The following is a 72,089-nucleotide window of genomic DNA, read 5'->3' as shown; positions in this document are numbered from 1 at the left end:
AAATTAAAATACCGTTCACTTTTCGCACGAAATATTACACATAGCTGATAATTAGTTACAGTATTAAATACGAAATAAAATTCATATTTCACACGAAATAATGAACTGACACTGACGAAGAAAAAAGTATAAAAAATAATGCGTGCCTTACTTACTAATAATGAAGTAACGAAGATTTGATTAAGGTTCAACAAGAGACTGAGAAGCTTACTTGATTTGCCGTATGACTGCGCCACCTCTCGGGTTGTTTGTGATTCGTTCTCCTTGCAGAGATAAAGCCACTTATTTAAGTAGTGTATATATTTTTATAAACGCTAATTCACATACTACATTATTTAATAATTATTCATTATTATTGTTCTTATCTCCTCATTTTTTTGTTAATAATAATTTAATACGTTCGATTTAACGGTTATTGAAAATCAAATTTTTCTTAAATTTTATTCCCATCAAATTCATTATCCAAGCAGTTTGTTATTTTATATATATACATATATATATATATATATATATATATATATATATATATACCAATGCCAGTTCTTTAATTAGTAGTAATTAGATTATTTTAGAATTTGATTCATTTATAGGATAAAATTATTTTAAATAGCACAGTAAAGTAAAATATAATCACAGAATGTTAAATTAGGATTTTTTTTTAACAATATAAACTGATTTCTTAATTTTATTATGAGGTTAAAGAATAAGATTAAAATAATAAAAGTTGTTTTTACATGTGTCTGTCAAATTAAGTAATTTAATTAATTATTAGTAAAAAATTGAATACCGCGCAAACGGATTAACAAATAAATGATTATATAATAATTGGTTTTAACTTTATTATATTTTTCCTAATACTCGTACTTTTAAGAAATTTTATTTATTATCCTTTTTAATAAGTGATAATATGAAAATATATAAAAAACGGTCCTTTTTTAAAGAAATACTTATATTTAATATCTTATATATTATCTTATTATTTATTATCTTATATATTTAATATACTTATTTTTTAATATCTTTGATTCGGTTTAAAAACCTCTAAGCTATGATTTTTATTTATTTACTGTATTTTTTTTTGTTTAATATAGTGACCGTTTTTTTAAAATGGTCCCCATTTAAAATTAAGAAATAGCTACAATAAAATAGATGGAGATTTAATGAGTAAGAATGTTTTTTAGATGTTTTTAATCCTTTAAAAGTGTTATATTGAATATTGAAACGAAAAAATATTGACAGAAAACATGAGCAATGTTCTAAAATGTTCTTTAGTTACACCAATTAGAAAAATAAAACGGGGTGATAAATGCAAAGAAATAAGACCGATCAGTAGTGTTAATGTAATCGAAAAAATTATTGAAATTTATGTGAAAAAACAATTTGATCCATACGTGAAAAATTACAGCATACTTATGGATAAAGGATCAGGTTATAGGGAAAATCATTCATGTGAGACGAATTGACTTTGGTTTCGAATCAATGGAAGCGGTCTTTAGATAAAAACAAAGTCATCATATCTGTATTTTTGAGTTTTAAAATAGATTTTGAGAGAATTGATAGACAATTATTGTTAAAGAGATTAAAGTTTTACGGAGTAGAAGGTTACACATATGTTGGTTTGAATCGTATTTAAATAAGAGAAGACAAAGAACCGAGGTGGATAATGTAATCCTAGTGATAAGGTTGTTTATTTAGGAGTACCACAAGGAACTGTGTTAGGAGCTTTATTGTTTATTAAATATATATATACATTACATTAAGATAAACATTTCGCATGATAATGTTTAAAACAACTGTTTGCTGACGATACTTTTCCTGTATATAGAAGGTGATTTCATAGAAAGAGGTGTAGAGAAACTTCAAATAGATATAAATTAAATTACCAAACGGGTGAATCTAAATAAACTAAAGTCAAGTGCAAACAAAACAAAATTTACGGTATTAAAGAACAAAAATCAAAAACAGATTTCAGAAAGATAGATAGTAAAGATATTGAACGAGTAGAGTACATTAAGTATTTGGGAGTTTTTATTGACAATTAGTTGAAATTCGACAAACTTGTCGATCAAATATGTAAAAAAGAATATCAAAAATAATGTTTGTGCTGGGTAAAATTACAAATAAATTAATTATATTCAAGCTATTAATTTATATAAAAGAATGGTGGGACCTTTTGTAAATTTTTGTATCTCAGTATTGCTTGAATATAATGAGGGTCAAATCGGCAGAATACAGAAGTTAGAAAATAGAGCTATCATGTTGAGGATAATATATCGGATGAATATTAAGCAAAGGATATCGTTCTTAAGCTTATATTAATTTTTAGAGTAAGAAATGCAGAGGTTACAATGTATAAGTTACTGAATATCTACTTTAGTAGATATTGATAAGATATCTTATTAAAAAATGTTGAAAATGTTAGCAGTTTTTCTTAAGGAACGAAACAAATTTGAGGTTTAAAAGAACGAAAAAATAGAAACATAAAGATCATTATGTTACAACGGGTTTAGATTATTTAACGGAAGTAAAGGATGAAGTTCTAGTACAATTTAGAAATGCATGTGAGAATGAACATTGAATGTTCGTGTAATATGAAGACTGGGAATTGAATTAATTTTTGTTAATGTGATAAATTATTAGCGTTAGAGTTTATCAGATAGTGATGATTTACGGTGTAGAATTATTTAGTGTTTATGGTCTGTCCGTGATATTATACAAACACGGTATTATGTAAAATAGCCGAAGTGGTTTAATAAAGCTCTAGATCAATCGATCGATCAAAAATAGAAAATTGTTGGAATAAAGTCGTTTTATTTCATTATCATTTTTTAATACCAGTTAAATTTAAAAACATTTTTAAAATTAAGTTCTATACTTTATCGGTTTATTTTTTTAAATGATCAATAGTGTAGCAATAAATGTAAATGGAGAGTTTACTTATTGGCGCACGTATGAAAATAAATACAATGCACAATATTATTAGAGATTAATAATGAAGAAAAGAACAACGCTTTATATAAATACATATATTAGTAAATTAAGTACCTCATCGACCTCAAAGAACATATCAAAGCGAGAAAATTGACTTAATTAACGATAAAATACCTACTATTATTTTTGTAGGTTTACCTCTGTTGAAAGATATTCATCTTTCACTGACGGACGAACTATTAATAACGGAAATGTGTTTATGTTTCATCAGAATTACGTTGATTAAATTTTTAATTAAACAGCATCTGGGATTTTTACTTCGGCAGACACGGATAATCTAAACTTTCCGTTTTTTTAATGACAAGTTCTACTTTTTCTTAAGAGTGTTATCTATAGATTTAATATAATTTTCATATTTTACAGTATTAGAAGATATTAATTTCCATTAAAATATATATGCCGACTCGATATAAGATTATTAAATAAATATTGAAGTTTTATTAATTCTGATATAAGATTTCAGTTTTATTAAAGAATGTTTTAATTGTTATTGCGAAGTAATGAGCTGTTTCTCGTACTTTGTCGCATACTATTCTCAAACCTTAATCAGTACATTATGTAAATACGTTAGATTGTACGTTTCTGGAAAAGTCTCATCTTAATAAATAATTAAAAAGTAAAACTTCTAAAATAGTGAGTAGGTAATAAAATATCTTTTGAACTTCAGATCTATACTAAAGGAAGAAATTTTAAAAATATTTATTGTGGATATGAGAAAATATTATTCATAGCAGAACAGTTCCAAATATTATGTGTAAGAATTTTCTTTTTTTTAATTCGTAAATCGGGGTTATTCTCTTATTAGTTTTAATTGAAATTCCCTCTTTTTAATTTTATTCGCTTTTTCCCGTAAAGGCTAAGGTATCGCTAAAGAAACCTTTACGCACATATTGCTTTCTTTCTCAGAAAAAAATGTTTAAATCGTTGGTTTTACAAAAATTCATCGGTTTTTGTCATAAAATATTGCCTAATCAATTTTTTTGTAGGAAGGTATCAAGTATTTTATATTCGAAGAATATATATAGAATAAATATATTTTTCCCTCGTTTTTATATTTCCGCCCGCCAAAACACATGCATTAACCAACATTACTTTCTCGGTTATATTCTTACAATTTGTGTACAGCCACTTAAAACGACAGGATTTTGCTTGTAACGGTCGTTGAATTTCTTACAATTTTTTAAATCGTTAATCGTTAAGAATCTGTACAAAAATCGTTTAATTCATATCGTTTATCGTAGATCATTAATTAATAAAATGTGATCTCTTTATCAAGATTACATATTATTAAATATTATTTATTTTCAAATAATTTTTAAATATTACACTATTGCCTTACATGGTTTATGTTTCGAAGAACAATTAATCGAAACGATTACTAGATTTAATTACTAGAGAAGATTTTTAAAAAAATATAATTTCTTAATAAATCTGTAATTAATTTAGCGAAAAGATTTCAATGAAATAATCTACCGTACTTTAACTTATAATATTTCGAGTCAAAAATCAACTCCACCCGTTTCAAATTTTCAAAATAATGGGAATAATCCCGTTAAATAAATCATTTTGGTATTCGTAAATTATTGCTACATTAAATTCAAGATTATATTATTATAATAAATACGATAAAATTAAACATACAACGGTAGTTTAACGTATAACTTTTGAATCGTTAATAAAATATGATTATTTTATGTTTTTGAAATGATTATCCGATTATTTTTAAATATTTTATTTAATTTTCCAGAACCAAATACGCACACGAAAATTTACGTGTCACTTTAATGTCTTATAAACTTTATTCATCAACGTTGAGCGTGTATTTTCAAGGCGCTTAACTGTAAAATACTTTTTATTAAAAGAATCATAGTTTTTATGTTTTCTGTTACTGTGCTTAATACTTAACGGTAAGATTCAACATCTTATCTTTACCGATATCTTCTGTAGACTATTTTAAATAAATTCAAGTTACCTTGCAAAAAAATAATTGTAATTTCAGTATTATTTGGTTTTCATCTGTAATATATCATCAAATAACGGGGTACAAGATATCGACCAAAAAACTAAAATTATCAACGGATTAAGGCGCTAATTATTAAAGCTGACCCAGACTGTAGAGAAATTTTATTCTCTTTAAATTAATCTTTTTAAGGTTAAAAAAAAAACATTTATTTTATTCGAATAAAGAAATTTAAAAATATGAAAGCATACCCGGGTTTACAACAAAACGAATTTAATCGAGTCGGTTTAACTACATTTAATAACGCACAAAAAGAAATAAACCACTAAAAAAGTCAATGTTGAAATACTTTACTATATTTTCATCTCTCGGCCTGTTAAGGAAAAGTCATATTTTAAAATACAATATTACGATACTTTCCATTAATGTGTCATCAAATATTACAGCTTTCAAAACTTTTCCTTTGACTACCGCCACACGATACACTATTTCTGGGGAGAATACATGATTCAAGGTTATGCCGATTACGCTGTTGATATAATTGAATTTTGCATTTTAACGTTTAAGATAAGTAAGTTGTTTTATTCTCCTTCTTATAGCTAGTCGGATAAAAGTGAAAGTAATTTGTTGAAGTTGGAAATATTAGTTTGTATTTTTCGGTGGCCATCGTACTATTTTTATTAAATACATTCGAATCTATGAATAAGATAACAGGAAGCATTTCGCTCTTCCTTTTACCTAGTATTATGCTCGGCGTAGACGTTTGTTATAGTATAGAGGTAATGCTCGCTTTCGGGAACTGTATTCTATTCGACCGACTCGAAAAGGTCTGGTTGTAACAAACATATGAGTTAAATTCATCGGTTTTGAAAATATTAGGGAAAGAAAAATAGGTTAATTCCTAAAATAAATCGGTGTACATTATGAAAATAAGTAGAACGAATTACATTAAAACGTATTTTTATCATTTCCTTCGATTTTTTAATGATTTTTTTTAAAGCTACCTTTCAATACCCGTTTCATTAAAAAAATCGAATCGTTCTGATTCATAATGAAAAACAAATCTTTATCCGTCTATTTTTTTTTTGTTTTTAATTACATAATAAATATAAAATGAGAAAGCAGATGTTACGGGTTAGCTAAATATATGCACTTATGTGCTATTAATAATATATCTAACTATTAATAATATATCTAAGTCCTAATAATTTTCTTACATAAGCGCATAAATTTAGCTAAGCCGTAACATCTGCTTTCTCATTTTATATTTATTATGTAATTAAAAACAAAAAATATATATATATTATTAATAGTTTACATTTTACGTCTGATTAACTTAAAAATTTCTGGATTACTTAAAAAATAAAACTACTTCTACGAAGAAAAAATAAATTAAACTCTTTGTTACCACCTTAGGTTACCGATGCGTTACCTTAGGTTACCTTTTCTACAGTAATTTATATGAAAATCATACATTTAGCTTTAACCAATTTAGACCGAGATATTTTCTCTATTAATATTCATTTAATTAATTGAAATTTTTTATTCAAAAATATTCTTACTATTAAAATAATTATCGTAAATCTCGTATGGACTTTATATATATATATATATATATATATATATATATATATAACTAACTGGATAATTAGCTTAATATATAAGCATTTTTTATGTTATATTCATCGTATATCGCTTTTGAAACGTAGAATTTTACTAGATATTTAGAGAATTTTTAAACTATAAATAGACTTAAATTTGTATAATAAATATATGCATATGTGTATATTGTAATGAAAAACTTAGTAATTTTATCGATTTATTAATTTATCACTTTTCCGTTTAAAATTATTTCGAATAAATATTTTTTAATTAAAAATATTCGGTTTTTAATTACGGAAAAATATGTAAATATACATACATAAACACGATCTAGAAGAAAATTGCGCGGTTATATTTTTCGCTTAAAGTGCAAAGGATTTAATTCTTTTGCAATATCATCACGGTCGTATTTAGAAACATATATGACAACCGGAATGAATTTACTGACCGCGAAGCGGGTTGTAATTTGTGCTTCTTCAATAAGTACTACGTATTTTACATGTAGTAACGAACAAGCACTCCATCTATTTTCATTTGGTATAGTACTTATAAATAATCACAGCTAATATTACGATCAATTATATACGTACTGCAGAAGTCGCTTTAAAAATAAAAAAGTTACATCTTCAACAAAAATTATTTCTGAGATGCTTCCCGCCTACATTGTGTGATACAGGTGATCTGCAAATCTTTCAAGTATACCGAGTTGCCGGTGTGAAGTCGACCGGCAAATGGAATATCGCCTACATTATTTTATATATGCAGCAAGTAAATTCCTACAGCTAACTAAATAGGCGTCAGTTTTTGAGCAGGCGCAAATATTATTAACTCCCCTTCCAAAATTTTTCGTAAGCTATATGTAAAATCAACCTCATAGAAAATTGCAGTCAGAAAATGTGACAGAGTCTTTTTTTTTCTACGATTATTTACCTATGCGACTTGTATAACCGAGAAGGATAAGAGGTTCCGATCAGTAATTGAGCAGGTGCGAATATTTGACACCTACAATACTACTATCGTTTTAATTTATAATGAGTCAAATCAGCTTCGATATTTCTAATGACCCCTGTTTCCCAGAAAAATCATCGTTATCGACGTAACATTATTTATTCCAAACAACCACTAACTATTGGTATTTTTCAAATTTTCACTCTAAGTTTATGCATCTGGTTCTCTTGCTAGCAGTTTTATCTGTCCGGTTGGTTTTGAGGCGTACTTATGCATTGTTTTAAACTATTTTAGTAAATTTTTTATTATACCGTCAAGTGAACGTCCTGTTCGTGATTTTAAAAATAAATTTTCTTACTGACGTTATACTTATCAGTAAAGTGACAATTTTTTCAAAATGTATTAGTCGATAAATATTTACTACGTTAATATATTGCTTTATCGTAATACAACAACGGTCGGTGATTAGTATAGACAATTATCCTTCAAAAATCTAATTGGTTGTATTTATACAAGTGTTTTTTAATCAATTCCCGTCTTTTTAATATTATGCATGCAATTTTAAGTGGTATTAAGAATACATAATTAAATTAGATTGATTAAAATCTATATGTAATATTTAAAAACATATTTTACTATAGCAAAACGATTCTGTATCAGCTACACGATACAGAATCGTTTTGCTAGTTTTTATCCGAGTAACTGAACAACAGATCAGTCTCCTAGCCGATATTTCTCGTTAAGTTGTTTGAATTAAGTAAGTTCGACATAGTTACACGCTTTTCAAGTTACTCGTTCTTCTTTCAAGCTATCTTTTTAAAAACACTTTTGTTTTAAATATTATCAAAATTTATACAGAAGAGATTCTGAATTCCTTTTCAGAAGTCACCGAATATATATTTTATTTGGATCTTCCCATACACCGGTTACAAAATTTAGATATTTCGGGATAGTTTAATCTTTGTTCTTTCGTGCAGAAGGTCGTTAAAACAAAGCCTAGTCGTAACTTAGATTTTTTTATTCTATCGGTTACTTGATTTTCTCCCGGCCTCTGTTTGTTATAGGACTCTAATTAACAACACAAACTGGTCTCGTTTACTTCGGATGTTACGTTTAAATTTATTCTTCCCGAATAAGAAACTTATCACCTATTTAGCTGCTTACGCCTTCTGATTAAATAACGTAACACCACATCCTAATATCTTGGAGGTGTATAAATCAGCTCAGTTATTCATTCCTTTTGCATCCAAAATAAATGACAAGCTGTAAATGTAATCCAAGACGTAAAAATCTATTTTTAGGAAGATATATTGGTTTATAAGCGTCTTTCGTCGGGTGCTTTTGCATCCAATTTAAGATATTTTTTCATAATCGCTTACATGTTTTTTAATAACCGATTTGAGTAATATAACGTTCTGAAAACGTTTTTTTAATTGGATTTCTGAAAAAATAACTCGTACATAATTAATTTTCGTTATGTTTTTTTTTTTTTAATTATATCTTTTAAAACTTTCTTAAATAATCATCTCTTCAGATTATAGTAAACATTTTAATATGATTACTACAATTTTTTTCTTTTTTGGAGTACTATAATTGTAGCATCCACAGTTTTTTCACAAAGTTATTGAAAAAAAAAACGCTTTTGGTTCTATTTAAACTAAATTTTCAGCAAACATTTCAGATAGATTGATCAGTGGGAACATGCATCGGTGTATCTATTTCATTAACTGTCCGTTAGAAAAGAATTATAAAACTTTATATGTTACGAATTTTTTAAATAAATTATAAAAAATCTTTTTGCGGTTACATAATCATAAATATTCGTAATATTAGTTGTGCACGCGCTCACACACACATACACATAAAATGTCTGGACCTTCTGTAGGTAGTCAAAAAAAATTGTGGATTAACTTAATTAAATTTTTCTTCCTTATTATCGTTATAATTGTTTCTTTTTATAATTGGCTGTTTTAAAGAAACTTCCATTTTCGTTTTTCCCTATAATATAAGGTGTTCGTCGTTAACTAAAAATATTTATTTCATTAATATAGGTTGATTAATTATTCTTTAGTAGTGTTTTTATTGGAAGTTTATCTGTATTTTTTTTTATTTTTTAAGTGTATATAATGGATATTAAATATGAATTTATATGAGGGTTAACGAATAAATAAATTTTAGTTTAAAGCAGAAGGGATTATGCTTTTGTTTTATACCTAGTATTGAATACGATCGCAACATTTAGATACTCAAGGAAAACAGTGAACCCAGGCGAATATACATATTCATAAAGGGCAAAGAGAATAATAAAAATAATGAAAACAATAATACAAGTGGCAGCCGTAGAGAGCAGGCGAGCATAAGCAGCAGAACACCCCCGTCCCCTTTTTCTCGTGTCTTTTTCATCTCACACTCTCAGTGGCAATAACAATTCATAATCCTTAATGAACTGCAAAGACAGACATGTATAAATTTTTATTCGTTTCGGTCGGACGGTCGGATGGTTGTGCGGTGCGGTGTAGAAGTTCTCCCGCCGACCTTCCGAGATCGTTAGAGCCTGGTCTACGATTATCTAATGACATTGATATTTTTTTTTACTCAACTCATAGCTGTAACGGGAGACATAATTTATTCATAAGGGCGTTGCCGTCAATGACGCACATTTAGATTTTTCTCTCGGATGAACTACATTCCCGTAGGATGTTTTTCTCTATTCTACATCGTATTTATAAATATTGCTCATATAGAATAGAAAAGAAGGACATAGAATGTAATACGGATAAAGAACGGTGTAAAATAAAGAAAAAAAAGAATCATTTCGTCGTTGAGCGTAAGGGCTCGACGCAACACAACGACTGAGATAGAAATTGTAGCATCCATCGCCTTTACTTCATTAATGAATTTTATTTTAAGAGGGTAGACGTCGAATAAAACATGACAGAATGTCTCAGATCTTTAGCTTTAGTTAAAGAACCGGAGTAGGAATATCAGCCTCTTCTTTTTCCATGATTATTCATATTTTTATATTACTAGTTTTAAATGTACCATGGAAAATTGATTGCTCCTCATTGTGAGTAATATGCAAATATTTTCTCCTTAAAAATGTCTTTTGCCTCCTTAGTCACGATCGCAAAAAGCGTTCAGCTTTTATTTGTGAGAAATCTTTGTAATTTATTATCGGAAAGTAAATAATAAAGCAGAGAAAAAAGGAACGCTTCCACAAAGACTTAACTACATCCCGTAACATTATTATTAATATTATTATTATTGTTATTATTATTACTTTTTATGAATATATATATATATATATACATATATATATATATATATATATATATATACATATATATATATATATATATACATATATATTATATAGCCATACCATACATATATATATATATATGTATGCATACATATATATATATATATATATATATATATATATATATATATATATATGGTATGGCATCGATTTCTAAGGCCATTATTCTCGTCAGATTGTTTAAATGAAATAAAATTCACAAATGGGATCGTCAGATGACAAAGTGTGTAGGGTCCTTACATTTAAATAAAATAAAAATAAACTTAAAACAAAAAAATTTCAAAAAGTACATAATTGCTAGACAATATAAAATAAATAAAAAGGGACCCTATACTTAGATGTAAAGGTCCTTCACACAAGGAGTCCGTAGTCAAACTTAATACAAATCTTTATTCATTTTCTGACTTATTTACTTATTTATTTTTTTATAATTCACCATATAAGCTTAAAGCTTATATGTAGCCTATTACTTCGTAGAAGGCTTATTACAAACGGGTTAGTAAACTACTAGAATTAAGGTAAGCGGCTGTTGTTTCTACTTTACCGTTTTCCAAATCAGCAGTAAACTAATTCTTAATCCACACTTCTTTCTGAGGTTTTCATACATTCCATACTCCTCAGTGATACTTAATAATGAGTAGTTTGTCACAAAGTACGCTAAACATCGGTCTATCTTCAGCTGTAAGAACTTATGAATTTGGTATTCGTGTGTGACCAAATCTCAGTCCTGTCAACACCATTTGTTACCGACGAGTCAGTTTCACATCGCTCTTCCATTTATACGGGGTAATTTTTACTGCATACTATTTAGTCTTTAATATTCTCCATTCATTGCTAAAAGTGTTTCTGATAATTTCTGTTAGACAATTTTTGACGTCTGCCACTCGAATAGGGATTATATCCGTACTTTCACAATTTGTTGCCGTTCTGGCGGCTTCATCTACGCTTACATTTCCTGACATACCAGCATGCCTTGGAGTTCATATAAATATACATCGCTGTCTCATTTGGTATAATACATGCAAAATGGACCGGATGTTTGCTACAAGGGCATCCTCAATGTTTTTCTTTCGAACAGCAATTAACGCGCTTAAAGAGTCGGAATATATAAGAAATTCTCTGTGAACCGAAGTATCTGCTGTATAGAAATGAGCTCTCTTTTTCGACGGAGGAGGAGAAAGCTCTGTCAGCCGCCGCCTGCCTACACAGAAGGCAGTATTGGGCTCTCATCCACTAAAACCCCTCCCCCTTATACAGCATGCTCCGATACCCTCCTTTCGGCATTACTCAGGGGCATGCTGCACTCTCGTGGGACTCCTACGGGTTGTTTGGAGTCCTGAGCAACATCAGTAACGACCCCTAGGGGCCCCCAAAAACCTCCTCGTCCAGGCTATCCCCTCCCCATGCAACTCGATAGCAGTTAACGATACTGCCGCTCATCGCGAATTTTCTTTTACAGGATTGTTCTGTTTATATCTGCAACCGTCTTCCAGGAGTACTCGTTCACCGACAGTACCTCTAACAAGTTGGCAACGGTCAGCCTCCTAGTGTCAGCTACGCACCGATGTCGCTCCTCAGCCACCCGGCGCATTCGAAGGTGTGCCCGACTGTGTCCTCAAAGCCGCAGTAGGAACATATGACATCATCTCGTCTTCTCCTGCTCTCCAGGTAGGCGTTGAAGGCGCCATGTGCGTCCAAAAGCTAGGTAACACAAAAATTGACCTCCGCATCCCCGACCGATCCACCTTCTTATGTTAGGGATGACTTCCTGAGTCTATCGTACGAAGAAGGCCCCATCCCATCTCTCCAGCATTCTCGACTAGAGTGTCTCAGGCATCCTTCTTTGGAATGCCCCTCCATCTTTCGACTGTCTCGAGTATCTTGAGATCCCCTCATTCCATACATTTTGTGTTAAAGTCACCTGTCATTAAACATGGTCCACTGCGGTGGAGCATGTTTAATGGTAACCAAAGCGTTCCCCTTCGTCTGGAAGTCTTCACTTGTTGCAATGGGAGAAATATAATAGCTTATCAGTATTATGCCTGCTACACTCAGCTACAAAAATCCAGGGCAACAGCCGAAACTCCTAACCGAAAATCAATTTGAATACATGTTTATGGTGATATTGTCGTCGATATTGGTCACCGACATCTGCTCGTCAACAACACGGCGGTTGGGTTCACTGATTAGTATATCAGCCTCCTCCCTACTTGCGATTATCCACTATAAATCATGAGCACCCCTGCTGCTGTTGAAATTAATATGTATAATCTTCATTTAGCCTTGCGACACATTCTGTTATTAAATTTGTGCCCTACTTTGCCGCAATCGGCACATTTCGTCATCCCGGCACACTGCTCTTTATGGTGGCCTTCCTCACCACAGTCGAAAGATAATTTCTACTTATCGGGGCCCTTACAATTCAATGCACAATGCCCCGCCACCCAGCATCTGAAGCAGCGCTCTTCTTTCAAACTCGTAGCCACCTGGCAGGTCACCCTTCCTATTCGCACTCGTTCTTTTTTAAGTAGAGTACTTTTTTAAGTGCGGGCTGCATTCCTCGCAGTTACCGCCACTGTGGCTACTCTAATGCTGCCAAACGTCGGCCTCACTGAGATCAGTTTAGCGGTTTTATATCCGGTATCTTCCGTCAAGGCTTCCTCGTTATCGTTTTGAGTGGATAGCTGATACAGATCATTTATCACTTGATGTACAAGCTTCTCAAGTCTTCTTCCCACCATTACATTTACGCCTTGTAACTTCTGTTCAATGGTGCATGTTAGGGTCTTCCCCTGTATTATCACCGGCCTTAATTTATCTGGAGGTCCTCGCCCTGGCCTTTCGAAGTTGAGAGAACCTCAGTAACTCCTCCCATTTCTGTCTTGACCAGCCAGAAGAAGTCGGAATACGACCTTCTTTCTGCGGGAACAACTACTGTGGATGAGGGCTCGCCTGGCAGATTCTTCTTGGTTGAGTTAGCCTTCTTCATAGTCTTCTGTCCGTCCGCTTTAAGATATACCTTGAAATCCCTTGAGGTCCTCCTCCGTGATATTCAACTAGCCTTCCAAGACTAAGCTCAAGTTTTCTAGGCGCCTGCGCCGAATTTCACATTTACTTCTTTCTCGACCACCTTGCCACAGCCTTAATCAGGGCAGCCATGGCCTTCACTGGAGTTGACCAACAAGAAGTAAAATGTGTCTCCGCCACATCCAATGTCAGTCCCTGTCTAAGACTCAAGTGTTCGGACTCTGCAAGGTATAGTGTCAGACAGAACTGAAATTTTGAGAACATTATTGGATGATTCATTACCCGATGACATAGAGGTAGATGAGTTAGCTGATAATTTACGAATTCGTGTTGAGGTTGCCTCTTTTTGCTCAGATATTTCGTCTTCGGAAGTAACCGAGGCCGAGGTGCACCGGGCGCACTTGCATTGTTGTATGAGTGAAAATATTTTCACGGGTAAACATTTAGGGTCAGTGAATTTTTACCCGTGAAACCCGGAAAACGAATCGAACATTTAAAGGAAAATCGGTCTAGTTTCTAAAATTGATATCTATTGCCCGAAAATTAGTTTAGTTCATTACTTTTTAATAATTAAGTCTCTTATTAAAGGAATATAACGCTGATAGAATTTGTATTATAAATTTAATTTTTATTTGATTTTAATATAAAAACTGTGCTATTAAATATAAGATTAATCATATCGTTCGTACAATAATAGTAGTTAAGTTATAGTCCTTATAATAAATACGGGTAAAGTTTAGATTATACATTTATAAAAAGAAATATGTCAGGAGCTCGAGTATTTAGGAAGATGACTTGTAATATTCTGTATGATAACATATTCTCTCCCTTACAAACCTCTGTCGTGTAATTAGGGTGTTACACTCTGACATATGCATTATATCATATAAATTAAATAAATACGTACATTAGACTCCAAACTACAGTCGATTTCGATTAATGAAATAGTAATTTCAACAAAGGGAATTATTCCATTACGCTTAATAACATTAACTTTGGAAGAGAAGTTTGTAATTTTAACGTTTTATATATTTTTTTAAATTATGTGGAATAAGTACACGCAGCGGAAAAGTAGCCGGTGTGGAAAAAAATTACCGATAGCTGTCGAATAGTTGATTAAAACATGCATATCAATAAATACTTTTCACCAATATCAATAAATTATTATCAATAAATTGTTTTTCACCATTTCCGACCGCTAGTTAAAATATTTCCGAGAAACTTTCTACGCTCGGATTTCGGAGAAAAGTGATATAGGTTGCTGCAGGAATTAAATCCTGAAACGCTGGCGTGGTTTCTGGATTTTCAAAAATATATTTAAAAGCGCTAATTTATCTCTTTATGTAATTTATTTTTTAATGAATAGTTTGTACTTCAGTTTAGACAGATTATTTTAAACAGATCTAATTGCATTGTTATAATAGGGAAAAGAACTGACATATATTTTATTCAAGGAAATTCTTTTTAATTAAATCCGTTCCGTTTAAAACCAGTCTTTTCGTTATATTATCCAGTTATATTGTATATTTTCTAAAAGACGGATTAACATTTTAAAAATTTATTCATTAGAATAAATATGTTTGTTCTGATGAAAGGATTTTTTATAAAAGTACAACTAACGGATTATATTTGTAATTTCAAAGTGTGAATTAGTATAATGTAATAAGAATTTTACTTGCTTTAAAAATTACAACTGCACGTAATTCTAGCGACAACAAACGTATCATTATTTTAAAGAGAAAAGGAATACGGTATAATTGAAACCTGCATAAGAATCGGGTTTAATAATATTTAGTAAACTGTTTAAAAATCTATTTTTTATTCTTTTTTTCTATTTAATTAATATTTTTATTTATGTTTAAGTTCTTCCTATGAAACTTTCCTTTCCTGATAATCCAAATTATCTACACAATTGTCCTATATTGTGCTATCCGTGATCTGATGCCTGGCCTAACCTTCGGTCCGTGCGGTGTATGTATAATTGTATACATAAGTAATGACATATGTCATTGTATACAACCGATTAATATGTATGTAATACTGATCAGTTATTGTAATTTGTTAAATAATAGATATTATTTATTATTAATCAGTATTTCTTAAATTTTACGGATAGTTGGCATTCCAAAAGTTCAAAAGTTAAAGTTATGCGTTTGAAAGAACACATGTAAATACAGCGATTCAAGGTACCCGTATCTATAGATTGCACCACTGTTTGGTCTATTATACACATGAATGTGTGTATCCACCATGAATACAATTCTTTTGCATCATTTTTTTGGGGCAACTCGACACTGCATCAATATAAAATGTTTCTAACGAACAGAATTTTAAAATAGGAGCGGAAAAATGGATAAAACTTTTTTTTTCAATAAATTTGTAAAAATTATTTTCGGACACTAAAAATATGTGTAAATAGTAGTAAGAAATCTACACAAGAATAATAACATCAAATTTTATTAATTCTTACAAAAATTTTTAAAAAATCCCTTTTTGTTTTTTTTATTATTCTTTTTATTTATTTAGGAGATAATCACCTCTTTGAAAATATAGTTTTGAAGAGTTCATTATTTAACGGCAGAAGGCGCACATCTTGCAAATTTGGGATAAAAAAGTTTCTAAAAATGTTAAATCTAATGAAAAAAAATATTTTAGTCTAAAAACATTTTTATACCTTTAGTTTTTGTTACCTTTGCTAAACGTAGAATTAAATTCTTGAGTAAAATGTTTGATTTAAATGTATGTATCGAAAATATTGGTAAATTCTTTTGATTCATAATATCGAAAATATTGGTCATGTCTTTTTTACAAAAATTGTATATACTTATGGCATATATATGTAGAGTTATCTTACGCCGGTTTCCTTAGCATGTTTTCTGATTATATTTTTATTAAACATTTGCAAATGTTAATAATTTGACTGATTTCCACATAATCTATATCTATAGAAACCCTACACAACATTATTTTCAAGTTTTTAATCGTTTCTTTGTGTCTCAAAAATAAATAAACAATTTTTGTACAACTAATACCAAATTATCGGCTTATAATTCCAATTTTTTTTTTTAACGTTTAACTTACTCGTATAATCATCATTTTGGATTAAAAAAGCAAAACACAAGATTATTCGTAGTTCTTTTATGACCTTATAACTAAATATCAATGAAAATACAATAGTCGAATGTAGAAATTAATAATGGCGTTTTTAAGATAATTTTCTATACGAAATGGCCTTTAAATCTAATAAAATGTTAGCTTTCGGACTCACAAACTCGTAGTTTCATTGTCTCAGTACTAAAAATTTAAAAAGAGAATTTTCATTAATTCAAACGATGTAATACAAAAATTACTTAATGATTTCCGGATTTAAAAATTACGGTTTTAAATTCTATTAATAATTTTCCCATTTTGTATATCGATAATAAAATTAAAATTAGGTTTTCGATTCCAGTTACCGGTGTTTAGATAATTAAGTTTATTGTAGTAGAATAATTGCTCGCATAATACTCAATTATTTAAGCCCACCGTATACAAAAACATTCTTAAATGGAAATCGTTCAATACGGAGCATTTAAAATACAAGATTAAATTGAATTTCATTTATTAAAATTCATTTATTGATAAATTTAAAATTTCGTCGAACCGAATATCGTTACTAAAATAGATTTAATATCGACTGAGCATTTGATTCGCCGAGAACGGATAAGAGAGGGTGTGATTTTGACGAAAATGTCAACGTTGAATGTTGAAACTGGTGAATCGGCGGTCAGAATAACGGGCAGCAAGTACTAGCTCTGTATTTCCAATTGCGGGTTTTTCCAACCGCATTCGCTATCAGACTGCTCCGCGTATAGACCATTAATCTGTATACCTTACTCCACGGGATCGTACATTCACCCTGTCCTTTTTAATTACCGGCCCTTATCGAAAAATAATCTACGTTTCAATTATTTATAGTGGTTTTTAAAGCGTACATTATTACAGAAACGAAAGCGAATAGATGTGGATGTTATAAGTCACTAATATTAACCTGAAATTTTACCATAGGAAGGTATAGTGAATGTTTTATGAAATGAAATGCGTATATCTTCGCTTAGATAAAAAAAAATTCCCTTGACTAAAAACGATCGGTCGGTCGGCCTACCGTAATCTGAATTATTTTTAAACTTTTTCAACTCTCCTTACCTTTTGTTATTAAAATCATTCAGTCCATTGTAATACGTTTATATCTCCGACGAATAGTCCATTTAGGTAAAAGAAAGCTGAATATTTATTATAAGCTATTCGAAATAAAAGATACAACGTACATGTTTAAAGTTTTAAGATTATACACTAAACGTTTATTTTTAACACTAAACCGTCTTAATCCTATTAAAGAGGCACTTTCATATTATTCTGTGATTCGGCTAGATTTTTTAAACTAGATTTTTACATAAAATTATGAACAAAAACAACCGCTTTTGAATGCCCTTGAAAAATAAAATTAACATTTTAATAGAAAAATTATCATATAGATCGACATGACGAAATGATGTTTGCACCTGTTAATAACTATACTAAGAACTGGAACTTTCTAGATATTTGGAAATGACCTACCATATGTAAGAGTTTTTCAGAACCGGTAATGCAGTTTTTCATCTACGGTATTATAGATGTCACTGTCGTTAATGACACTCTTCCTAAGATGATAAGGAAATTCATTCGCTATACGGTAAAATGGTATATTTTTCTCCGTTGTATCTATTCGTTTAGTAAGTTGTTTTACAAAATTTAGTAGGATTTTAAACGGAAGTTGTTCGATAACCCGTAACGTATACGTGACAATATAAAATTTACATGTTGAAAATATTTTTGCGTACATTTCCTCTTTTTATGTAGTGATTTTTAACGGTCGATTCTGATGTTTTATTCTGTCTTATATGCGTTCTTTATTTAAATGAAAATATTTTCCAGTCTGCCGATGAAGTATTCACTTTGTAATTTGTATAATTTAATTTTATACTTCTGCGTTGTTGTCTGTCTTGCAAGCGTTGTTCCAGACATTTAGACCGTAACTTGTTTCATATATATATATATATATATATATATACGAGGGTGAGCTGAAAAGTTTCGGATAAAGAAAATAACACTTTTTTTGGATTGTTTTGCTTTTATTTTTCAATATAATCTCCAAAACACCAATACACTTTTCATAATGGTGCTCTAATGCAGTTATACCAACTTTATAATGCGATTCGTCAAGCTTCACAAAATACCCATTTGTAACATCAATGACCTCCTTGTTGCTCTCAAATCGTTGTCCACCAAGCCATTCTTTTAGGTTAGGAAATGAAAGTCGCCGGGTGCTAAATCTGATTAATAAGGCGGTTGGGAAAGCAACCGGAACTTCAGTTCGTTGATTTCAGCCATAGCGACAATTGACGTATATTTTTCCAATTTCTCCATTTCCATTAAAATACCAAAGGCGTCTTTTTCAAAAGGCTGTCAAACCTAGACTAACAGAACCTTTAACCTGAAATTTGTTATACAAGCTAGTGAAGCATAGCACTATAGAATGCCAGTAAGAACGTAGACCTGCTTGCGCTATTTATGTGTCGGGCCGGAAACTTATCAGTCGACCCTCTTGCATATATATATATATAACACACGTAATAAGATACATGCAATAAAATAAGGAAACATATCCGAAAAAAAAGTTGAGAAAAAGATGTTAAGAAAAAATTTCTATTGCTGTTAATATTTTACTGCAATTTTTATTGATTAAAGTATTGTTATTAATTTGTTTTAACAAAGTATTAAATCGCTGAACAAATAATATATAGTGAAACCTGTTCAAAACGGAAACCAACTGGATCGAATTTTTTCCCATTTTGGACAGGTTTCCGTTTTGTCCAGTTACTTCAGTAATGATGAACATACTACATACTGTTTGTGCTTAGTAATAACATGTCCTGCTAAGAATGTACGGCATTTTATCTAGAATTCTGTAATCCACTGGAATAATACAGCATATAATTTATTAAAATAATCCAGTTTGTAGGCTTACCGGGCATTTTTATTACACATTAACGTTGCACTAATTAACTGCAAAAACCATAAAAACACAATTTTTCAAAAATACAGTACGTATGATTAAGTTACAGTTTTATCAAAATTATTTATGTGATTTTCACATGTCAACTGATGTTACTTGCTTTGTCTTTTCATTAACAGCACACTGTTCTAAAGAAATACGCGCCTTGCACAAATACTCCAAAAATTCAGTACAGTTTTTTCTTACAGCGAACTTCTGTAAGTCACTTAAGCATTGGAACGCATCGAAGAACGAGTTTATTTTGACGGGATTTTCAGTGTTGCTTGTTGAATCACCAAGTTTGATACGGTCTTCTTCAGTAGGCGATTCAATGTCATCATTACCTTCTCGTAGAACTGAGAAAACTACCTCGGTCGCATTGTTAGCCGTAATACTGGTAGCCAAATTACCGTTCGAGTTTACATATTATCAGTATTTATTTCAAATTCATCAGTATTGTACAGATCTTTTAAAATTCTCATATTTTCCTCTGCTTTATCTTAAACTACAGTTGTTGCATCGGGAAGCGATAAGAATTTAGCTTTTTAAAAAAATGTTGTTACGGTTTCCTCTTTATTTTCTTTACCGTATGAATCCAGTAGATAATATCAAGTACTGAAATTGATTTCGCGAGCTCATTAGCATTCTTCACACCTGATTTTCATAATAATCATATCCAGTTTATTTCTTCATATCCAGTAGTTTTCTGCTGTTTTTTCATATTCCCATTTGCTTTTAACCACTCGTTCGTAATTTTTTCCTTATTTTTTAAAGTATTATAGATCTGAGTTTTTCCGTACTTAACCTTGTCGATTAACTGACGTACAGTCAATTTATTTTTCGTTATTAGTTCAATAACTTTAACTTTTTCGTTTAGTGTTAAAGCCATATTATTAAGAGACATTTTGGTGAAATTTAAAACAAAAACAAATTTATAAAATTACGATAAAGCGATACGTGTATACAGTAAGGTACAGTACAATACAGTAATAAGATACAGACACGATACACAGTAATACAATAAAGCACTAAAACATTAATTGTTACACGGTAAAAAACTAACACGAATGTTGGGTAACTCGACGTACACGACTAGTGTACAAGCAAGTAAACCTGACGGCATCACTGACAGAAAAAAAGCATAGACAAATTGTCATCCAGTAAACAATGACATCATTTTTGGGGAATGTGTATGGCGCCACTATACCTGTTCCCTGCTTGCGTGTTCAACCGCCAATTCACGTACATCTGTCATAGCTTCCTTATAAGCTACTGTCATTTTTAATCACCTTCTAAACATTCTGACAAAATAATCCATCTTCCTTTCTTAATATCCATAGTTCATACAGTATATTTTCCGTATTATTCAAGGTGCCTAACTTTCCAGTTCCGCGTTTTGGAGTTTGCGTATTATATAGGCTGATTTACATTGATATTTCCACTTTTTTAACAAGAAAAATATTATTTTTCCAAAATGGGAAGGTTTTCGTCTTGTTCAGGGCCCGTTTTGAACAATTTTCACTATATTATCATCTTTAACACCTTAAATTATTCTCTCTGTATTATTTTACTCGGCTGTTAGTTTTTGTTTGACGACAACCATTGATTTATCACATATTAAGATCACTAAAACGCAAAAGTACAAATTAAAAAGTGTAGTTCTGCGTAGTCCGACACCTCTTTCGGGTTCTATGTATAGATCCCATATGTCTACCGTTGTATTTGAGTGATTATTTTCAGTTGATATAGTTGATATTTTTTGGGGGGAAAGGGGTTGTAATAGATTTACTTGGCATTCATATGAACTCTGTCAGACTGGGATTAAAACTAATAAACAGAAAATATTGATTTAATTAAACAATGTAAAGGTTGTAATTAAAAAAAATAAATATTATACTGAAATTCTATCAACGTTAAACTACTTTTAAGTTTGCATCTCATATTTGTTATAACTGTGAATGAGAAATAATTATTTCTCAATAATTTTACGATAATTACAAGTAGATGCAGGTGATAAAATTAAACACGTGTAATAAAAGTACTACGTGTGACAATAAACATAATAGATTTTATGTAATAACTTAATACGAGTATTGGAAAAAATTCAACGTAGAAATATTATTTAGGTTTGGCTTAGATTTATTTTTATTGGTTGGAAATGATTTCCTTTGACTCCTTTATCGCTCCTTTTAAATGAGTTGAACTAATTAAAAAGCTAATTTTACTGTAAAATGTACGTAACGATATATTTTCATAAAAAGGTTGAAAATTCAGAAAAATTTTAATTATATTTAATAAACCGATCGAATTCAAATTTATGGTAAGGCCTTTATACTAAGGGCTGTAAGGGCTTATTTATACTAAGGACTTTCGGAACTAATTCTCAGACAACACTTCTTCAGAGTGAGTTTCCGGTAGTGCTGTTTTAGCGGCGATTAAAAACGTTAGAAAACCTCTTAGATATGTAGTCGAATAGTAAATTCTATTCGTGTTTTTCTAACGAATAATCTGTGTTATCAGTTAAATGCGTTTATAAACTTCATACCGTTAAGTATTTTGAGATTGTAGATTTTGTATGCTCCGATACGATTAAAATATATGAACAAATTAAACGAACAAACAAAACATACGTTGAATATAACATTATATTACATATTTAAAAAGTTTGTTAACCATTCTAGCACGGGCAGCATTAAAATAATTATCGGAAAATACAAACTGTGGAAGATGATAAATTTGAAAATCCTTCGGAAGGAGTAAAAAATTACTCATAAGGACATATTTAAGAAAAAGTATCAATATTTTAAAAAAAAATCTTGAAAGTTAATGCGGATCATGATATAGAATATTAGGGAATCGTTATTTTTTTTTGTCTTCAGATATTTGACTAGTTTGTTGCAGCTCTACAAGATTCCCTATCTAGTGCCAGTGTTTCATTTCGGTATACACCTTACATGCTACATTCCTAACAATGTTTTACATATGTTTACACTCCTAACAATGTTTTACATTCCAAACGTTGCCTGCCTGCACAATATTTTCCTTCTACCTGTCCCTCCAATGTTAAAGCGACTATTCCAGGGTGCCTTAATATGTGGCCTATAAGACTATCTCTTCTTTTAACTATATTTTTCCAAATGCTTCTTTCTTCATCGATTTGCCACAACACCTCTTCATTTGTCACTTTATCCACCCATCTGGTTTTTAACATTCTCCTATAGCACCACATTTCAAAAGTTTCTAATCTTTTCCTCTCAGGAACTCCGATCGCACAAGTTTCACTTTCATATAAAGCTACATTCCAAACATATACTTTCAAAAATGTTTTCCTGACGTTTAAATTAATTTTTGATGTAAACAAATTATATTTCTGACTGAAGGCTCGTTTCCCTTGTGCTATTCGGCATTTTATATCGCTCCTGCTACGTCCATCTTTACTAATACTACTTCCCAAATAACAAAATTCTTCTACCTCCTTAATCTATTCTCTTCCTATTTTTATATTCAGTGGTTCATTTACATTTCATTACTTTCGCTTTGTTCTTGTTTATTTTCATGTCATACTTCTTGCATAGGGCTTCATCCATGCCGTTCATTGTTTCTTCTAAATCTTTTTTACTCTCAGCTAGAATTACTATATCATCAGCAAATCGTAGCATCTTCATCTTTTCGCCTTGTACTGTTACTCCGGATTTAAATTATTCTTTAACATCATTAACTGCTAGTTCTATAAAGATTAATAAGTAACGGAGATAGGGAACATCCTTGTCGGACTCCCTTTCTTACTACGGGTTCTTTCTTATGTTCTTCAGTTATTACTGTTGCTGTTTGGTTCCTGTAAATGTTAGCAATTGTTCCTCTATCTCTTTACTTGAACCCTAATTTTTTTTTGCTGTACATTTTATTCCAGTCTATTTTGTTGAATGCCTTTTCTAGCTCTATAAATGCCAAGTATGTTGATTTGTTTTTTCTTTAATCTTTCTTCTACTATTAATCTGAGTGATAAAATTGCTTCCCTTGTCACTATACTTTCCCTGAAACCAAATTGGTCTTCTACTAAAACTTCTTTCACTCTCCTCTCAATTCTTTTGCACAGAATTTCAGTTAAGATTTTTGATGCATGACTAGTTAAGCTAACTGTTTTGTATTCCTCACTTTTATCTGCTCCTGTTTTCTTGGATATAATGATTATAACACTCTTTTTGAAGTCTGACGGAACTTCCCACTTTTCGTAAATATTTCATACCAATACTCTACTCTCTTCCCTACCTTCTTATTCATTACGAAACCTACTCCTGCCTGCCCTTTATTTGATGCTGTGTTAATTATTCTAAAATCACCTGACCAAAAGTCGTTTTCCTCTTTCCATCGAACCACGCTGATTCCTACTACATCTACATTTAATCTATCCATTTCCCTCTTTAAATTTTCTAACCTACCAACCATTTTTAGACTTTTAACATTCCAACCCCCGACTTGTAGAACGTTATTTTTAAATTTTCTGGTGACCCCTTCCTTAGTAGTCCCCACCCGGAGATCCGAACGAGGGACAACTTTACCTCCGGAATATTTTACCAAGGAAGGCGCCTCCATCTTTGTTGCTACAGAAAGTTACATTTTCTTGTAAAAAAGTAGCTGTAGTTTTCCATTGCTTTCAGCTACGCAGTACTCAGAAGATTGAGTGATGTTGATATGGTCATTTAACTCCTCCTGACCCTACGTCGTTACTACTGAAAGAGCTGCTGGCCTCTTTCAGGAATCATTCTTTAGTCTGTCTCTCAACAGATACCTCTCTCTGTATGGTTGCACCTTCGGTCCAGCTACTCTGTTTCACTGAACATTCAAGCCCCCTCACCATCGGCAATATCTCATGATTCATAGAGGGAGGGAATCACTGTTAGTGGTCATAATATTTAATATGACGTATACGATTTGTAATAATTAATAATCTTTAGGCCGAGAAAAAAACCTCTGTAAAAGTATTTGAAATTTACTTCGTAAAAATTTAATTTATGAATTGATTTGATTTTTTAATGAATATTTTTCAACGAATAAGTTTTTATCGATGTACTTCGAAGAATTTCTCGATTGCAAAGCAATTGCTATAATTTACAAAGTCGAGATAAAGTATTGTATGTCGGGGAGTAGTAGCGGGGGGCCACAGGGGGCGTTCCCGTTAAACGGTAAGAGAGAGGTAGTTTCTATCAACCTCTGGGTTTGTAAAATGAAAAATAAACTTCTCATAGATAGGGGAGCCGACCCGACCTCCTCTTCCGACTAACAACGAACGGTCTGACGTTACAATATTAATTTTGTGTGTAATTTTATTATATGCCGCTCGTTGTAAGGATGGTGAGAGAGCTGTCAAGGATGGCGGGAGGCCGGTTTTTAAATACAGTTTTTTTAAGCGAAAATATAAAGGGGTGGTTGATCTTCAAGGAAAAATGGTAGGGGGATGAAGGAAAATGAGAAAATATTTCCTTATAGTTGATTACTAAAAAAATTGGTGGCCAGAACGAGATCATGGGACAGACAAGCGAAGGGGGTGTATAGAAATTAAAAACAAGAAGAAACTCGTGGTAGTTCTTGCATTTAAGATGAAATTTATCGCCTACAGCGTACATCAAGCCGAGATGATTTTATTTTCTTTCTCTCGATCTTTCTGTCCTTTTTCTTCACTCATTTACCTCCTCTCGCTTTAAATATCTTTCTCTCTCTCTTTTATTTTCTCTTTTCACCCCTCTCCGTCCACCCGTTACGATATTCCCTTAGCTGCGTAGACGATATAAAAATGCATAAACTCCATTTCGGTTCAGTAGACCCAAACCCGACAGAATAAAGAAGAATGGAATTTAGTCCCGTTCAAAGTTACTGTTAAACTAAATTGTTAACAATCGCTAAAGCAGAACAAAACTCTCTTTTGGAGAAAGTATGAGCAGCTGTCCGACCCGTATTACTTTTTTTATTTTTTTTTATTATATAGTTCGTTTTTTCTTATATTATTGCATGATACTTAATGACGTTTACTCTTAAATGAGTAACAATTTACATAATGTATTCTTTTTGACGTATTCAATATATTATTATATATATATCCATACTCTCTTATAATAAAACCGGCTTGTTTTATGTTTGTCACGTAACTGTTTTGCATATAGACACCCATAAAATACATATATTTTTTTATTGTTATTTCACGTTGTTTATTATTTGATTATTTCCTAGACCTTTATCATGCTACAATATTCTAAACAGTTTCTATATTAGTGTAGTTCTGTATAACCATGTATAAATTTATTTAGTAAATTTAACCATTATAATGTGTGTGTGTGTGTGTGTGTGTGTGTATGTGTGTGTGTATTAATGTTTATATATATATATATATATATATATATACACACACACACACATACACACATAACAGGAGGTTATGTATATATATAAAATGTACTTATGTAAAAATATACGTCCCCGCTCTATAACAAGCAAATCAAATCTTTCCTCTACATTATTACTATTATTTATTATTATTACCCTAAAATGGTCTATTAGTGTGGTAGAGATTAATTTATTTATTTCAAATAATTTATATATTCTATTGAATACCATTTTTTCCTAATTTTGTTTTTATGTGTAAAATATAGGTTTATGCAAATATGTATGTTACACCTTAATCTTACAATAGTTGACGATCTGTCATAAGACACAAGTCGTTCCAAAAAGATTACCTAGTCGTTTGCATAAGTAACATGCATTATTAGGAAGTTGAGGAGTCGAGTGGTTAGCCATATCTTGACGAACCGAATATACTTTCACCCGTCATTATGCCGATCCTCTGAAATGCAACTGATGTTTCGCCCTAAAACTGACAAGTTTTTCGGTATTTCATCACAGGGATTGATTGTATGGTAAACACAATTACTCTACGAGAAAGCAGATTTCTTTAGTGCCTCGTTAACCTTGAGCGCTATTTTCGGAGCTTGTACCTTGTACTTGTATCAGAGCGATAAGAAAGACTTTTAAAATATACAACGTTAAGCGACAAATTGATGTAGCTTTTTCTGACAAGAAACAACGAAATGTATGTGCTGCTTCTTCATAGTAGGAGCATAAATACGGGTCTTTGTTTAAAGACGTACTTAGTTACATGATAAAAGTGACTTTTAAGAGATTATAATGTGAAATATACGTGAATAAATAACAATGAAATGTACCGGTATTTAAAAACCAGAAATCTTTAATATAAGGTTAAATTGCATCAGTATGACACGCCAATGATCAGTATCATTATCCACCAGTTTCCCTTTTTACCATTCATCTTCCGATGTCGGTTCGTAGAATATCTGAAATAGATTGGTGTCAAATTTCAAGTTGTTTAACAGACTTTCTATACGAAGTAGGAAATTTTCTAAGAGATATTCCTTTTTTTATCTCGTTTTTGGATCATAAAACTTCCCGAAGAGTAAAAATCCATCTTTACTATGTGTTTCCGATTACTAAACAATATATCTCTTATCCTTAACGCACTAGCAAAACTCCGATCGAAATAAAGTTATTCTTTACTGTAATTCACTAAGACAGCTGTCGTTTACTGAAAAACTTTGTTACCTAAGAACTACATTCAGATTCTTGATTGTGCAATATAACGTAGTTTATTCAGTATCGCTTGTCAATCCCTAAAAGATTATATAGCTCCTAGCAAGTGATTTACACAAACACACACACACACACACACATATATATATATATATATATATATATATATATATATATTAATAATAAAGAAATAATAGTCCGATATAATGTATTATGTAAGATACAATCAAATTTATTTTTATGACAATCGTGTCAGTATAACGTAACGATTGATAAATACTATATCTTTAGATACTCATTTTACTATTATTACTTATTTTACTATTCCGATACTTCAGTACCATGCTCCTTATCTTAGTTAAAGAAAATAAGTTTATAAGTCCAAAAACGGTTAGTTTAACACCCATCTGTATAACAGTTTTTTTTTTATTTGTATTTCAAGAACTGATTGAGGAATTTTTACAAATTCAGTACTCGTTAAAGCTAAGTATTCTGCTGGAATTTTAAATACCCGCAATAATCTATACGAATCTGATGTTGGAATAAATAACATAAGCACCTTCAGTTCAACGATTCATGTTAGTCTTTTTATACGAATTGGATTTTTACCTTGTTGAGGAAGATAAAACGACGTATTCGAAGGGCACTATTAATTACTGACATTTCAATATAATAGAAAAATATCCGACCGAGCGTGCGTGATGGAAGGTTTAACTCGTTTATATCGCGTAGAATGTAATTTGATATACATATTATTTTATTTCTTTATTTACCGTATGAATAATGAAAGCATAAAAAGAACTGTGGAAAATTCATGCTGTTATCAAAACATAATTCATTCCTTCTTCGCCAGTATTCCGTATTGTGTTGAAACCGAATACATTAATTTATGTTCAACATAAATTAAATTCAATGTCGGGAAGTTAAAGAAAGTGATAGCCAAAACATATTATCCGACCCCCATAAATATTTATTATTTAAATACCAGGGGGGTAATTAATTATTATCGTGCAAACCGAGTTTAATTACTTAAGTATATTTCTTCGTTTTAACTGTTTTTGCTTTGGTAATATATTTAATTATTATGATTCTAAATTGTTGAAAATAATTGTAATATTTATGAAACCTTTTTTTCAATTAAAAAAGAAATATTGTGTTAATCTTGTTCTAGTTTTACTTCTTTATAAGTGAAGTAAACTCTTTTATTCTCCCATATAAACGTAGTTTACAAAAATAATGTATTTTTAAAACTTATATCTATTTTAATAATTTAAAAATCATTATAGTTTAGAAAAAAAACACTGAAAAAGGGAAAAGTAAAAGGTATATTTAATTTCCGATTTTGTTGACAGTTTTAAGATCAATTTAAATCCAATTTCTTTTGTTGTAGGATTTTTTATTTCTTCAATGAATTTAAAGTTTATTAAAAAAAATATTACAAAGAGTTTTCAATTTTTTTTTAATCTTTTTTTATACTTTTTTGCCGTACTTTATCCAAATTATTATAATACATTGCATGAGTTTAATTAGTAGGTTAATTTGGGTATCAAAAGATAACATCATATATTGAAATTTATAATATATTTATAAAATAATCAACAAATTTTCAATCAAATATTTACTATACAAAGTTTTAAATTCACTATTAACTTAATAGTGAAGTTTTTATTTCATTTACTTAATTAAATTATTAATTAAGGAGCTGTGTCTCAACATACTGCCCGCTAAAAATCATCTGTATATATATTTGAGCGATGACGAAATTTTATCAAATTCGAAACCACAAAAAAATTCCGTACCAAGTTTTTGTCATGTTTTTATGTCAAACGGCTAAGAGATTTGTCACCTGCAGCCCCAAAAATCCCGGCATAGCCGTTTTGTAGATTTTGCAATTTTTTACACCCGCACCCTTAATTTCCACTCCTAATTTATCCCTTACGGGGGAATGTTTTCAAAAGTAACGGTTGAATATTGTATTGTCGCCCGATCTTAGTAACCGTGCAAAATTTCATCAATCGTCAATGAGAGGAAATACGTTAAATTAAGGATGCAAGATTTGAGAACAAAGATGAAAATAAAACATTTTGAGTTAAAGAAAAGCAAATAAAATAAAAATTTTTAAAACATTTGAATTTTTTTACGACTACTTTTTTTTTACACATGTTAGTACTTATGTAATAATGAAACGTTAAATAAATATTTATTTTAAAATGACCGAATATTTTTAGTTGTTTTAAATGAATTTTCTTTTTATCATTCAGACCAGGAGTTTAAAAGTAGAGTTTCTAGAGAAACACTTTATTTCGTTTCATATTGAATAAAATGCTTTTAAATTATGAATTTTGGTTTAAAAAGATGTTTTATAAAATGACATTAAAAATCAAATAAAAAGTACCTTCCCAAATTATTATTTATATTTTTATCTTATGCGGCTCCAATTGCTACCATTTTATCTTTGTAATAATATCTTAAAATTACCTTTAATATCGTTAAAATTATAGCCGAATAGTAAAAAAAGTTCATAATATTTAAGATGTTTGTGTATGTGTTTTGTATTAACTACGAATCCTCTAAAATAACAGAGGTTAATTTATTTTTTTTAAAAATCATCTAGAGCTTACTTAGAAGTGAATTTGAAAGCGGGACTGTGTTTATACAAAAATTAATTTAAATAATAGAACGTGCCCACATTTTGAAACAGAATTGTATTATCGATTAAGTGCCTTTTACAACGGTGTTTATGATAGGTCTTATCCAAATTTTTGGGAATTGGAACAGGATTATCTTCTGATAAATTTAATTAATCCGTGAATTTGAATTGTTTTTACCTAAATACCCTACTTTAAAGAGAATTATGTAATAACATATTTAAGGACGTTTTATTTTTTTTTTTATAAATTATTCGACTACATCATAATTCAGAATATTTTATTCGTTAAATTATTATTACTCTATATATATATATATATATATACATACACATGTCGTATAATGATTTAAAAACTGATATAATATACCATTTCTGCGTTATCAATGCGATTAATTTTAATTTTATACATACTTCATATGTATACGTAAAACTAATACTTTAACGAACATGCATTACAGTCGCCTAATATATTTAAAATCTAGAAGTTACCAGCGGTTTTGCACGTGTACTATGGTTGTTGTAGCGATTGTCGAGATTTTAAACTGTTAATAGTACGTGGAAAATATTTCTTATTGTGATGTATGAATATCCAAACTCTGATTAATAGATTCATCATTCATGTATCCTCGATACCTAATACCAATATTTGTTAATTTTGAGATATAAACATTCAGTAACACGATTCATATAAATAGAGAGATAGAGGACATTTTTATTTCTCTAGAATAATGCAAATAGTGTTTTTATATAAATTTTTCATCAGCGTCTCGTTATAGACTGCATTTTTAGTTCTACCGTTATCACAGCAAATAAAGAACTCGCTGCTCTTGCTTGCTCGAAAACATGCCCCGCACAATTGCCCACGAGAAAAGCTCGTAAATCTACACCGTTGTATGTAAAGTTTGACCTCGTGACTTATATGGTCACTGCAAAAACATATTAACTGGAAACTGGAGTTTTTTTAATTGAAACGAAAAGTTATTAAGTACGATTGGAATTCTAGTGATAAATACAGTTTCTCCTTTGCCGCAGCCTATTAAAATAGCGGCTTCGATGATATTTTTTTAGGGACTTAACTTTCAATCGAGTTTAATTACATAACTGTGGTAGCTTCAGATTTCTCAAGAATATAATTGGAATACCTGCTTTTAATTTTAACGTGTGAGATGATAACGCGTAATCTTGATACTGATAAGGAATTCAAAAAATCAGTCGGGTAACGAACTGCAACCTCTTCGCTCAAAACTGTATTTATGGAGGAGATGTTTTTTCGTCTCCTGGAAATTCTTGCAGTATGAAACTATTTGTAGAACCTGCTTGTAAATTTCTTGGTGCTAGTAACACACGCTCACATAACCACGCATCATCGTGCAAATTTATAGAATCAATGAGTCCACAAACCTTTTCGATCAACTCCCCCGTTGAAGAAACTGTACGACATAATGATAATGACAGAGGGGCGGAGCGAGTAATGCGGCGCACTGTCGGACTAACTTGCGGGCGTGTCAAGAAGGTAAATAAAATTTGATATAACTCCGGTATTTTTTTAACATATCGATATCAAACAAAAAGGAGAACCTTCTACTCAGCGCCTGCCATGAGCATGTAAAGTTTCATTGAAATCAATGAATATTCTGAGATAAGCGTGGACAGAACACTCAAAAGATTAATTTTTTAGTATAGATAAATTCTCTTTAAAAGCTACTTTTTGCAGTAATTACCAATATTTTTCACACGAATATAGCAATAAATTCGTCTTTCTTAGTATCCTGTAAGATCTACGTGCAAATCCACTTGATTGCTTATAAGCCGAGTTTGAAGGTTTGGCATGGCTGGTTACACTGGTCAACATGATTGTCTCACGAGTACCAATATGTGTAATTAATTGTGTAGTTTTTTACCCTGTTTTCAAATAAGTATTCGGAATTTCTCCTTCACCCACGGTTTTTTTATTTTTATTTTTTAAATATTTTAAAACGTTTTTTCGTCCAATTGTCCATTGTCATGTATAAGCTCCTAGAGCATTGTAAATACGATGGAACCAAATGAACTAACTCAAAGGGTAGCGTTGCTACTGTTGTGGAGGTTCAGATGTGTACAGACATGTACAAACGTGATCTAGTGTAGCACACACTCATCAGAACGATGCCAGTTGTGAGATAGTAGTGAACAAGTAAACACCTCATTGTGAGTGCTTTGTGTGTCTGAATTATTGTGTATTATATACTTACAAGTTATTTCTTTTAATTAGCCGTTAGTTAAAAAATGGCTAGAGTTTGTTTAAATCATTCTATGTAATGAAGTGACGCTCAAGTCCCAAAGAAAACTTACTCCTTTAGTAAAAACGTGTTATGAACTTTATTTTGGTTGTAATGTCGGGGACCAAACAAGGGCCTGGGCTCCACATATCTGTTGTTTATCGTGTTTCTAGGCTTCTCACTACATGGAAAAATATCACATGCCACACGCCATTTGCTATCCCTATGATTTGGAGGGAACCCAATGATCATTCTTCTGACTGTTATTTCTGCTTAATAAACGTTAAAAGGATTACGTCAAAATCAAAACATACAGTAGTGTACCTTAACTTACAATCTGCAATGAGACCAATTCCACACTGCGAAGAATTGCCCATACCAAAGCTTCCAGAACATGTGACATTAGATGAAGAAAGCTCAGAATCTGATAGAAGTAAGGAAGAAAAAGAAACCGATTTTGGTGATACACCTTTTGAACAAAACAGTTTATGCCTCACTTACTGACTCAAGAGAATCTTAACGATCTCACACGAGATTCAAAGTTATAAAAAAAAACAGTCTAAAATGCTTGCTTCCCGGCTAAAAGGATGAATCTTCTTCAAAAGAATACAAAGATATGTACTTATCGTAATCGTCATTCTGAATTTAAAGACTATTTTTCTGAAGAAAATGGCTAAGTGTTTTTTAATGAAATTTCTTCTCTTATGGAGACACTTTGTAATGAACATAATCCAACAGAACGGCGCTTGTTCATCGATTCCTGTAACGTAGTTTAAAAGCTGTGCTTCTGCATAATGGCAATAAATTCCCATCAGTACCTGTTACTCTGCTAGTATGAAAGAAACATATGAAAACGTTATATTTATATTGGAAAAGTTCCAATATGCAGTGTATGAATGGGATATTTGTGGTGATTTGTAGGTAATTACACTTATTCTTGGTCTGCAGCTTGGTTACACAAGTACTGTTATTTTTCTGTGTGAATGGGAAAGCAGGGACAGAAAAAACCATTTCATTAGAAAAGAATGGCCTAAATGAAAATCATTCATTCTTGAACAGAAAAAAATGAGAAACTTGACTTATTGTGTATTCCTAAAAATGTGTATCTACCTCCGTTACATGTCAAACTAGGATAAATGAAAAATTTCATCAAGGCCACGAACAATATTCCTGGTTTCATAAAATAAAAAAAGTTTCCTAAAATTAGCGATGCAAAAATTAAAGAAATATTTGTTGGCCCACAAATACGATCGCTAATGCATGAAGAAAAGTTTGAGGAACTATTGAATCCATTGGAGAAAGCAGCTTGGTAAGCATTCAAAAATGTTACTCAGAGTTTTTTGGAACATCGAAAGGCGAAAAATTACCAACGAAATTGTCAACGATTTTATAACATTTTATAAAAATGTAGGTTGTAATATGGCCTTAAAAGTGCACTTCCTACTTTCGCACCTAGGTTTGTTCCGGGAAAATTTTGGTTCAATGAGCGATGAGCACAGGGAACACTTTCATCAGAAGATTTCAGCTATGCAAAAGAGATATCAAGGCAAATAGAATCCTAATAAGCTGGCTGATTATTGTTGGACCATCAAGAGGGATGCTCCACAGGCGAAATATAGCAGATACTTATCATTTCTTACTTTTTACGCGAGTCAAATATTTGAATATTGTGTAGTTAAGAATGTAGAAAATATTAAAATGCCTATCTCTCGGATATTTCAATTTAGGAGAAAAAATATTATCAGAATCACAAATTTTTCTTCCTGAGACAAAAAACTTTTACTGTTCCCAGTGTTATGACCAATTCGCTTTGCAACGTGTTTGTTTTTTGAAAGAAGTTGCAACTTTTTTCACCCAACTTCTTTCACACTAGTAACCGATACCCTTTTAATTAAACACCATATTATAAATTTATGCAGTTAAATGGAATTTTTATCGTTGTTCTGAAAAAAAATATATTTATATATATTTGATTGACACAAGTATATTAATGAATTTTGTGTTGTTTGTAGTGGCGAACAAAAAAAAAACTGGGTTATTCGAAGTGATAGAAGGAAATCTTCGAGAAAATTGTGTCAGAAGTTTGAATATCAGTGGAAAGTTGCAGCAGGATTCTCCACAATAACACAAAAATTCTTGTCAATAAATTGTTATAATTACGCCTGATCCAAATAAAACGTTTAACAATATAATCACGTGAAAGGAGACGCGGTGGTTTTTACGATCTAAAGACAAAACGTTAGTCGTCGGAACAGAATCTATATCGTTTGGATACAGAAATTTCCACCGACAAGTTAAAATAAAAAATAGAATCGGAAGTTATTTTCGATTCGTAATTTACTTCCAACCATGAAATCGTTTCGAAAGACCGAACAGTGATCAGTCAAGTTTGCAGTGTCCGTCGTTGCCCATGAATACTAGTAAAACTTACAGAAAATGTAAAACATATAATTGGTTTGTTTTTCATGTCAGTGCGATGTGCTATCGGAGTTCATTGTCATGCGATCCACGCTCATCTAGAAACACGTTTCACGGTACAATAAAATTCTGGAGAATTTATTCTGGTTAGAACTAGCTGATTTTCACTAATTAACTCGCTTGAAATTGACTTCGAAAAGATAACAATAAAAGTTGTTTTGATGATGATATCAATTGCACAACAAAGAAGCAGAATAAAACTTCTATGTAAGGACTCCGGGAATGATCCCAAGAATTGTATGGTCGTAGGCAAAAATGTACAACTGCTGAAGATAGTTACTTTAAAGGTCAACGTAGAACTTTTAAATACATATAAAATACGATTAAAAAAAATATATATATACATATACAGTTAATATTATATTCATATACATACAATTTTGAAAATAAATAAATTATACTGAAAAAACATTTTTAAGCTATCTCGTATTAGTTTATATATGTTCTAATGTGTCCATACGTATTTAACATATGTTTCTAGTCGTCTAGCAATTCTTTAAAACCGGTTTAAATAATTTTTTATGAAATGTAGGTATTTTAATATGAAGTCATTCCATAAACATTTCTGAAATGCTAAATACAATGCGAAACGCATTAAACTGAAAACATTGTTTTTCTTTCAACAATTTTTGAACAAGAAATATCAGTAAAGTACTATTATTTCCGATAGTACTTAAACAAGCGTTGAATAATCTTTGAGAAAATCTGTTATTTAATTTAAACCTTTTAAAAAATTGATAAATAATTGTTTTTCGATACGTATAAGTGTTACAGATGTGAAAAATAAACTATTTTACTTAACAATAAACATGTTGATGTTTTATCAAAATTACAACAATCGTTTTTGAGAATTTCAGTTTTCAAATTCTACAGTTCCTACCCAACAGTGGATAAAATTTCAACGACTTCATATTTTTCGAGATTAAAACTTTACTACATAGAACAGCTTACAATCTTAAGCTAGCAGAGAACTTTGATGAAAACAGACGATCCAATTTTCATAATTTATATTGATCTAATTAACCTCGACATTCGATAACAATTTCAAGTATATGAAAACCTATAAACCAATATTTTTTTTTATTAGTTTTGTAATATCAATTTTTTTAAGGTCTCCTGCTGATGATAAAAATATAAAAAAAAGTTTGTATTTTACTTAAAAATAATAGTTTAAAATTTATCGAGATCGCTTGAAACATTTCTGAAAAAATTAGTTCTAAGTTTCACAAAATAGATGATATGAGGCTAATGTAATAATTTAAATTCTTCGTTTTAGGTTAATTTAAAATTGTATTATAATTCTCATTTCGTTCCTTTATCAGAATTAAACCTTGACTCAGTTATTTATGCTTTACCAAAAATTTTCTTTTATCAGAAATTAGTATGACAGTTAAATTATTTTTATTTTAAATTAAATTAATTTTTTTTTTCATAAAAAGATAACAATAATGTGTATTATTTCCTCGTATTTTATGGGACGCGTAATGATTTTTAAATGCATGTTTAATTGCAGTTAAAAAAATGTTATTTGTACACGAGGTTAGAATTTAAAAGTCAAACCAAAGTTTGTTTTTGGAGCAACGGCGCAGCCAACCATGTGTGCAAGCGGCGATAAAACAGTTGAACTCGATTCGACTACCTCCGCAGATTTATACCGTCCTTTGGCCCGTGCTAGAGATATCTTAGAAGAAAAATCGGCCAAAATAATATTAGCTATCTGCGTTCACATTAATTAAAGAAAACTCGGGTGACATTTTTCCATCCCCTTCCAGCTCCGGCTTGTAACTCAATTTTTGTCCCCTCCCGACTTCTAACCACCGACCGCCACCCTCGGTCCTTCTAGACTTCCTATTCAGAGAAAAACATGCTTGCGTGTAATTTTTAATTAGTGTTATCGGTGCGGGCCTCTGCTGAATTATGTCTTCCGTGAGTCCTCCTTTCCATCTTTATCTTTACGGAGGGACGAAAAACTGTGGCGGATATCGCCATTAAGCAGAAACGGATTTTTCCCCCCCCGGTCCAAAAACTTGTTTAATGACGAAACTCATTTTGAGGCGGCTGATACCCCACACCGGGCCCGCACTCGTAAGTTCGGTTCCTCTCTCGACATCTTTATTTTCCTTTTAATTGCGTCCATATCGTTTATACATATCGAACGCAAGTAACCTTACCGTTTAAAAACTAAAGATAGACTACTCTTATAAAAATAAAAGTATTAAAAATGCTTAAAAAAAATAAATAAATAAAAATTCAATCCAAAATTATTATGTCCACTTCAAAATAAAATTTTAAAAATACATTACTTATTATATATATATATATATATTTAAGAAAAAATTTTCTTAATTAGTTTTCAATTTTTAATATTTTATGAAAATAACCCTCTTTATTTATAAATTAACAAAATACACAAAATGCACTACGTAAAATATCAAATGTACACATTTGATTATGGTTGAGAATGACTAAACGTATCCTTTTTATAAATTCAAGAATAATTTTTTTTTCAGAATTCATTAAAAATACAATTATGTACTTAAATGCACAATATTATAATCTCTTAATAAATTAAGGGAACATTTATACTCATTTCTGTCAATTTATTTAAAAGCTTAAATGCGTGCGGACAGTTTTTTGAAAAAACATTTAAGAAACAAAAGCAGTAGGCCTTGAATTTGTACAACTAATAGTATTATTGAAAAGTAAAAGTAACTCGACAGAAAGACAGTATCATTTCAAATTGGTTCTGACTAGAAAATAACTTACACCTTCAGCTCTTCTAGGTTATCGTATACTTTCGCATAGATTTTGCACAGTTGATTGATTGTAGAACCGGTCAGAGAACGTATGATTACATACATGTACGTAGCTTATCGTTAAATTTTATAATTCTGTTATTAGGTAATATTATCGAATATATAATCGGAATTATATTATTATTGTTGTAAATCTCAGCTTACGGGGTAGCTGACGAATATAACATATGCGACATTATCGTGCTCGCCGTTGTCACTTGTAAACTGCAGTACCCAACTCTGTTACAATCAGTATATTTCCGGTTAAGAAGTGAACGTGAAAGGTTGTGTTAAATAGTGCTCCTGCGTTAGTGTGTGTTACTAGTGCTTGTGGGTTGGTGTTCTGCTTTGCTTCCGGCCTGAGGAAAGAAAGCACTGGACTCAGGTCCATGACCATGTGACCTCGGCAACATCCCGTTGGGACGCCTACCCAGGCCCTCAATCGCATACCAAAGGTATTGTCAACGACCGGATAAGTTTTAAACCTTTGTTTAAAAACTTTCTAATTTTATTCTATAAGTTAATATATTATCTTATCTATAATATAACTTATCTATAAGTTAATATATTAGTGAATACAATTGAACTTTTAGAAGAAATTTTATTCCTAATTCTTAAATTAATTTAATTTAACTTCGTATAAGTTAATTTTAATTTAATTAAGCCATTAAATTGGACATTACATAAATTAAACATAATATAATAAATAATTTTATTATATTATATTAAATTACTTATAGTTTAACCTTTTCACTTTTTATTTTAAATTTTCTACGACAGACTTTTTATCGAAGTCAAAAATAGTCAAATAACTTAATATTAATTTAAATTTTAGCAGTACTCTTCGGACGATTCTTTCTTAATGGAAAGCTATCTAATCCGAACCAGTCCTCCTCCCCCTCATTCTCCCTCACCGGAGTTTTCTGATGGAGGAGAGGATAATGGTGTGGGAGCATGAAAACGCCTAAAGCGTACGTGGGTAACCACGGGTGATCAACCCTCCGAGGAGCCGAACACTACGAGAGGCAGCTCTGAAACGGCAGCTGCCACCATGGAGGTTAGCGATGGAACTTCCTCGCAACCTCCGGTCACTAGGCGGGAGTAAATCCCACCTATCATGTTGGACTGCCCCAAGGAGTGACCAACACTGGCGAGAGCAATCTCCGCCATTATAAGAGGGCGCCTGGTAGCCAAAAGTACCGGGCTATATGTAAGGCTGCAGCTAAGCAGCGAAGGCGACTTCAGGGAAGTACAGAGTTTTCTACATTCCAAGGGAGTTGCCTTTCACTCTATATATAGATTTCTAATGTTATTGTAGCCTAGAATATTTATGTTAAATTAAAATCATTAATCTTCATTGCCCTGCTTCCATCCCTGGTAAAAATAACCCAATCTCGGGTGGAGTTGTAAGCGTAATCGGTGCCCGCTTCCGGTTACAGCCTTCAGGTTGGGTTGTTTGTCACTTTTCACGTATTTTTGCCAGAGTATCATTCTTTTCTCGGATCACTTCGTATCCTTATTCTAATCTCCGGTTTAGATTCTGTAAATCAAAATCGCACCCCGGCCTAGGATGTGTAGATCGATAGATCCGGTAAGGTTTTGATGGGATCTAAAGGGCGGCCCGTAGACTTATTTGAGGAATATAAATTAAGTCCTTATCGGGCAAAAGACGGGTAGGAGCTTCCAAATTTTTCCTCTAATACAAATACAGCGGCATAGACCGGTACGAGAGAGTTCCCGCGAACTCAATACTAATAAAAGCAGCACTTGTCTCGTTTAATAAAGCTTGAGCGGCCATAAATACGTTTTATAAATTCCAGTCTTTGTTTTCTTAAACAATATACCTTTTTCACATCGATATATAATCGCATTAACCAAACCGCGATTCTTTAACATCCGGAATTCCATGCATCCTACTTCGTATTTTTTCAAGACTGAAATTTCTGTCCCCTCCTATTGAATATAAGATATCTTTATTTATTACTTCATCGATTTATCAATTTCCATCACTCTTCCTTCTGTAACACCACATTTCAATGGCCTTTACACTTTACGTAATATCCTTTTATCACTACCATAAAGTGCTACAACCCTCAAATTTAAAAAAAAAAAATCTTTTCTAATACTTAAATGTATATTTGATACTAGCAGACTTCCTTTTAACAAGAAAGCTGTCCTTGCTTGTGCCGGTCTGTTTCTTATCTTTATCTTACTTCGTCCATCCTTACTAATTATTCGACCTAGATAATTTTTTTTTCATTTTACGTACCTCTATCTTAATATTTAATTTTTCATTATCTTCCTTTTGGCTCGTTTCATTGACTTTGTTTTACTCTTATTTATTTTCAAATTAAATTTCTCTCCTAGGAGTAAATTTATCGCAAAAAGTATTATTTTACGGCAATATTTTGGATTATTTAAAAAAAATTTAGATTATAACTAATTAATTTTTTTCTTAAAATTTTTAAAAATTCACCTATGCGATAAAGCTAGAAAACTGTTTTCATTCTAATAACGCATTCAGAAAAAAATAATATAAATTCGATAATGGGAAAACAGTAAAGAGTTAGACAAATTTACAGAATTCCTGTTTTTAGGAGTGAGTCATTTATTACCGATTAATTCTGATAAGGTTTGAATAGGCCGTCTTGTGACGCCTATTTTTGAGAAAATTAATAAAAATAGTTCACTTCAATAGTTTGAAATAGTAAAGAATACATCTTTTAACGTTAAGATTCAGGTGTTTTGTGATTATTATTAATTCAAAAAACGTTTAATGGTATTTCTGAAATTATTTTTCTGATGAGCTAAAAAACACGCACAAATAAAAATCTCATGAAGTTCAACAACATTTGATATATACCTACTTTTCAATAACACTGCCCTCACAATTATAAAAAAAAATTGTATTTTGTATTTTTTATATTTTCATTTTATAGAATCTAACCCGCAATATAAAAGCTATTACATCGAATATCATAAGTGTAATAACAGTCAATATTTTTGAACTCTCGTATGTCAAAATCTCAGGGTATAAAAAGTCGGGAACCCACATTTTTACCAAGAGCAATACTTTTCGTTCGTTATAAACTACAACAGACAGGAATGTAAAACTCGTTAGTGATTGTAGTAGGGTTGTGATAATGGTATTAGTGATAGTTGTGGCAGTAGCAGTAGTAAATAAAACGTTATAGTATTAAATTCTGTCTCATACGTTGTAAGTTACATCGGTTGTGCTCTAACATATAACACTTCGTATTACTTACCTGTCTGATATCTGTCATATCAATATCATCAGAATAATCCACTATATTCTATATCTGTATCTACTATTAACGTAATCCATTACACTGTTGGATTAAATTTATTATAAAGGCAGTGATATTTATATTATTAATATTATTGTTGTGTTAGTATTAAATTAAATTTGTGATATTGAATGATTTAACAATATTATCAACAAGTATTTACAATTCCATTATCGGTTTAAACCGCATTTGACATGCTGATTTCTGCTCTATGTACACAAACAATAAATTTCGATATTGTATTGTAAAAAAAAAATTATATATATATATAAATTTATACCAGCTTCATTCAAATGACAGATGGTGTCTTTAACCGGCTGCTAAAATCTATTCGATAAGCGTTTTAGGCACATTTTGAACTTTGAAATCACCTAATATGATTTTGTTTTTTTGGAAAGGTCTGTGTAAAAATAATTTTGAAAGTTGGAACCTCCATTGGTACAGTTTACAGTATCTTTGTGTGTGCGTTGGAATAAATTATTGTAATAATTAATTTATACCGAATGTGCTATTTTATCTACTTCTTTTTAATTGAACATATCATTTAACAGGTATTAAGAACGTCTGATATTTATACTGTGGTTGTTTATTGCGTTTAGCGCTTCAAACTGGATATAAACTGTTGACGTTTTACCATAATTTTGTACCGGTTGCTTTCAATTACTAAAAATAATTTTTGTAATCCAAGCAGCAATAATTTTTCTACGTATTAAAATTAAATAAAAATAGTGTCGTCCAGTGTAGAAAAATATAATTTTAGCCTTTTCCTTTTCCATTTTTTTTTTGGGGGGGGGGACGGGAAATTCTCATCTTTCCTGTAAAAATGTGTGTAGAAGATTAGTATCTCATGTTAAAACTTTTTTTTAAGTACGTTTAAATTGCAAATTTTATTTTATTTTTATTTCATTTTTTTAATTTCAGAGAGATTTAATATTCAAATTTATCTTTTTTTTAAGCAAACGAATAATTTTCCAATTTAAAAATGTAATTAACAGAAAAATTGTACGAATCGTTTATGAAAAATTAATTTTAAAACTTTAAGAAGAGAATGAAAAATAAAGACTAAGATCTAACTTTTAACTAGAGGTGAAAAATAACACCTTATAATTTCGGTTTTATAAAAAATTAAAATTATTTTAAAAAGTTAAATTATATGAAACATTTTTTACCGGGAGATCAGGATTTCAGTTTATAATTAAAAATATAAAAACTCGGTTTCACTCGTATATGAGTTTCATTAAAGCAAAATATTGAAAATAATGGTCGCGCTTGACATCGAATCTAGGTAATAGCTTTTGCATTCGGCTAAGGATAGTTGAACGTGGACTTACTTTTCTTCTTTCAAAATTACGCGAAGGATTTTCTTATTCTTTACAATGAATCTGTTTATCTTATTCTTAAATGGATGTTTTATAAAATAAAAAGTTAAGATTTAAAGTGTCAAAAAAATGTTCCGTTATTAAAAGTAATAATTTGTAAACGGTATATATATATATATATATATATATTCTCTTCACGTAATCTATGTATATGGAGTATAACGGAGCAAACACGTCGCAATAAACCCGAGTACGATTGTGACAAGACGTTGCTTTTGATATGAAACCCATAAACCTTAAACCGAAATATATTCTTGTTTCACAGAAACTGTCATCGGACCCTCTTATGTTTTTTAACGTTGTTTCCCTACTTTGATATATCATACACACTAAACATTAAACTAAATTTAATTAAATCCATCAAAACTTCTCGGTAAGCAAACAAACACCTTTATTAGATTTTATTCTAACGCAATGTGAAAATATAAACTGATAAAATTAATGTGCGATTAACTCGTTCTAACATTAAAAAAATTCGTTTTATATCTTGAATTAATTATTGATGGTTGCTTTTATTGCTTTTAAATGGAGAGTAAAGTTTTATACAATAAAAAAACCAGAGAGAAAAAGAGTAAGCGATTTTCCTGTGTTACGCCATCAGAAGGTTTTTAAAAGTAGATGGATCGACGTGACCAGAAACCTTTTCTAAATGGAAGAAATTTAAGAACGAATAGAAGAAAAAAGGAATTTGAGTAAGAATTTTGAAAAATATTGTTTCATTTCTCGACAATCTGTAGTTATTTATAGGTATTTAATCTGGCGCTAGTGCAAGAAGCTAAAACAGGAAATTTTGAGTCGTAACAGAACTAATATATGAAGCGAATAACTAAGGATCCTCGATTTAGGATTAGGAGATCGGATTAAAACAGAAAAGAATTCAGAAGATAAAACCTGACAAACAATCGACTATTAAAAAATAGCAGTTTAAAAATGTATCTTTTGTTAAACTCACGATTCAGGGAAGAATAAACATATACTCATAGTTACTTAATAAGAAGTGTGTCAGTATACGTGAATTGAGCCTCTGTGTCGTAATAATTTATGAAGTCTAATAACTGTTTTTATTGTTTAAAACGCCTTTTTTTATTATTAATAAATAAAAAATATATTTTACTGGAATCGGTATACAATAATACACAACATATAGATCGTGTCAGAAACGGGTAGGTATGCTAATCCACGGATAAAAAACGGAACTGTCCCAGTATTTATGTGGATGGATCCGAGGGAAACTGTGGTGATACTTTCATCCTCAAGATGATGATGAAAATTATTTGAAAACATACTCCCTAACAGAAGAGGCAGTAAAGTTTACGGTTTTTATTTTTTAAATAAAATTATTTAATCGCTCACTGAAAGAGAAGTATTATTTCTGTAAAAGAAAATCGTTGACTCATATTTTAAATAAATTGAGGATAAAATCTTGTAAATGGGTCACGGGTACTTTCTGAAAAAAGCGACGGAAACAGTATAAGACCTTTTCTCAAAACACGAAGTATTATGTTGAGTTATAAAAAACAGTTCCGTTGTTTGGTTCGGTATTGTTGTTTTTTTTTTAAACAAGTGACCATTGTTTTTAGTAAAACTTTCACGTCTATAAATATAAACTCAAAGATAAGTTAATGTTTTTATTAGCAAATATCGGTCTACATGGTTTATGTATATTAACACTAAATAATGAACTCGCATTCCATTTTTCTAACTTGAAAACTCGTTCTGTCTCTAACGTATTCCGACTGGTCTGGAATAGGTAGCACATCGTTCGTATAATGCAGCCAAAGGTTGATTGTTGAATATTTTATTATTTATATGGGTAGGAAATGCCCATATATTTGCCGCGTATCTTAGCAATAAGGTCTCTCTCCTATAATGTAGTGGCATCATTCCGGCTTCTGATATTTGACTAATCGCAGGACTTGTACGAAAAGCGCCTGTGGCTTATCTTATTCCGCTATTATGTATTACGTCTATCTTTCGTAAATGTGACTTTCTAGTGGATGAATATACGATTCATCCGTAGTCAAGCTTCGATTGAACCAATGCTTTATACAGTCTCAGTAGTATTTCTTTATCTGAGCCCCAATTGATGTTGGATAAATATTTTATAATGTTTAGGGGTTTTTTGCATTTAACACTCCTGTATATGTAATTCCCATGTAAGGAATTTATCTGGTAAAAGACCTAAAAATCGTACATTGTCCATGTATAGTATACAATGGTCATCGATATTCAAAACAGGACTTTGGTGAGGAATTCTCTTCCTGTAGGTAGTGTACACCTAGGTGTGTACACACACAAAATTTGAATCCATTATTCCTTGCAACTTCATTAAGGGCGTTAATCGTTGTAAGTTGTACTTCACCATAGCTTTCGTGTTGCAGGCATACACAGTTACCAGATCATCAACATAGAAACTTTCGCTAATTTCTGCTGGAATGGCTAACATTAATTTATTGATTGCAATCGTAAACAAGGTACCGCTCAACGGTGAGCCTTGTGGTACGCTATTTTCCAATCCTTTTTCTGAAGAATATTCGTTGTTGACGCGTACTTGGATAATACAGTCGTTTATGTAGTTGCTGAGTATTAGTGGCAGATTGCCAAGAATGCCCCACTCATGTATTTGAAGCATTATTCTATGTCGCCAGGTCATATTGAATGCCTTTTGCCGATCATAGAAGAATCCGACACAATGTTTTCTTGTTATAAAGCTGTTAAACATGATGTGATCATATGATCAGTAGTAGAGTAGTATTACCGAAAACCTGCTTGATGTGAGGATAAGAGATTTTCTTTTTCTAAAATCCAACAGTCGATTATTTATCTTTTTTTCAAATATTTTTCCCATTGTGCATGTCAAAGAAATAGGTCGGTAACTATTGGGATCTGTCAAATTTTTATATTTCTTTGGTACTAAAACAAAATTTGATTTTTTTCTACTGCTGCCGGTATGTTCCTTCCCGCCATATCTCATTATATTGTTCTAACAATCTACCTTTTGCATTGGTATTCAGCTGGCTGAATATTATAATGAATTTCATCCGGACCAGCAGCTATGGTGCCGTCTTTACCCAATGCTTTCACAAGTTCTTCTATTTTATAAGGTACATTATATGAATAATTTATTTCAGTTCTGAAATTTAATAGACGTTCAAGTTCTGTTTTATGCATTCTAAAATATTTATCGTAGTTAGCCGTCTTACTGGCTTCTTCGAAATGATTGGCTAGTAGCTCTGCAATTCTAGTTGGAAAATCTTTAACGTCATTTTCATATTGAAGGCAAGTTGTAGGAGGAAAGCTTGCACGCCCACAAATCGCTTTGAATTTCTTCCAAATGTCTGATGTATTGTATTTCTGTCAATGGATGACACGTATTGCTGCCAGGATCGTTTTTTAGAATCTACCATTAGTCTCTTTGCATACCCACTGTATATTTTAAAGGAAATTAGATTTGCTAGTGTTGAACATTTCTTAAAAGCGTTATACGCTTTTTTCTTTTTTTTTAATAGCTTCACTTATTTCATCGTTCCACCACGGAACGGGTCGCTTCTTGAGTTTTCCAGATATTTTGGAAATATATCTTGATGTCGAGTCAAGTATGGCATTAGGTATAACGTCATCGGCTTCGAAAACTCCTGTTGTTTCAGAGAGTATCGTTCTAGCTGTGAAGCTCGTCTAATCTGCCTTGTCATTTTTTGGAGATGGGATATATTTTTCTTGTAACGTCACTTACAATTTGCACTGGAAAATGATCGCTTCCATATAGATCCTCTAAAATATGGAAGGTGTACATCGGTTCTTTCGATCCACTTATAAGTGCTAGATCTATACAGGACGTACATCCATCTCTGGCACTGAAAAAAGTTCCTGAACCATGATTTAAGATAATTAAATCAGAATTCAGCAGGAACGTTTCCAATTCTCTTTCATGGGGACCTATTCCATCCGACCACCAAAGAGAATTATGTGCATGGAAGTCACCCACAAGTAGTATTGGTGGGGGAAGCTAAGCAATTGATTGGTCTCTGTCGTCCTCCTTCCAATCATAATTCGGCAAGTATATGCTTCCTGCACAGATACTTCATCTGTGTAAACAGGACGGTTTCGGGATCTGCGTGAATGCTGTCCTTTACAATTTACACATGAAGGAAGATCTTTACATGGCCCTCCTTCATGAGCCTCTTCGCCACACACGCATATTTGCGGTCTCTCGCATCTGGAAGCGGTGTGACCAAAACGTTGGCACTTAAAGCATCTCATTGGTTGCGGTACAAATGCCGGCAAATTCAAACGGTGAATTCCTGCAAGAAATAGTGTATCCGGCAGGGTTGGTCAGTTAAAGGTGAGAATGTGAGAAGCAGAAGGTAGAACTTCGTCGCTTCCTCTCATGTTCAACCTGCGGCACTCTATCACTCCTTGTCGTGTCAATTCCTCGACTATTTCCTTCTCTATGCAGTTCAGAAGATCCCAACAAACCAGCACACCCTTTGAGGTATTGAGTGTGCCGTGCGGATCGACATTCACAGCAAAATCGCCAATATTCATGAACCCTAGAATCTTCCGTGACTGTGGATCATTAGTAGTCTTCACATGAAGTCCATTATAATATTTTCTTATTTCTTTAATTGGGCCTCCAGCACAGTTAGTTATTTCTCGAGCAATGAGAAAAGGGCTTTACCCTCAAGAATTTTCCATCATCTTTCGGAATTACCGAATACAGTGGTTTTGGTATAATAAAGGATTTATTTCTCTCATTAGTAGCTGTCTCTCACTCAAATTCGACAAACAACCTTTGACGTTCCATTGAAAGATGGACTCATTTACACAGACAATTTATCGCCTAGGTTTTCCCTTAGGCCAACCTTTTTATATTTCTTCTCCATTTTCCGTACAGCCTCCACCACTGAGGATAGGATGTCCGAGGTCTTGGAGACGTTATCTTCTTCCATCCGATCATCTCCCTCTGAAACCACCAATGGTGGTGGGGAGGATGTTTTGCGGCCGGCATCCGAAGATACCAACACAGATGATACGGGAAGTATTACATCCAAGTTCATGCTGGATGCACTTCCCAAGGATATTTTTGGGGCGACTAAAATGCTCGCCTTCTCTTTTGGAGGTCTCTGTTCTTTTGGAGACTCCACACCTACTTTAACATCTGTTTCTTTACGATCAGTTTCTGATTTCCCTGAGTGGGAACTTTCTCTATCTAGACCTCAATTTGTATCAAATTAGGTTGAGGCTGTTGTGTATTCCCTTTACTCTGTTTATTTGTGTTACTGGACGTCGGTTGCGAAGAATTTTCCTTTTGTTACTTCTTGAACATTTGGTGCCCGTTCAATAAATTCTTTGCTACCTTCTCCTGTTAGTCGAGTTCTTAGTTTCTCATTGATCTTTCAACTATATTTGCTAAGGTTGGTGCTAACTCCGATATAACGTCTTTACGTTTCGGAGAAGTTGCAGGAGCTGCTGCAAACTGGGCGTAAGACGTTGATTTAGGTGATCTATTATGCACTATTTTCTTTCCCTCAAAGTAGGTAATTTTCTGTATGGTTTTAACTTCTTGAATGGCTACCTCTTCTTTATACATTGGGCAATTTCACGTCTAGCCAAATTTTTCCCATGACAATTTACGCGGATGGGTGGATCTCTACACGATTCATCTAGATGTAATGGATATCCATAAGCACAGACCTGTTGTCTCGTGTAGCGTACAGCTATGTGTTTAAATCTTTGACACCCGGAGCACCGCAAAGGAATCGGTATAAATGGGCGAACTTCCAATCAGTGAAAACCGGCCTTTATCTTATCAGGACACTTACGCTTATTGAAGGTGAAGACATGTAACGCGGAGGGTAATACTTCTCCGTTGCATCTTGTATTTAATCGTCGACACGCTGCAACTCCTTGTTCAAAAAGTTCTTCTACAATTTCCTCTTCTGTGCAGTTTAATAGGTCTCTGCACACGACTACTCCTTTGGAGGTATTTAAAGTACCATGCGGTGAAATCTCAACGTCCATAACGCCGATCATTTTAGCTTTAAATAACCCCAAGGACTGTAAATCATTTACAGTTTCGACAAACAAACCAATACTTGTTTTCCTAACTTCTTTAACCGGACTCCTGCAGCTTCCGTAATTCCACGTGAAATAACGAAGGGACTGATCTTTGTAAAGTCTCCATCATTTCTTCTTACAACCAGATATTTCGATACTGTTGAATGACTCTTCGATTGGAACTTAGTTCGGTCCGACTTCTCCTTTTCGCTAACTTCGAAGCACTTCCTTCGCTTCAGAGTTGAAGCCAAAGATTCTCCAAGACGAGGGTTTTTGTGCGAACCCTCTGCCACAGATAGAGTGGATGTTGCTGTCTCCATAAAAATTGTTTCGTCAGTCAATATATCATAAGGTATGGGCGGTGAGACGGTTGGTAATAGTAATAATAATAATAATAATAATGTAATAATAATAATAATTATATAATAATAACAATTATTATTATTATTATTAGTGATCTTTCTTATATAATTAATTAGTAAATGTTTATGATATATTGACTACGTGTTAGCCAGTTTTTATTAGTTTTTTGTAGGAATATGTTTATATCTATTGCTGTTCTTTTTGTATTATAATTTTTGCGGTCTGAAATATTATAAGTGAAGCTTTTGCTTCCAAAGCTAAGATAAGTAGCGCTTATTTCTAGAACAAAAAAAAAATGGCAATACATAATAAATATGTATAAGATATAAGGTATTATGGAATGAAAGGAGTCGAAAGAGAAAAAAAGAAATAAAGAGAGACGAAGCTGTCGTCTTGGTTGAGACCACCACTTGAAAAACTCCGTTCTCTTTGCGGGCTGCATTTTGATTTCTTTCAGAACCTAAGTAACCGAGGTTCAAAATGTATACATAATACATCGCATCGAGAGGAACGTACTGGGTCGTGTTCGAGGGAGATGCGAACTCGGCTTATGATTTTCTGGTTGCTTAAGCACCCCCGATCTTTCAAAACTCTATATAACCGCGTATATAAAGACGGGAATGTCTCTTTTTATTATCGCAACGATTCTCTCGGATGTCTTGAAAAGGAGCCATTTTGATCGTTAAAATATATGAGCGGGTGGTGAAACGGGTGTGACGGGTTGGGCGGACGGGTGGATGGTCGTGCGGGGAGGATCTTCACTGTAGTACGGAAATATGCAGACTATAAGTTATACTTATTTATAAACGGTCATGACAACATACACTTGATGCGACTCTCGTATAATGATACAAAAAGGGGAAGAGGGGATGGCACAGAAAAACGATGATTATCGCATGTGATTTATGCTTTCCTTGAAATATTGAATCCGAATTTGAATTTCAAGTGTTGCTCGCCTTATATTTTTGATGCTCCCCGGCGAATTTCTTCTACTTCTTGACAATCTTACCGTCAACGACACTAATCCGAACCCCTGCTCCTCGCTTGACAAAAACATCATCTTTCAAATGTAAAAATCCTTCTGACTTATCCTAATGAAACGAACCGGTGATTTCTTCCGTTTTTTTTATTTTATTTATTTTATTTTCATTCAAACCTAAATAGTATAAACCCATCCCACCATTATAAGTTTTATTCAAGAGTTACCACTGTAATGAAATAAATGATTACCGATAAAAATACAAAATTAATTTTATTCTTTTACAAAACATCCGATATAAATTAAGATTTAATTATATTTTAAATTTCTATTTTAATAACGATATGATAAAACAAATTAGCTTTTAATAAAAGCTCAGATATAACCTAATGAGTCTAGAATATCGAATATGAAAATATATAATTAATGTACTTTTAATTTTTATAAAGCGATGCACTATTTATTTTTGAATTATATTAGGGAAAATGTATAATAAATAAGGAATACACATTTCACATAAGGATTTCTTTGCTCGAAGTAATAAACAAATCACCATTGTTACATAGTATTCAAAAGTGAATTCTAGATATTTACTAACTAGATAAAGAAACATAAGATAAACAAACATTCTGCATTCAAAAAAAAAATTGTATTTCTTTTGTTTCACACCGAAACAAAAACGTTACAGAAACCTCGAAATCAGACGAAATTTGAATGGCAAGTAGCTATTTATTTAAACCGCTCGCGATTATGTTTCTAATTATCAAGATTTGTTATTTGAGTGATAATCAAATAATCAATTTTGTACTGGAATATTATTTGTTTCTGTACGTTTGAAATAGAAATCCATATTTTCATTTTTATTCACACGTTTTACCCAGATGTTAAATCCAGTTTTATATAAATTTATTTTTTTCTTCGGTAATATTTATATCAATAATAATTATTCAATTAACAGATCGATGTTGTAAAAACTTATGTGATTTTAAACGACATGAGACAACTTGTGACCAATTAATTCATTCTTGAATGTAAATCAGCGGTTAGTCCTTTTTTATCGCAAGTATCTGTGCAACTTCTAGCGATTTAAAAATGTAAGAACTCAAATATGGCTATAAAATAGTTTCAGTGACTCGCAGTTAATATTCTCAGTCATATTTTCGTTCTATGTGCGCTTTGGACTTTTGTTATTAAAAACATACATTTTTGTTTTTTTCTCAGTGCAATACGTTGTTTTCTTGAAATTCAACCGTTATTATTCCAGAACGTTTTATTTAAGAAAATTTATATATATATATATATATATATGTGTGTGTGTGTGTGTGTGTGTTTTGGGTAAATTTAAATATAATAATAGTGTGCTGCTTTAAAAAAGTGTTTGTTTCTGCTGAAAGAAGTTTGTCTGATTTTGTATTTGATTGACCGAAATCGATCTTCTTAGAAATATATTTTTTAAACACAGCTATTTATAATTTACTTGCAAGTTAAGAGAACTTATTCTTACATAGACCTTTTGAAGCTAAGTATCGGTACCTCCTTGGTGGAATATCTGATGACACACTATTGTTAACGGGCCCATCTTAAAAGGATTAGAAAAACCCTAGAGTATGAAGTCGAATAATAAGTTCGAGACAAGTTGTGTTTGTTCATTCGGTATTTTCCGTCAAATTTTAGTGTATTCGCAAATTTCTTATTTTTCAAATTTGTTGAAATTTTAGCTACATGTAAAACTTCGGTATATTTTAGTTGTTTGTATGTGTTGCCGTTTCTCGGGGGTAAGTTGAAAAAAATGGGTGCACGTTCACCCACAGATACAGGAAATATTGTAGACATTACACGAAACATCAGAATTAAAGTTCAGAAATTACTCTTCAAAACGGAACACTTACAGAACCATTGGCCACAATGTACAAAATTTAGAAATATCATATAAAAGCCTGTTTTTTAAACACATTTGAACTATAAGAGATAAAAACCCACAGAATTTGATAAAAGCCACATATAAGATAAACAATATAGATAACAACATAGATCGAATAGAATAATCGAAAACGTACGGGCTTATCAACTTTTTTTAAAAATAGATGCCCTTATGGTTACTTTGCTAAACAATATATTAGTAATTTAAAAAAAAAATCCCATGATTTGAAAGTGAATATTTAATGATTATAATGATTTATAATCATTATCTTAATCTTCGTCGTGCTGCTCGATGAAATAACTTTTTTATTGTAAAATATGTTAAAAATTAATTAAATTTTGATTTGAATTTTATGTAGTTTTTTTATTATTTACTTTTTCATCTTCAATAGACGTTCACCTACCATTTTAATCTTATTTATTATTTTTATTTTATTTAAGACAAATAAAAAAGAGAATTTCCTTTCGTTATTAACTTCACATAGATTTACGAATTTATGTTAAAGATAGCATCGTTTTTTTATGGTTATTAGTATTAATTATAATTTTTAAATTATTTCCACGATAACCTGTAAAAGAAATTTTTGCCGAAGGGTTCCTAATTATAATCTAAGATTGGAATTATAACTAAATTGAAATAGCTACATCTGTTTAATATAATGATCGAATCTCAAACAAGTAATGTGGCGTTTTTCGATTTATGTAAAAAATTATAAATAGGAAGTAATAATATAAAAAGTAAGGTATCAAAATTATTAATAATATTAATAATGTCCTGTGTAGATAATCCCCACGTTTGGAACACATCACTACGTTCCACATCCAGAGCGGCAACAGCTGTACATACTTACAATACGTATCGCTGGCTTACGGGACTCCGAGTACTTTCCTCGGAAATGTAATCAATTTGGACCTGTCTTCCACCTTCAGGTCACTATGTTGGATCGGATTGTTTCCACTACCTGCAGTTCATGTACGTGGAAAATGATTTGGAAATTGACATCACATTTAGAGCTGGCGATGTGCGCGCCAGGATCGATGTTATTGCAGGTATAAGAGCGACCCTTCCGTCTTCCATGCCCCCCGATGGTAAGTATGTAACTAAGTTTCCCATGTACATCGGTGCATAGGAGCCTTGAAAGCTTCAGTGAGTAGGAATCTGGAGTCAGAACAGCGATTGCGCATCCACTCTCTGCCAGAACATATGCCGTTTCCACCGTAGTACCGGGTGGGACCTCCAAGATTAGTAGTCCTGGAGTGGAGGAGTTACCCGGTGACTAGCCTTGCTGTAGAAGGGATAAATTATCATGCAGAATCTTGAACAACTCAGTGTGACAGAGGGCGCACGTAAACACTCTCGTTTAGAAACAGCCGATTCGCGGGAAGCAAAGAGGAAATGTAGTAAAGATACTGACAGAATTATAAAAGATTCGAGGAGTGGGCAAGCTTTCTTTAGCAACTATACGCTCAGACCAAGACGTCTAGTGATTACGAGAGATAATGGAAACTTCTAGAAAGTCAGTCCATTCTTAATTGCTCGAGAGATTACAAATTGTGCTGATGGTCTTGTTAAGGAGATTCGCAAGAATTTCAATAGTTTTTACTTTGATACTGTAAACAATAGTCAAAGCTAAACGGTTTAATCTCTAAAGAAGCTCAGTGAGTTCCCTGTGTCTGAACAACATAGCACGCTTAACTCATCGAAAGGCGTCGTTGTTTGCCGTGATCTTTTTAATTGTACCGAAGAAGAAAGAGTGGAGGAAATGTCGAGTTAAGGAGTGATTCAATGCTGAAGGTTAACCGTAAGGAGAAACGGTGAAGTTCACACTTCTGCATCGCATGTGTTAACGTTCAATAAAGCTAATCTGCCTGAAAAGTACGTGCTGGCAAACATCGTCTAGATGCACGTGCATTCATTCCGCAAACTATGTGATGTATTAAGTGCCAACGTTTCGGACACACTGCGGTCAGATGTGAAAGGCCAGAAATCTGCGTGTGTAGAATGGAAACTCATGAAGACAATCCGTGTCAAGATCTTCCAGTTTGCACTGTACGCAAAGGGCACCACAACTCCCGTTCAAGAAACTACCCGGTGTAAAAATTGGAAGCTGCGATTCAAGCAGTCAAAACGCTGCAAAAAATAAGTTATCTTGAAGGGAGGCAAATTGTTAACAGTCGAACACCATGACCGACAACGACTTATGCAGAAGCAGCTGCTGTCCCTTCGTCCAAATTTAACATAGAACAGTTGCTTTCTGCACTTGCGCCAAGCCTTACAACAATGGCTGAGAAAATTATAGACACTAGGATAGAATCTACTAAACGAACAAAACCAGTAAAATCTGTGAAGATGCAACCACCTTTAAATTTTGTGGGTTTGTAATATTGAATGATGTAGTAGTATTCAGTTTGATATCAAAATGTGAAAGAACTTAAGTCTTTTTTTTGTGGTTTTGTTTGGGGAAAGGGCTAATGATCAAAGTTGTTGATGCCGATAATTCCGTAGAAAAAACATAATGTTAATTTTCTTTAATTACTTACTTATTATATTTATAAATTATTACTTAAATTGTATTAGGTGAAAACAATAAAAGTACACTTAATTATGATCATTTAATACCGTTAAATATGAAAAAAAAAATTAACTCGATTCCTTAACGTAGAAATAAGTATGATGTGATGCCTAAAAGAAGTTATTTTCCTTAATAATAAAGATATTGCACGGAAAAAATGTTTTACACTATAATACATATAACGAGTATAAGTGGAACTATCTTTTTTTAATAGTAAATTTTGTATCCAGACGGTCACCGTACAGCTGTTTCCAGTTGTGCAGTAACTAAAAATATGACATAACAGAAGGGTACTTCAAACTAAGATACAGACTATACGGTATAAAAATGTATTATATAATATAAACGGCATTAAATATATAACGCGGCAGTGCCCAAAAGTTTGTTAACTCTTGTGTCGTCGTAGAGTCGTAGACCAGGAATATCAGCGTGCTCCTCGCGAGAGAGCCCCGTTCACAGGGATTAATAATCATAAAAGATAGACATTGTATGGGGTCGGTACGGGTTGAAAGAGGAGCGTAAGGGGGTGCAGACGGGACCAAATTAGAAAGACCTCAGCTCTATGCTAACTTCTTTATTTTTTCATACTTCTATTCCGCTCATAGAGGCGGTGGGATACCATTTATATTAATGTATTTTATCAATGGGTCCCCAGTCTATCATTTCTCCTACGGTATCTCTGATGTCCTCTTTCTCTGTATAGAGCGCCTCTTTCTCGCACCCTGATTTCATATGCAAAGAGCAGTTTACTTACTAATTGCTAATAATAGCAACGGATAAGCCACAGCCAAAAGTTCTCTCTCGGGCAGCCATTTTGACAATAAACTCCATTTTGTATATGTGTTTTCTCTGTTCCGCACAACAAACGTTTTCTCTGTTTGTAGCACGTATTTCAGTGGTACAAACAAACGGTCTTGCGTCAATAGGAACGAATTCCGTCACAATCTTACACGGTTTACATCTCAAGTAGAAATACACTGCTTCTCCGCTCCTCTCCCTGACGGCTCTTCTAACGTTAACCGACTGACTATTCCGGTCTCTCATTCTTGAAACTTATTCGCTTCATTAAACTCTTATTAACAATGCACTATAATAACCGACTTGATTTTATCGCAATAATTAACATTCTAAAATCCTAAGTCATCGTCTTGTATGATAGACCGTGCGAATATAAATTCATATCCGTATGTACGTACTTAAATACACAGCGTAGCGACGGAATAATACGCGTGGAAAATTAAACGACTAAATGTAAAATACTTGAAAAAATATACCAAAACAAATATTATTAAGCAAATAGTAATATTTAAAAAACACAAATTCGTAGTAAATATCGAGAGACGGAGGTATCCGTATTACAACACAACTTTTTATGGATTTTTTTTTCTTTATACAGCGAATAATAAAAATACGTGAACATGAATTAATTTCATTACACTAAAAAAATCAAAAACCCTTCTGGCATTCTGCTTGAATATAAAAATGCTGTTATTAATAAATAGAAGTTTTACATCCGTATATTACACGTAAAAGACTGAAGTGTGAAATAATTGTTTCGTGTTGAATTAATAGCTAATCAAAGCATCATCATTAGATATTTAATATGTCCATGTATATTCCCGTTTAAAATATTATATTACAACTTAAGAAAATTAAGAAAAAATAGAACTAATTCTTCAGGATACAAAAAGGTTTTTACTGCTGATCGTCTCGATAACATATTTTTCATCAGCCATCGACCGGTTTTATACAACTTTTATATATGACGTTTTTTTTCCGCGATAACCTCAAATGTTTACTTCATGAAACATATAAAATTTTTTGTTTCATTTATAATAATGTTTGGCTTTCAAGACTGGTTTTACCAATCTTACTCCCTTCGATAATTATAGACGAATTCGATTACCTTGATCGACTTAATATAGGTAATATAGGTATCGTTTCGTCCATATATAAAAGTTTACCGCAAAATTTTTAGGCACCCGGTTTGTATTTAAGGCCTCTTCACTTCTACATGATCAACACATCTAATTTTTGACGTAAAAAAAACTTAACCGTTTATCGATGCGAAATATACATTATCAAATATCCATCGGACAAACGAACAGATTGAAACCTAATCAAGAAATTTAGATGATAAAAGACTTAATTAAACATTTAACCAATTAAATATTATATGAATTTCACTTATTACAAAATGTATTACCGTGAAAAGAATAGAGTAAAGGTAACTAATCGGGCTTAAGTTACAGCCAAACAAAAAATAAATTTATCGGATTACAAAATCAGTTACAAAATTTTATCGGATTAGATGTACGGATAAACTACAAAGCCTTAAATACGACATTTTTGTTCTATAATTTGTCTTAATTTCAAAATGTATCTTCCATCGATATTTTAATATTAATGTTTCCATTTATCTAATATTTGTAAATTTGTTATATTAGACTACGAATATGATAACGATTATGTAAAGAGGAAGCTACTGTCAGAGAGTATTCCTAAAAACACAATTTAGAGCTCTCTTTTTTTTTTATTTCTGATGAAGCCGGGTTATATATTATTTCTTACTATCGTACAGTGAATTATTCATAATCTGTTTAGAGGTCGTCTGTAATACCAAACGAGTACGCAGGTACGTACGAGTATCTCTGTTTTTTAGAAGTGGATTAGGAACAAAACTTTTTAGAAGTTTAAGAATATAAATTACTTTAATTTATAGAGTGTTTAATGTTTAAATTATGATTCTCTGTCAATTTTCCCTCTGTTAGTATTTTATTTTATTTATTTTTTATCGATACCGATAAATATGTTTTTTTCATAATTTTTCAGCAGGGGAGTTTTATATAACTTATTAATATTCCTGTCTGTTCGTAACGCTTCTTCCCTATACGTTGCAGTTTAACATAAAAGCAATTAAAACAACGCAATCTTTGTTTATAATACAAAAGGAGACGGAATTGTTATTCAGCTTAGCTATACTCTGGATCCGAAGGTTTTGCTCCGACCGGAGACCGTAGACCGGAGCTGGATGGTCGGAGATGTATAAATGGAAAGCGATACACAACACCCTGAGGAAGAGTAACGGAATCGGTACGGGAGAGAAAGGGGGCAGGAAAGGGTTGAAGCGATCTTAAGTCGCCGACTTTATCCTATCCCTCCCGTTTTATGGTTTCCAATTAAAACGCATCATTATTATGTATAAACGTGAAAATGTATTCCATGAATGCGGCATAGAACACACTATCTATCGAGCTAATCCCGATTAGGCAACCCGTGCTGCTTCCTGCCGCCTCGAGAACTCTCCCTTAATCAACGCGTCAGCTTTCAAGAGGGGTTAGAGAGTAAGAGTATAGGAAAAGGGGTGAGATTTTGAAAGCGGGTGTGGAAGGGCGGGTATATTTTTTTACAATCATCTCCTCAGCCGTTATTTGGGTTGAATATTCATGACCTTGGGTTTCGCCTAGATATGTGAGTCACAACCGTTACGGCGCGGCCAGGAGCTAACCGCTAAACCCCCTTCCAAAGCGAACTTGTTTATACTTCTAATCGCCCTTATATACATACTCCTTTTAAACGGTGACAGACTTCGCTTCTGATTTCACTTCATCGGCTTTTTTTAATACTTGTCTTTTTGCTATTCTATTTTCGACGTAGTCCAGTCTTAATTTAAATCACTAACGTAATTTTCAATGCGTAATATATCATAATTTTACTTACAAATCACCGGTTAATATTTTATCCTTTTATAGCCCTTCTATCTTGCCTTATTAGATGTTTTCAAATTAGAATCGAGGTAAGTGTTTAGGATTACTTTCTGCGGTTAATGTCTTATAAAACTACATAAACATAATACGTCTATGTAATTATATGTCTTGACAACCTTAGGCTTAATTAAAATGATTGCTGAAGTACAAAAAAAAAATTGCACAGAAAATTGAAATCTCGTAAATTCTCAGTTATCAACCAGCACATTCACACTCCTTTCTCGCTAATATTTATATTACGATCTATCTCTTACCGGAAAGTTTTATCTCGTAGTTTCTTCCTTTATGAAATTTTATTTGGTAGTAACATGAGAGTAGGAAGCTCATGACATATTATTACATTTTACAAAGAATTAAACTACCTTTAAAGTATAAAATTACAATAGAAAAGATCTATACATTCAGGGGGTTTGAATTCCACCTTCCGTAATTAACAAAGCACCGTGTAATCCTCCATATCTATTAAGTATATTATGAACACGTGTTGCGGCTCATATTGTTTTTCTGGATTAGTCCGATTTTAAAAATATTTTGCACCCAAAACTTTGAAGCGGTTTAAACAGAAAAAGGTTTTTCTGAAATTTATCTACAGTTGTTAAATATATGAGCAAATTTTGGTTTTCGTTTTATACATACGTTAAAAAATTTTATATCGAAGTCGTTGAAATATAATTTAAGAAATACTGTTTAAAAATCCAGTAATTTTAAGAAATATACAGAATGTACAGTAAATATTAAGAAATACGAGTACACTAATTAAAAACGATTTTACGGATAAAATGATCAGTATTACGACGCTCAAATATTGAAAGATTAAAAAAGAGCAATCGAAAGATGAGAATTTGAATGCTTAAGCGATCATTATAAAAAATTATCGGATAAAGAAAATTCCCTTTCTTAGTTTTTATTTGTTTTACATTTTATAATTTTAGGAAACAAATTTTGTAAACTCGTAAGCATGCGTTTTCATTATTTTTACGGTTAAGTTTTTACTAGTTCTGTTATAAATATTGATAATGATCGTTTAGAAACAAAAACGCACGATTGGTTTCTTAACTACGGTACGTCGATTTTATTAAAAAAATTATTAAATTTTAATTTTATTAAAATGTCTTTAAATAATGATATATGAAGATATGCAAAAATTTTACATTCTTTGTGTAAATAAGTTGAAATTTTATCAAATCTTATTTTGAGAAATTTTGAAAAAATAATAATTGTAAATATCATTCAAAAGTATTCGTTTTTTCATTCGGATTTTACTGTTCATCTAACCGGATGCATGAATAAATTTATATTAATTTATTATTTTAATTTTAAGTTTTCATCGATTAAGTAACGTTGTCAAACGAAGACACACGTTAAAGATGTTCGTCGATGACAATAATACATTCATGGATTCTAATATATTGTAATTTTAATATTTTTAATTTAATTTTAAACAAATAAAGTACTCCAGATCCTAAGATGAATACTTATCAATTTTCAAATTCGAACCTTTTATTTTTAAATAATTTATATACATCCTGTACATACCGGCAACGGTATGATACAAAAATATCTAAAAACCATGTCTAATGTACGCTTAGACAAAACCGATCGTTAAACATTAACTGAAATTACATCTCGCAGGAAGGTTTGTCTTACAGCATGTGTAAGGTTTTTATATCAAAATAAAAATAAAATAAAAACATTTGCTAGTTGTCGAGTTAACTGTGCAAAATCCTATATGCATACGTAATTATGTGGTATGTTACTAAACCGATTAAAACGTCGAGGAAAATAATTGTTTAATACTAGTTAGAGGATCAACAAGGTATAGACTATTATTTATTTGGACGATGATGCGAAATTTTACTTTTCCCAGACCGGCTGATCTAATATAAAATTTAAAACTACTTGTTTTTTTCTTAAAAAATATACTTTTTATATTATCTTTAGATCTTTAATGGTTTTTCTTGAGTTTTTCTTTGTTTTTTCTTTTGCTCTTTTTCTCTTTATATAAATGTATATTATTAAAGATTCGGAAAAATCGGTAGAGTGATTCTTGAGCGGCAACATTTTATAAATATCTGTACTTCTTGTTCATGTACATTTTTTTATGTCGTTCTTATATGTAAAACAAATGAATTCACACGAATAGATTATTATTGCAGTAAACATTTTTCACTAAGAGGAGTAGATGTTACACGTCAACAACAATACCCCCCCACGACTACTATACTCGAGCAGTTCAGTTACCGAGTCGGAACTTATATGATCGTTCTTCAACGATAGGTGAAGAAAAGATAGTAAGCGATGTGTCTTCGAGAAACAGGCAGGTCGGGATGAATTCTAAGAACCGAACTGAAATTCTCATTATATTAATGTTAATAAGGCATGTCGTTTCAGTTTCCTGTAGAAATTTTAACGTTCATTCTTTTAAAAAGAAATTATAATTTATTTTTAAATGTATGTTTTATAAGGTTTTACGGGGAGGATGTTTTTTTCTTAAAACAAAATGTATAAATTACGATGAGTTGTAACATTAGATAATTGACTTCACTAAGTAACAGTAAAAGGTTATAAAAATGATACCGTGAAACTATTTCAAGTTAATTATTTAGCATTAATGGAAAGGGTTGAGCGAGAAAAGGGTGTAAAAGAGAGCGAGCGAGAATGAAGAATAAGGAATCGTCGCATAAGGAGGGTTGTCGGATTTAGTAAGAGAATCGGCGGGAGGGAAAAGGGATAACCGCATTCGACTCGCCTAGCTTCTCGTTCAGTTATATTTAGAGAGTAGAACGATGTATTTTGGTCTTTGGTGGGTTTGTTTAGAAGGATGTGTGTGGGGTGCTGTGTTAAAACACAAAACTTTTTGAAGCTAATAAAATGTTATTATAGTTAAGGCTATGCTCTCTTGTCGGTATCATAGGTGGAGGGCGGTACCGCTGTTACAATGTTAGAAGGGTGCTGCAGAAGCAGTGTAATTGTAAGTAAGGAAGTGCGAAATTGTCTCCAGTCTAAATGACTAAAGCAAGATGGCTCTCCATCGCCTTACCTCCCCCTTCCGATTATTATACCCCTTAACCCCTCTACGCTTCCTATCATCCAAAAGCCCCCCTACAGAAACATTCTCTTTCTGATATATGAATGTTTGACATTAACCCTCATAAAATCCGAGTACAGCCGTCGGTATCGCGCAACGAAGCGCACCTATTTACAATATCTTAAGATTTTATAATTATTTAAAAAGTTTATTCATTTAAATAAATTTTCATTTTTAATTTAAAAAATAATAATTAACGGTGAGATTAGAAACATAATTTTAATGTTCTTGAAACAGAATAAAGTTATTTAATTATAAAAATGTTATACGAGAGTTTTGAATTTATTGATATTTTGTGTTCATAATGTCGCTGAATTCACTTCGATTTATTAACATCAAAACGAATTGACATAGTACATTATTTCTTCTTATACATAAAAATACTTGAGTAATCGCGTTTCAAAATACTAGTAGCTGCAATAATAATAATAATAGTGCGTTGATAGTTCTAATTTTTAAATACGTTTTTGGTAAAATTAACGCATTTCTAAAGTATTATTGATTATAAAAGTGCATTTTAGTTACATAATCTTAATAATTAAATATTTAAGTGTAAAGGATACTGAAAATTAACAAAAAAACCATTATCACAAATAACCACATTACAGCCAACTCTTTTCTTCATTTTTTCAATACAACAGTGTGTAAATTAATTTTGTTATGAAAAAAGGGAAGAATACTATATAGTATCTGAAGGCGGTATTCTCTAGTCCGCAAGTAGCTACATGGACTTAAATACTATTAATGTGTTTATTTTTTTAATATTATTTTTCTTTATTTAAAGTTATCATGTATCAATTTGTGTTGCTTGTTGAACAAAAATTGAGTTTCGTAACTTATTCATAAAAATTATTTAAACGTAAAAATCAATATTCAACGACATTTATCTATTTTTAAGTGTTAATCTTTTTCCTTTTATAGAGACTCAGAATTTATTTTTCTAAGAGACTTTAGTTATTAAATTTATTCTACATCATCAATTCGCAGAAATTGTTAGCAATCTTGTCAGAAAGAGAAAACGCTTCGTAATCGTTTATCGATGGTTAAAACTTTTTAAACCAAAAACGAATTGAATTTTGATCGCTATTATATCACCATTAGTATATTTCTATGAATTAGTTAAAGTAAAAATACCGTTAGCTAAGTTAGCGATTAAAAAAACAATACTTAGAATAAATAAATGAACGTAAAAGAAATATTATCACTAAAATTATTATGAAACTGCTTAAAAAAAATTATCTGATAATAGTAATAACTGTTAAGCGAAAGACGATACTAATTGCTTTAGGCAGTCCAAGTACAATCGAAAAGTAGGATTAAATAGAGTTCATATCATTTAAACTCCCCGATCGAACTGGCAGAATATAAACTGTCTTTTTAATCAAAAAACATTTTAAATTTATCAAATAGAAATTACCGAACTTATTTTCGTTAATATGTTTACGGTTATTTCTAATAAATTAGACAAGTTTTGAACAATTTTGATTTTTTGACTTCGAGAAAATTGTTTTTACCTTCAACATTTTTTTTGTCTTATACCTAACTGTCATATACCCTTGTTATTCGTGCACACTGACACGAAACGTTTGATATTTATTTCACAGATTGGTGCTACCGTTCTCGAGTTCAGAGACAACAAATAAACCTACCACCCGATCGCATTCCTCGTGCAGAAATTCAATAAAAATTTAACTTACAAAAAATAATTAGCAGCATAAATTTTATTCATTTTTTTTTCAACCCGACATTTTTCCAGTTACGAAATCATTGTAATTTAATTGTTCAATAAAGGTTAAACAAGTTTCCATTTAGCGGGGAAAGAATAATTTCTGGTTATTTGTTTTCCATAACTTACTGCTGAAAAATGCACAAAACTGACTTTTTTTTTTCTATAATGCAAACATAATTTTTTTTTTCATTTAATAGAAATTTTATAAAAACTGGCGAAACAGTTTTCAAAAAATATAACAAAATTGTTCATTACTCACATCTAAACGTTTTGCTACGCATATGTAAATCTAATCAGTAGTTTTTGTTATGAAAGAGAGGTCGAGGATTTTTTTTTTTTTTTGCTAAAGAATAACAATTCTAAACAGAAGCCAGGTTTTAGATAAGTGTTATTCGTAAACAGTAATAGTTCTGAAGGAAAAATTTGAAAAACCTTTTGTCACTATACTAGGAGTAGGCTCGATTTTTAATTTGTCCAATATCTCTTTTCCTATTTATTTTGTACAATAGTTTGTTAAGGAATTAAAAGAAATTTAACTTTTCAAATAAAAACCAAAGTTAATTCTAAAGATTTTTTTTTTACATGTAAAAAAAATTATTTTTAATGCAATTGCTTTAGTTTCGTGTAAAAAGTAGGCATTTAATTCTATTTTTTTCTCAATGTTCTGTTTTTGAAGAGAGGTACATAATGATGTGTTTCCATGTACGACCGTATGATTTCTGTAATTATTTCACGGTATCCGGTTATCATAGATGTACTCGAGTTACGTCTCATTCGATGATAAATCCGCATCCTTACGAGGCAGCAACGAGGGACCTTTAGTCATACATTCATACAAGCAAAGCGAATGGAGAAACCGCTTTTCTTTTATTTATTAAATCATCATTTGAAAGAGAGAAATGCATACAAGACCGCGTGTTATTTTTACTAGGTAATCAAAATGGTGAACGTCTCTCATTTGGGAATTATAACTGAAGTCAGAACGGGAATCTAATCCTTGAATTGATGACTCTTAAGTGCAGTGTTGTACCGATCAACAAATTAGAAATTTAATATACATCTAGCATAGACGTATATACACGCACCCGCGTACACCCACCCGACCACACCCTCCCTACGTTTCTGTTTTTAATAATCATCAAGAGGCGTAGAAGAGTCCAAAATATTGATTCGGTACTGCCTACATATACGCAGTATCACCGACGTAAACGCAATGAAAAGTTATGATATACCTAAATGAAAAATATTTCATCGACAAATTTTTTCATCGTCATAATTAATTAATTATTTATTAAAGTAAACATTAATTTATGTAATTAGTAAAAGCCAATTTTTTTTTTGTAAACGATTCTTCAGAGTGTTGTCATTGGAATTTTTTTCAATAGCCGTTTGGCATAGTTTATTCATTACAGTTATATTTATTTTTTTTAATTAAATTTTTATACATAATTTAATTAACTTCAGGCTAATTTTCGTTTAACTTAAAATACGGATTTTTTATAATCTGTAACGTTTATTTAAAAACCGTTCAGCGATAAAAGTTGTTGCTGAACACGTACGTGCTTACGTACGCAAGCATGCACCCGCGCACATGTATATATCTACAGTAACACGACATAGAAACACTAATAAGTATGCCACAGAGACCTCGTTCATTCTTTAATAATAAGAAATTTTCCTGAATTCTTTGATTAATAAATTTATTACAAATTCCAGATTTACGAATAATTGATTTTTATCAATTTACGTAGTAATTATAATGAGACAGAGTGTTTAATAGGTAAAACGATATTATACTTTTGTATATTTAGTTTATACTATATCTGTATATGCTTATAAATAAAACGGTCTGTTTAAGTTGAAGGCAAATCCATCACCAACATTTTATTTATGCAGTATTTTAAAATAAAATTACATTTGATAGAATGAGATTGTATATGGCTTCACTTTTTTATTAAGTAAAGAATATTTTAATAACGATAAGTTGAATTTTTTGAAAAGGAAAATACAGCAAGAGGTAGATAGGTCAGGTGGGTAAGTACGGATGAAAAGAATCTCGACGAATATGTCATAGTATAGGCTGCGTGAAGACGTTCTGATCCCTATTCCGGTATACCTTAGCGGTCGGCTAATGCTTTTGGCGGCGGATGATACACCGAGTCCCCCAAAACATGCCCTAATCTTCATAAAAAATTTCTCCTATAGGCCGGGGGGAAATAGTCCTCCCTTCGTTTTTGTTTTTAATAATCATCAAGAGGCGTAGAAGAGTCCAAAATATTCATTCGGTAGCATCATATCTCTGCTCGGTATCTGCTTTGTAAAGACGACGCCTACTTAATTAAACATTGCTATTCTTTTTACCTCCTTTTATCCTTATTTTTCTGTCCTTTTACCCTCTTATTATGATATTCTTATTTTTCTTAGCGTTCATCCTTCATTTTTTTCTACCGTATCCAACTTATCTGCTTGAAAATATTTCGACTAAATTAATCCACACGTCTACGATTTATCTACGTTATCGTGTCTGTATTATAATCAAATCAAAACAGACATAAATATATTATATTTTATTTTCCTACATAAAAAGTACATTGTAGCCTTCAAGAGTTTCTGCATATTTTTTTTTACATAAAAAACTCATAACGCTCGCTTAATAACTTAATAGCTACTCGCTTAATCGTAAACATACTAACACATTGGACCTTTACAAATACACACATGTATGCGCACGCTTGTACACGCAAAGGATTGTGACAGCTATGATTAAATATGCGGTTGAAATATTTATGGTCTTATATGTAAGTTGTAGATGAAAAAAATAAACATTTATTTATAAAGATTTAAAAATAAAGCTTACGTTTTAAAATCGATAAAGAAGAATAAATTTAATGAAGTAAACCGCCTAGCATATGCAGACGAATTTGTCACGGTTTCCAAAAATTTAACTCACGACAACGCAAATTAATCTTTTAGAAAAATTAGCTAGTAAAAGAGGTTTAATTTTTTTTTAGATAAAACTAAATCATGTCCAACATTAAGACTGTACTGAGAGTTTTGTTAACAAATGTCGGTAGCATAGAAAATATTAAAAAATTTGGATATCTAGGAGAGACGATTCAAGAAAATGGATTAGAGAAATTCACAGTAGATGATAGGTAGGATTCATAGAACGCAAAGAATATCTGCTAACAATATCTATGACCAATAGTGCTTATCAAAAATTGCAAAAGTAAAGTATTATAACACTGTAATTAAAACAGAATGTTTATGTGCTTGTAAATGTCTATCGCTTAACTATAAATTAGAATCGTTAGAAAGAAAAGAATTATTAGGAAAATTTTGAGTTTGCTAATGTTATATGAAGGCTGGAAAATAAGAACTAATGATAAAATATTTAAAAACCGTAAAAAAAATTTCGAAAACATAAAGAATAAGAAGATCGATTTTCTTTAGGCACATACATATAGAATGAATGGCGACAGGTTAACTAAACAGATTTCCAAGTACCTTTGGGAAAAGAAGTTAACAACAAGAAATCAAAAAGATCTAGAAAGAAACAACATAAAAGAGGATGAGATAACAGAAAAAATTTGTTCTATAAGAAAGTGCGAAAAGTATAAGGATGGAAGGATAACGGGGAAAAATGGTCTGAGAAAAGAAAAAAACGCATAGTGAAAAGATGAAAGAGTACAGGACGGTAAGGAAACAAGGAGAAGGAAATTAAAGTTTTACGCGGTCCTTGGCGACTACAACGAAAGAAGAAGAAGAACGATTACGATATTGCAATCGCGAGAATGTACTGACTTTAAAAAACAAATATTGAAGCCGTTAAAATAATTAAACTAAAATAAAACTATAATTTTAATAAAAATAGTAAAATTATAGAAGCGGTCATTCAGATCATCTACTAGATTGTCCGTGGAATGTGATTCGAGTGTAAAAATACCTTTAAATTCCTGTTTGTCAAAGACGGAAAATCTGAGAAAAAATCTGTCTAAATTTAAGTCAAAGCACAATATAAAAATGATAATTTTATTCGTAAAGAAACGCTTAGTCTTTTTTAAATGATTAATTGTAAATTATGGAGAAATCTATAAATAGTATCGCAATTTCCTAGTTATACTCCTGAAATGTTTCGTCTAATATTTTTTAAGTTCCATTTGTGTGGATCCTGCTCGGGAATAATGTGGATCGCGCTAAGCATTCAATGATGAAGTACGAATTAAACCCTAAGTTGACAAAATGCTTAAGAAAATGTTCAACTACTCCTAGTCGAACATTATTGGTGCGGTTATACGTGTAAAAGACACATATAACCGCTAATTTATAAACGATACTCATGCAGCAAGATGTAGTTTTCTATCTTGAGTAGTTTTTCGGACATGCCTCTTTTGTATGTTCGTTAGATCTTTTTGTTTGGTTATCAGAGGAAGTATCGTGACATATTTATTTAGATCTTTGCTATTATTTTTGGGTATATTAGTGTTGTTATGTTGCATTCCATCGACTGATTACAAGACCTAGTAAGTCTTGGTATCAGTCGTCAATACATTTTTTTCTGATCGACAGAATTGCATATATTCCACCTTCTGTTTCACGAATACCGGTCAGTTTACGCTAAATTTTCTATATTTTTTAACGAAGCGTAATAAAACACGCTTTCGTTAAAAAAGCCTGAAATAGTTTTTGTGAAAAAATTCTATAAAATAAAGCTATATAATTTAAATGATAAAAATATTGAAATGAGACGAAGTATTTAAATATTTATTAATTTTTTAGTATCACAGTAGTTTATGAGAAATGTATTGTTTTAAAAATGCTCTAGCTGTAAAATATCTTTATATTTTTAGTTCGTTTGTTTTGGATGTAAAAATGTTTTTTAACCGAATAACAATAGTTTCATTTTGGATTATGTAATACTTACCTGCTCATTAAGTAATTAATTTTCTCTTTAACGTGTATCGTAAACGGATGACGTAGATAATATTATTTATCTAACATTATTTTTAATATGTAATTACATTATATTAATTAATATTTTAGAGACACAAGTAATAATTCTAACTAAAATTTATAATTGTATTTACTGTTTACTAAAAATACGAATTACATCAACATAAATTTAAAAATAAAATTCTCATTTTAAATTAAGACAATTATCGAACAACTAAACAATTGTTTTAGTCATAAATTAATTTAAATAAATTAACGATAAAATTTTTTTTCTAATTTAATTTTAACGAAGGTTTGGTTTTTCCTTTTTTAATCTCTCAAAGAAATTACTACCATGATAACAGCAAACTTACAAAAAGTTACTATTTTTAGAAATTATATATTCTAGAATTTCAGTAAAGGCTTTTCGGTATTTGTGCGTCCGTATGTTATTTTAACAACTTGTAGCCAAATTTTTCAACGTTTGAAATTTTAAAAAAGGATGTAACAGTTTACATTTTATTTAAAAAGATTAATATCATTTACTTACCCCTTAATTCGGTTTATCTTTTGTCCCTGCGAACTTATTTTACTTTTAAAAATACGTTTTAAATCGACATTAACATTTTGATACGTTTTGACGAAGCAAAGCTCTTGGCCAAAGCGCTTTAACGTAGAGAAAATAGAAGAAAAAATTAAGCACTAAGTAAATTATTATTTTTTACATAAAATTATATTCGGCTGTTAGGGTGCAATTTGTTAGATTATTTATTCATAATGTTATACATATGTAAAATAATGCATATAGATTATTTGTACATATATTTACAAGTATATATTATTAATATCAATATAGTTTTAATTTATTTTTTATTTTTGTAGGAAAATAAATGTGTAATAGTGGGGGGTGTACTCGTACATATTAGAAATTGAACGGTATGATGTAAGGATAAATACCGACGGAATTCGTATTTAATAAATCTGTTCTCGTAGATCACGGAAGATAAACAACTTGTATTATTCTTCACAGTAGATGCAACTTTAAAAAATCACTTAAAAATATTTTATTTTTCTAATGTGTTAAATATAAAGGTTATATTAGTGGGTTCCTCACATAGTACATAATTATTTCATATTTGATATTTCAGGCTTGCAGACCAAAAAATCTTTGATTAAAAGTTTATAACTCCACCTATCCTTGTACATTGTCAAAAACAAAAATCATTATGTCACTTATACTAATAAAACAACGGAAAGACCTTCTTACGAGAAATAAATGGGAGCATTTACAATTTTGCGATATTTTTTTTTTTCTTTACTGAATCTATCTTAACATAATCCTTATGTTTAATCATTATTTCGTTCTTTACCAACACCGACTGATTTTCCTGAGAATATTTTTAATCAAAAAACGAATTTGTTAAAATATATATATTTTTATCTAGTTAATAACAACGGTAATAGAATTTATTGAAGTACCTGAATACCTGTGTATATTAAATACCTGTGTAAATGTACCTGTTAAAAAAATCAACCGTATTGATATTTTGATGATATATACTTTCCTTTGATATAGAAATATGTAAAAGCATTCTGTGAACGATTTCATTTATTGCTCCTATAATATTTATTTGAACACGAGAAATTAAAATGTAGAAAAATTCATAATCTGAATCGAATTATTACAAAAATAAATTATTTTCTTCTCCAGAATGGTAATAATATTATTAAAAAATTATACATATCAATAGTAATATATTAATAGTTATGGCTATCAAAATTTAGAGACGGCTAACTTCGACGTAAAACATTTACCTCAAAAACTATATTTTATTAAATAAAACCTGCTGTGTTTTATAAAATAAATTAAAAAAAAAAAAAAACAAATAAAAGTAGAAGTTAAAGAACGTAATAGTGTTGGCTTTTATTTTACATTCACACACAACAAAGTATTTATATCGGTCCTGCAGTACACTATAGTGTTGAACCATTAAAACTATCTTAGTTTTAAATAGTTTTCTTTCATTACAAATATGAAATAACTAGACATCTAATGAAATATAAATCAGTTTTTTTAATAAAACCTTACGAAATATAGCGGCATATTATACACTAAATATTCTTAAGCAATTTTCACCTAACTTCTTAACTTTGTAATATAATAAACGAGATTCACGAAATATACTTTGATAAAAAAAAAATAGACTTTAAAGCAATTTAAGTTGTTAGCATTACAACTCTTGATGCTAAATGCAGGTTTCACACTTTTAAAAATTCCAACTTTCTACGTTATAACGGTGCGGAGATGCCGCTTATTTTAGTTTAACCAAGAATTATGGTCAATGAGAATTATTGAAGCAGAGACAGTAGGACGTGGTATCATTACTGCCAGATGGCATACGCATAATTTATAAGCAATTAATTAGAATTAATGGTTAATTATTTTGAGAAAGAGTGGGCGCTGACGTTAGAAATGGCGAAGGCGCGCACCCTCAAGAGTTCCGTGCGAACGTTAAGTAGAATATATTGTATTTAATTAACAATGTCATCCAACACTTTACTTTTCACGTGAAACTCCGCGACCAACCCTTTTAAGAAGTTTAAAGAAATTACTCGATTCTGAACTACAATAACAGCCAACGATATGAACTTACAACACTACATTACACTCATCATATATATAACTCCTAAATAAAATAACCGCAAAAACACACACAATCATAAATTTTGTATTCAATATTTTTTACACAAACAGAATAACTTGTTTAACGACAGGTTTGCGTTACTGAATAGTACAATAATTTTTCTCAAATAATAAGTACAGCATATTTTATTTATTACACACTTAATGTAGGACTGTTTACGTATTTTTTAATTATCCTATCCTACAGAACTATATACGCGTTACTATAAAAGAATAATTAACGATCTACTATATGAGACGATAAAATTTAACAATTTTGTTTACACATATTTTAAAATTAACTTCTTTACGGCTTAGAAGTTTATTTAATAACATTTAACTGTATCTTAAATCGTTCTAAATTCTGAAGGTTGGAAGCGTTTACATTTATATAGTCTTCAAGTCGAGTCTTTATATTTTCCATGACACGACATAACAAAACCACAATAATTGCGGTTACCGGGAAATATGTTTTCTTTGAGTTCTTAAAAGTTTTATAAAGGTATCATCGAGTACCTTCCTCATCGAATAGCACCAGAGGAAAAATTGTGTGCTGTGAGATCGGAGGCTAAGGAATACGGCTTTGGAATCAATCATTTAATTGTACTCACTGATCGCCTAATTGTGTGTCTTACCGACCCCGAATAAAAACGTATATCTGGATTGATTTCATGTTTTTACGCTTTTTGAGGAATGAAAAATTCTATAAAGATTCGTATATTTATCTTACGTGACGGCAACAGAATTCCCGTCATTGTACTTTAAGGAATAGGCCGATTATTCCACAGGATTATATCGCATACCGTACGGTGAGTTTAGTACTATGCATCGGTTCTTGATGCATTTTTCGCCCGATTCCGGAAGTTTAGTATATTCATATATTCGCGAAAGTAAAAAGGTGATTGATTATTCGTTAGAATTTTGTGAATAACGTTTTCGTTAACGTTTATAAATTTAAAAATAAAATTTTCCGACAAAATCATTGATTAATTTTATTGGCGTCATTATATACTTGCACTACCTTCCTTTTTTACGGAGACCTTATGAAGTGCTTTTAATGCCGGTGTTCGACAAATCAACTAAAACCGAATAAAGACAGGCAGACCTGGAGTCTCGTAGCATCACAGCTCGTACGGGAACTCCGTTTTCAGCCGCATGTACATTATTTGTTTACCAGGAAGCTTCTTGTTCTAGGCTGAACAGGTTTCTTCAAAAATCTTTTCTATACTTAAAGGTATGGGCTGACGGTACCCCATTTATTATTTATTTTATTACTTAATTTAATTTAAATATGCGGGTAAAGTTTTCACGTTGCATTTTTGGAATTCTTTGATTCCGGATCGACTGATAGTTTATCAACATTAAGATTTAAATTATTTTTTTGGATTCTCATTTTTTCCTCAGCGTTTAAATTCATTAAGCGTACGGTATCGACTTGTTTACTTACTCCACTTTTCTTACGTTTGCATTCACACTACCTTTCCAATTTTTACACTCGGATTGTACTTGTTATAAAGATTAGCAGAAATCTTTTAACAATTTTCAACGGTTGTAATTTGTTTTGTATCGCAACAGACAAAACGGAACAAATAAAAAAAAAATTAATTAAAT

This window comes from Lycorma delicatula, chromosome 4 (genome assembly GCF_047948215.1).
Source record: "Lycorma delicatula isolate Av1 chromosome 4, ASM4794821v1, whole genome shotgun sequence".
NCBI lineage: Eukaryota > Metazoa > Arthropoda > Insecta > Hemiptera > Fulgoridae > Lycorma > Lycorma delicatula.
The sequence above is the reverse complement of the archived record's forward strand: the minus strand, read 5'-3'. Positions refer to the sequence as shown.